This window comes from Lycorma delicatula, chromosome 11 (assembly GCF_047948215.1).
Source record: "Lycorma delicatula isolate Av1 chromosome 11, ASM4794821v1, whole genome shotgun sequence".
In the NCBI taxonomy this organism is placed as follows: Eukaryota; Metazoa; Arthropoda; class Insecta; order Hemiptera; family Fulgoridae; genus Lycorma; species Lycorma delicatula.
The window spans coordinates 43,056,217-43,128,305 of NC_134465.1; the positions used below are offsets into that span (position 1 = coordinate 43,056,217).

The 72,089-nt window shown below is 29.1% G+C and overlaps 1 protein-coding gene across 1 annotated transcript; it reads left to right on the top strand.

Annotated features, from left to right (window-relative positions):
• The first annotated feature begins 21,195 nt into the window (after window positions 1-21,195).
• On the top strand, window positions 21,196-54,829 carry LOC142332193 (uncharacterized). The gene is made up of 6 exons (XM_075378477.1): window positions 21,196-21,398; window positions 30,775-31,148; window positions 34,675-35,012; window positions 45,081-45,161; window positions 47,260-47,317; window positions 54,057-54,829. The coding sequence occupies exons 1-6, from the start codon at window positions 21,196-21,198 to the stop codon at window positions 54,827-54,829; spliced, it is 1,827 nt and encodes a 608-aa protein (XP_075234592.1).
• Window positions 54,830-72,089: the final 17,260 nt, after the last annotated feature.

Consider the following 72,089-nt stretch of genomic DNA (forward strand, 5'->3'; position numbering starts at 1 on the left):
AAGGGGCATAAAATTTTTTAACAAAATTTAGTTAGGAATTGTCTTCTTTTTTGCTGAACTTATTCTTTCTATTTTTATTATCATGACATCACATTACTTCAATTAATAAGCCGAAGTAATAAAAATTATGTTAGAAAATAATTTCTTGTTTAAATGAAAATCATTAATAATATTTTATAGATATTTGTTTATTTAATTAAATATAATAAAAATTGACACATATTTTATTCACTGGAAAATTGTCAAATTTGTCCGCAAAACATTTTAAAGACCAGAGTAAAAATATTTTGATTTATTTACAGTAAATAATATATATATATATATATATATATATATATATATTTTTACTTCTGTAAAAAGTATAATTATTATATGTCGTTTGATTGTCATCATTGACAACCACATACAAAGTATTTTGAAGTGATTTTTAAATGCTTGACAGAAAGATGATTTTTTAAATTATTATTAAAATTAATTTATAAAATTTAAACTTATTTCACGTTTTATATATATATATATATATATATATATTCCACGAAGAAACCTTCAGGATATTTTCCACTGGTGAAAATAATGAAAAACTTTCATATAAATATAGGACTGGTAACGCTTTTTGTTTTCGAGTTATGGCTAGCGAAACTTTTGACCGGATTTCAACTCTTCTAATAAAAAGAAGACTAGCAGTTAATGATGTTAAAGAACAATTTAGATTCGGAATAACAGTACAAGGTGAAAAGATAAAGATGGACCACTGAATGTGAAAATAGGAGGAGAAAAGATTATGGAGGTAGAAGAATTTTTTTATTTGGGAAGTAGAATTACTAAAGATGGACGAAGCAGGAGCGATATAAAATGCCGAATAGCACAGGCGAAACGAGCCTTCAGTCAGAAATATAATTAGTTTTCATCAAAAATGAATTTAAACGTCAGGAAAAGATTTTTGAAAGTATATGTTTAGAGCGTCGCTTTATATGAAAGTGAAACTTGGACGATCGGAGTATCTGAGAAGAAAAGACCGCTTTTGAAATGCGGTGCTAAGGAGAATATTAAAAATCAGATGGGTGGATAAAGTGACAAATGAAGAGGTGTTGCGGCAAATAGATGAAGAAAGAAGCATTTGGAAAAATATAGCTAAACGAAGAGACAGACTTATATATAGGCCACATCTCAAGCCATCCTGGAATAGTCGCTTTGATATTGGAGGGACAGGTAGAAGGAAAAAATTGTGTAGGCAGGCCACGTTTGGAATATGTAAAACAAATTGCTAGGGATGTAGGATGTAGGGGGTATACCGAAATGAAACGACTAGCACTAGATAGGGAATCTTGGAGAGCTGCATCAAACCAGTCAAATGACTGAAGACAAAAAAAAATAAAAATAAGCCTTACTGTAATTTTTAGGACCCAAATTAACGAGTAAATTTGGTGGTTTCTTATGTAATTTGAGGTGGGAAATAGGATAAAACAGGTCGATATTTATATATTTTTATGTTAAATGTCTAATAAATACGGATGATTTACTAACAAAACTTGTACAGAATTTAATTCTGAGAAAATTAATGTAAATACAGCCGACAAAAAAAAAATAAAAAATCGGTTTTTTTATTGAAGCAAACAGACAAAAGATAGACAGAAAATCATATTATTATTTTTTTGTACCTAATAAATATTATTCTTAATATAGTAAAACAAAAAAATAAAGTAATAAATGGTAACAGAATAAAAAACCTCGATTACAGTAATCGTTCGAAATTCCCTCCTTCAGAATATACACAGCATTCTGCCCGACATAAAATATTTCCTGTGGTTTCCGTATCATTTCAGGATAATTTCGTATAAATTCAATAGCATTTCACATTTTAACGAGGAATTCCTTTTTAGTATTAACTTTTGTCGGTACATTACCGTTTTCATACGGTCCCAAATTAAAAAAAATCTATTGGCGTTAAGTCAAGTGATCGTGGGGGCCGTTCTATCGGTCCCCCGCGTCCAATACGGTTTAACAAAATTAGCATTCAAGTAATTTCTAACTACTAAAAAAAAATTTGGCGTTCCACCATCGAGCTGCAAAACCAGCCTTGTTCGTCGAAGTGAATATGAAAATTTTGTCACAGAACCGTTGAAAATATTAATTCCTTTCTTACCTCTGTGAAAAGGACTTTTCGTCTACGGTCGCGATGAAAGCTAAAATATATGAATCGTCTTTTATCACTTAAAAACCATTTGATTTTGTGTATTTCTAACATAGATTCACGCGTGGAGAAACTTTTAAATGAAAAATAAACGCAACCAAATTTATTTTCTTTACACTTGTACGTATAATAAGTAAAATGTTTATAATAAATGATTTGCTCCTTGTAAAATAATTTCTTTATTGTTTATATGTAAATTGTTCGCTAATTGTGCAGTCTCTAGTTCCAGAAACGGTGATCTAAACCATTGATTTAGACTATTTCTTCGTAAACACTTTTTATTAGTTTAATTTTGTTTTCTTTAATATAATTTTTGTTTTTTTTTTTAATTTTCTTGACTTTTTGGAACATTTTTTTGATTTTTTAATCGTAAAAGACAAAACAATATCATTTATTACTTCTTTTAACATTTATTTCCAATTTATAATATTTCAATATTAAGCAATGATTACGTCAAATATATATATATACCCATCATCTAAGTAGTATGTAATTTCTCTTTAAAAAATCTTCCATCCAAGTTATTTGTAAATCAAAATATAACGCATCAGTCAGTTGAAATTCATGTACAAAACGCAAAAAGAATCATCCAACCGTCCCGTTTGGAGTAAAGTAAAGCTTAAACATTTTTTTTTTTAAACATTTTTTGTTTAAAGCTTAAACATTTTTTTTTTTTTTTTAAACATTTTTATCTACATTGTAGATACTTCTTTTCTTAAAGTCGATTAACCGTATGAAAGTAGTTGTACATTATAAACAGAATGAATTAATGGAGATATACAGATTGTTCAGTCGTTTATGGATACACAATATGAAATGATGTACTTGAAAATTTAAATGTATCTTAACATTTTAAAAGAAATATTTTAATTAAAAAAGTGGATTTAAACAAAATAAATAAATTACTATAAAAGTTGATTTCTTGTTTTACTCGTATATGACTATCTTAGCTGTGCGTAAAGACTAGTATTTGTGTGTTAATATCGATGCTTGTTTTGAGGTTGTATGCACACGCGTGTATGTATATGTATATATAAATGTTGTTGTCTAGTTTAGTGTGGCTAAAAATACGTATTGCTCCCCCTCCAAGTTAACATATACAGGAAAGCAAAGCAAAGCATGGCATGCATCCATGCACTGTACACAATGTTATCTTGTATGTTACAATCTTCAACAGTGTTAAAAAAAAAAAAAAAAAAAAATAGATATATATATACACGCATTACTATATATATTCTGTGTACAACCATTTTTGTTTCTTTATATTAAAACTTTTGTATTATTATTATTATTTTTTTTTGTAATATCATTATATTGGTTTGTAAAATAAACAAGTAACAATTAGTAAAACCTTTGATTACGACATGTAAAACTTCAACACGCACGCACGCGCGCGTGCGTGTATATACGCACGAGAATATTTTAATTCCATAATTGTAACGGCTATAGACGATTTGATATGAGTCATAAAACATTCCCTAAGTAACATGCTATCCACGAATAACAAGCATCCTATTTAAGTTTATTACAAAAAGTAAGAATTGAGGTGGTTTACCGTTTGCTTCTTCATCTATATAATATACGGTTGTATATCATGTTAGGTAATTCGTAGCCTTACAAGTGACACCATTGTTATTTTAACTAAAGTGACTAACTGTTTAATGACATCATTACTGTTAGGGATAGCAGCACAGAATGGTTCTTCTTGCACCTTAGTTGCATTAGATATATTTCTGTCATAAAACTGGATTGACAGATTGTGTAAAGCACAGGGTAAAGGTATTAATGTGTACCCCATTTCTTTATGAAATTTCTTCAACACAGGTGAGACAAAAATGCAGTTTCATACCGCAGGATAAGAAACTATTTTGAGAACTGATTATACAGCTTAAAATGAGAAAAAACGTCAATGTAGATATATGTGCGAAAATGCTTTATTTCCAGTTACGGCTGCCGAAAGATTTCATCCTGATTTTTGTTTCTTTTGTACGTACATAATATTTTTTTGGGCAATAATTCGTAATTGTTGTCTAGTTTAGTTTATTAAGCCAAATATTTTTTTTAAATATTAGAGTATTTTTATTTTACTTTGCAAAAAATCATTAAAAAATTGTTAAGCTATAATTTCTTTTACTTTAATATTTCGTGTAGATAGCGATATAGCTCTAGGAGGCAAAGCATTGTAACCTGTCCGATTTCAACATGTGCGGTTTTCATCGGGTCTTGACGTATAATAGATACTTAAAGAACCGGTTGGATCTAAAATACCGGTTGGAAATTTTCTGGATGGTAATGTTCGTATTAACGTGTGCGTCTTCGATGCTGACCTCTAAATTACCTAATATTTCCAGAACTGCAGAACTACCAGACCGATTTTAACCAAATTTGTCAGATTACTTCTACATATCGGACATCGATGCCATTAAATTTTCAATTTTCAAGCAAGGTTACCCTCAATATCTCGAGATTTCACTTAATTAAGGTAATATTTTACTTAGGTACATATGTAAACGATTAAAAAAACAATATTTGCAAAAAACTTCTTGCAAAATCGCATTCTACCCCAAAATATACTCTTAAACTATGTTGTGACGTCACAGGTGAGCGGTAAAATTAAATAAATGAATAATATTGAAAGCGTAAAGAAGTAACTCGGTCTGTCTTGGGTCTCGAACTCGATCGTCCGGTCGACTCAGTACCTGATGCGTTAAGCCTCGCGGTTACACAAGTCTGCCGACCGTATGAGCGAAATTTGTTCTATGTTCTATGTGAAATTACATTAGTTTAGTTAGTGCCAAGCGTCACCTCTAGTTTTGTCACACCTCCGTGAATTAAATACGGTATGAGCGCGCGCTTTAGTTAGAATCACTGGATTAAATAAAAGAAAATATATTTTATTTAAATATATTATTTTTTCGTTTAATTCAATGATTCTCACTAAAGCGCGCACGCATACCTTATTTAATTCGCGCGGGTGTGGCGGTACTAGCGGCAACGGTCGAGACTAACTAAACTAATGTAATCTCACAACTTACATAGAACAAAAATTTGCTCGCACGGTCGGCTGGTTGGTATATCCGCGAGGCTTAACCCACCAGGTACTAAGTCGACCGGGCGATCGAGTTAGAGACCCGGCCAGACCGAGTTACTTTTTTACACTTTAAATATTATTCATTTATTTAATTTTACCGCTAAACTGTGACGTCACAACATAGCAGACGACTACAACATTTTTTGGGGTGGAGGTGAGAGTTTGCAAAATGTTTTTGCCAAATATTGTTATTTTTAAATCGTTAACAAATGTGCTTAAGAAAAATATGACCTTAATTAGATGAAATCTCGAAATATTGAGGGTGACCCTGCTCTACAAATTCACCCCCCTTGATATTTTAAGTTAAAAATGTAAAAACATCAATTCCCATACGTAGAAGTAATCTGACCAAGTTTGATCAAAATCGGTCGAGTAGTTGTGGAGATATAAGATGATTTAGAAAGCGACACCGAACACACACACGTACATACGAACATTAACATCCGTTTTTTTTTGTTTTGTTTCTTAGGTGTCAAAAGGTCAAATTCGAAATTTGTTGTATGAAAGTTGTGAAATTACATTAGTTTAGTTAATGCCGACCGTTGCCGCTAGTACCCCCATACCCGCGCGAATTAAATAGGGTATGCGCGCGCGCTGTAGTTAGAATCGTTGAATTAAAAGAAAAAAAATATTATATTTAAGTAAAATGATAAATATTTTAAATTAAGTTGTGTAATAATATTGCGGTATTTTCATATTTTTTAATCTCTTAGTAAACAAAAACAAAATTGTATCTTGATCTGTATCCCCGTTTGTCTGTTCAGGAATCATTCAGGAATGAAGAAAATAAAATCAATTTTCCTAAAAATTTTAAAATAATTCTGATTAAAGTTTCAGTTGTAATTTAAAATATTTTAACGGGAAATCTATTCACGTCTTTTAGAAAAGTAATTTATTGGCACCGGCTTACTCACCAGAAAAAAAACTAATAGAATTCTCCAATACGTAAAACGTTATTTATATTTTAAACGGGAATAATACCTTATTTTCAACAGAAATATTTTTTTTTTATATTTATTTGCAATAAATACGTTTAAAAAATAATCTCAAAGATAAAAATTATAGTGGAATCGCATTTTGATGATTTTGATTTTTATACCATTTAAACCTGTAAACAATTTTTATTATTTATTAGGAATACAATTTAATCAACAATTACAAAAAATAATAATAAAAATCATTTATTGTATAAAAGTTTTTACGGTAATTTTAATAAAAAAATTCCTTTCCGGAAAATAGTAAACCTTGAAGAATACCTCAATTCAAATAATTTTATAATATATTAGAATTACAAAAGCTGTGAATCATTGTTGAAAAGGAAGTAGCTCGCGGTTAGGTTAGAATTTCTCTTACATAGTAGCTACGTGGCTTATGCGCTACGATAATGATATGCTGAGCTAGCGATGGTGGGACCTACTATACTGGCGACGTAGGCTTACCACCAGTAGTGGTGTCAGCCAGCCAGTCAGTTATACTTGTTGGTTCAATTGCAGTACAATCAGTAACTTCCTGTCTGTAGTCTTTTTCTTTTACACAACACATACACACATTTATATATTATATCTATGAATATATGTCCTTGATCTATGACGTTTCCAATTTTTTTATATTATTATCGTATTTTCAGGTGTTTTTTTTTTTAATGAAATATTAGTTTATAATCTAAAAAAGAAAACTAGTACTGTATAGTTTTCCAAGTTTTAATATAAATTTACGTACAAGTAATAATATTTTTACTTTATTTTGATACCTAACAAAAATAGTATAAACGGTTAAAGGTTGATAATAAATGAATCTTTTATTCTGGTCGGTACATAATACATTACCGTAGGTACGGTGTATTTACGCGAGTAAATACTCGCGTAATTCTCGCACTTTTTTGACCAACGTTTTATTTAAAAGTAGGTGCGTTATGCGAGGAGACGATTTTACTTAGAATTATAATGTAAGTAAAATGTGATTCATGAGAAAATAGTATTTAAAAAAAAATTAAGGTGTGTGAATTTCATTAGTAAATAGATATTTAGATCACGTCATTATAAGGATAAATTATAAACGTAAATACATAAATAACATAAAAAATAAATGTAATCTAAGTCCATATTAATTATTTAAAATAGAAAGGCAGTGTTGTGCAAATTAATGTGAACAAGAGTAGATTTAAAAAAAATAATCAAATTTACTGCATGTAAAGAATGTAATTTTATACAGGGCGTTTCATAATGTTCTTAAGAGTTACAAAAATTCAGTACAAGAAAAGTATTTCACTTACCTAAATGAAAGTTGTACGAGGTGATGCAGGGACTTAAACAGTTTTTGTTAAAATCTATAAATGTTCAATATGTGCTCCTTTGGTGACACGGCACACATCAACACGAAAGTCTAGCTCTTGCCAAACTCGTTCTAACATGTAATTTTCGATAGAGTTAATTGCATCGATTATGGGATCCTTTAACTCAGCGATATCGTGGGCGTCTGTGGGATAAACACCTTATCTTTCACGTATCTCCAGAGAAAGAAATCACATGGCGTGAGGTCTGGTGATCTTGGTGGCCACAGCATAACGTGTTGGTCTTCATCAGACGCACGTCCTATCCAGCGCCGAGGTAATGTTGTGTTAAGGTACTGTCGAACCTTGTTATGAAAACGGGCAGGACAACCATCTTGCTGGAAAATGAAGTCGTTGAGTAGCTGAGGCGTAAGCCATAATTGTAACATATCCGGGTATATCATGCCGGTTAATGTCGTTTCCGTAAAAAAGAACGGCCCATACACTGCCTCACAAGAGATCGCACAAAAAAGCGTTTACTTTCGAAGAATCCCGAATGCGTTCCAGATAAGCGTATGGGTTTTCAGTTCCCCAAACTCGCACGTTATGACGGTTTACTTTGCCGCTAATACGGAAAGTAGCTTCCTCGCTGAAAATTATCTTGTTTAGAAAACCTTCATCTAACAACACCTTTGTCTGTAACTGTAAACAAAACTCGAGCCTACGTGTTTTATCTCCATCAGAAAGACGCCGGATTAATTGAAGACGGTACGGTTTGCATAATAAACGTTTACGGAGAACTCTCCACACTGTTGTTTTCGGAATTCCTATTTCTCTGCCTGCAGCCGCAGTCGATTTTGACGGGCTGCGAATGAAACTTGCACGCACACGTTCGAAATTGATTTCTGAGGTTGGTGGACGACCGGTTGATTTTCGCTTGCACAAGCGACCGGTTTCACTGAATTGTTTATACTGTGCACGAATTGAATTGTCACTTGGTGGTTCCTTATGAAATTTCAACCGCAACGCACGTTGCACAGAAATTTCACTTTGACAAGTGAAATTCTAACACACAAAACGACTTCTCGCTTCCCGTGGCAGTCATTTTCTCTACTGTAGACGCCTAGCGAGCAAATGGTTTACTAACTGCGTAGCATATGTGGAAAAAACTTTTTGAAGTACCCCTTGGTACAGTACTTGTTTTATTCTTATGAGTGAAATAGTTTTTTGTTAATGAATTTTCGAAACTCCGAAGAACATTATGAAACGCCCTGTTTTTATTACAGTATTTAATATGTCCTTCTCGTTCTTTAATAACCGTTTCAATTCTTTTAGGCATTGAATCCTGTAAGTTTTTTACATATTTCTTTAATTTCTTGATCGTGAATCCACACCTTTATCACAGCACAAATCATCTTCTCTTTGGTAGTGCGGTCCGTTTTTCTCAATCTTTTTTTCACAATTGCCCACAGATTTTCAATCTGGTGAATTTCCAGACCGGGCCAAACTCTGAATCCATTTTTGAGATCTGAAAATTTTAACTTTCTTTGATGAGTGACAGGGGGCCAAATCTTGTTGAAAGATAGCGTTTTCGATTCCAAGTAAATCTGCAAATTCTGGTAGAGCCTTATTTTCTAATAACGGGATGTACTTTTCACTGTTAATTGTCCCAGAGATGGATACCAAAGTTTTAGATCCAGAGTATCTGGAGGCTCCCCAAAACATCTTCTTTAAAGATACGTCTTGTTTGATGTGTTTTAGCGAAACTGCTCATCATGGCTTCTTAGCATATGACATATTCTTAGTCTCTGAACTGGAAAATGACTGTAATCAGAGAAAAGAATTTTTCTCCAAGGCTCAGCGCTCCAGTTTTTGTAATTTTTGGCTCAAAGAAGCCTTTTCTTCTTCACGGCATGCGTGAGAAGTTATTTTCTTATAGACCTTCGTACCATGCGACCGCTTTCCAGAAGTCGTCTGCTTACATTAGAATCGTACATTTTCATACCGGCTGATTCTAAGTATTTTTGTTAAATCGAAACTATTTTTGTGAGGATTAATTTTACTTATTCTACGTAAAATAGCATCTTATTTTAAGGTTGTTTTACGTTTTCTTCGCAGCGATATTTTTGCCGGGATGAAATTGTACCCGTTTCAGAATTTTGTGTAATTATCTAATTAACTACAACTAGACGACCTTACACTCTGCTGTTATCTGTCTTTGAGTCGTACGAATATGTTCATCGAGTGTTATTCTCTTGCTTAGGAGTTGTTTTTTAAGGAGTTAAATCCATATTACTACTTTTCTAAATTTGTTTACAAAACCACAAGAAGATCACTTACACCAGAAGAAACGAAAATAAAATTGGTAAACGATACACATAACCGCTTAAAACAAACAAGATATTTTCAACCTATACTTTAGATGGAGGGAAACAGCTATACTACATCTGGAATCAATGATACAACATAACTAACCAAAACATTAATTTGTACAAGACTGTAATGTTAAGATAAATACAATAAATATTAAAAAAACTTATTAAAAAATAATTCACAATTCAGAAGCCAATATTGAAATTTATTTTTATCTTATTTTTATGTACGGGATGTCACGTTGCACGGAATGTAGATAAATCTTCTTTTTTTTTAATTAGTATTATTTTCAAAAATAAAATGTGTTGTAAATAAATTAGCGGGAAGATTTTTTTAACTGTTCCGACAAAAAAAGAAGAAAAAAACAACGGAAGCATAATATGGAAGTTTCTCGTAAACCGTATTGTTTTGTTAAGTTATAACAAGTTACATTGCCTGGGTTCATAAGGTTATTTGTTGACCATTCTTTTTAGCAAAGATTGGACATTCATATACATACTGTATCATGAAGTTCTCCCTGTTTTAATAACCTATTCTACTCTTGAAAATAATGGAAGAAATTCATATAAACATGTCCTAAAATACTTCGTTTGTAAGTTACGGCTAGTAAAAGATTTCGCTCGGATTTCAGCTATCCCGGTGAAATGAAGTCATACTGAAATTTTTTAGGACGTTAATTAACGGGCAGCATTAGTAATTTCTTATGGTTTTTGACCTGAAATACTGTGTTGCTAGTATAATAGTATAAATACTAATACAGGATAATTAAAGAGCGTGAAGATTGACAATTTTGTATATTTTATTTGTATAAAATGTAATTTTTAAAAATGTTTTAAACATAAATATATAGCCTATGACACGCCCGGTAATTTAAGGATTTCCACGCGGGGTCATACATATAAATCGGTTCAGCCGTTGAGCTGCTACGGTGGAAGACACATACATCCTAAATACATTGCACTCCTTTTTGAGCGGTCGTGTAAAAAAGGCGGCAATCGGATGGACCCGGCTTAAAACAGTTTTTACATTTTTTTCTCAGTTCCTAATTTTTATCTTTTTTTTTTTTTTTAAAAGAAACGATGTGATAGTCAAAGAATCGTGACTGGAAAAAATAATTACAAATAAAGAAAATTGTTTAAGATAGATTATAAAACCTAACTATAAAAATAATTAAAATATCTTAACATCAAACGAAAAAATTTGAAAAAAAATAATGGATTATAAGAAAACGATTTGGCTTTTAGGGATATTTAAAAAAAAGTGAAAACAAGAAATTAGAAACAAAAATCTTTAAAATTATTTTTATAATTTAAAAACTAAAAATTAAAATGTTTTCAAAAATTAAAAAATATCTAAAGGAATTATATATTAAAAAAAGAAGAAATTTTGGGCCGAAACTCTCTCAGAAATAATATTTAAAAAATTTCAAGTGTTTTCAGGAAAAAGGGGAAGAATTTTCCCAAAAATAGTGAACATATGTTTGTCAAAAAATGAAAGAGTACTGGCAGAAAAGGGAACAAAATGCAAAGTTGTTTTTTAATAGATAATTAAACTAAAAAAGATAAATCTCTAATACTAAACCTTGATAAAGAGAGAGAAAGAATGATGGTGTATGTATGTGCGCGCGCACGCGTGTTCGTAGTGAGGAAAAAAAGATGTATTGTTTTAAAAAACTGCATTAAAAGTAGTTACATGAATAAAAAACGAGAGAATAAGATAAAGAGTGTTTGTGTGTGTGTGTGTATGTGTATTCTGTTCAGTGTAATTTATAAGACTAGATTTTTTTTATTATACAAATGGTATATAACGTATTGAACTGTGTTAACTGTTGTAAACATAGCTTAAAATCATATAAAGTAAAATAAACGACAGCCGTCGTTGTCCAGCAAAGCTACTCCTCCTCTACTAGTGGATTGTGTAAAAACAAACCACATTCAGTTGCTTCGACATACAGTATTCGCTATAACACGTTGTAATTTCTATAGTTTAGTTAACGTACATACGTCTTGCTTATTTTTCTAACTTATTGTATTCTATCCTTATTTATTAGGCAATTTTTTTGTTCTTTTTTTTATTATATCTTTGAATTTTTTTTTTAAATTTATAATTAATAATTACTTTCTTTCTTTTAAACTCACTTTTTTTCATGTTTGTCCTCAAATCTTGCATCCTTAATTTAACATACCTCCTGACATTTTCTATAGATGAAATTTTGTACAGTTATTAAGGTCGGATGGCAATACAATATTCCACCATTACTTTTACAAACATCCTCCCGTACGGGGGCAAATTAAGAGTGTGGGTGTAAAAAATTTCAAAATCTGCAAAACGGCTGTGCGGGGTTTTTGGGATCGCAGATTACATCTCGTTTGACATAAATAAATGACAAAAACTTGATACAGCAATTTTTGTGGTTTTAAATTTGACAAAATTTCGTCACACACATATATATATATATATATATGTATATTCACTCTATTCACTCGACTTCGTACCATTCACACAGCGCTCCTGGTAATGATGCATTATCAGAGATGGATCGAATGAGAAATCTTTTATAAAAATTCATAAAAACCTTTGTCGAAAATTGTCATAGTTAATTAAGTAAATGAAATAAAAACTTTACTATTTCGTTACTTTGTATAGTAAATGTTTGATTGAAAATTTGTTTGATTACAATAATTTTTTATTGTTTTTAACATCTACAAAAAAGTACGAATAAAATAAGTAAAATAAAAAGGTTTTAATTTTTTGTTAGTTTGTAAATATGAAATAATTGTTTTTTTTTCTTTTTTATCCTACCATACTAAACGGCATTTGTATGTGTGTCTGTTTGTGCTTCCCTCTTAGGTTAGCACCGGAATGTATCGATGATTAGCGAAAAATCCCGATTCGTTAGTTCATGTCTCGTGGTGGTCAGGTGTATACTTGTTATATTTATTATATATGCGAAATATATATCGAAGTAAAAGAATAAAAATTTCATTTATATATAATATATATCACATTTACAAAAATAATACAATTCTTATGATTATTCGTTGTTTAATAAATGAAATCGGACCGGTAAGAGTTTTGTTAGAAATTTTTCCATTTTTTTGCACGGAACTCTTAAACAAGATTTATTATCTATTATTGTATATCTATTGTTTATTACATATATTTAACATGTATTTTTTTAAAGAAAATTCTAAATTAATAATAGATTTTGATAATAGAAATGTAATGCGTTACCTTTTTTGTTATCAGTATCGTTTTGTTAATACCCACCGGGTTGGTCTACTGGTGAACGCGTCTTCCCAAATCAGCTGATTTGGAAGTCGAGAGTTACAGCGTTCAAGTCCTAGTAAAGCCAGATATTTTTACATGGATTTGAATACTAGATCGTGGATACCGGTGTTCTTTGGTGGTTGGGTTTCAATTACCCACACATCTCAGGAACGGCCGAACTGAGAATGTACAAGACTACACTTCATTTACACTCATACAATATCATCCTCACTCATCCTCTGAAGAATTATCTAAACGGTAGTTACCGGAGGTTAAACAGGAAAAAAGAAAGAAAGAAGTATCGTTTTGTTAAAAACAGTTTTATTTATATTACAAAAAGATTTGTTTTTTGAGCGTAAGACATGTATCTTTTTTCTGTTTAGCCTCTGGTAATATACCTACCGTTCAGATAATACTTCAGAGGATGAATGAGGATGATATGTATAAGTGTAAATGAAGTGTAGTCTTGTACAGTCTCAGTTCGACCATTCCTGAGATGTGTGGTTAATTGAAACCCAACCACCAAAAAACACTAATATCAACGATCTATTATTCAAATCCGTGTAAAAATAATTGACTTTACTAGCACTTGAACGCTGGAACTATCGACTTACAAATCAGCTGATATGGGAAGACGCGTTCACCAGTAGACCAACCCGGTGGGTTAAGAAATTTTTTTTTTCTTTTTTTTAACCACCGTTAGATATTGCTTCAGAGGATGAGATGAATGATTTGTAGCGTGTGTTAAAGTGTCATGCCTGACCGGGGTTCGAACCCGGGACCTTCGGATGAAAGGCCGAGACGTTAACATTATCGCCACGGAGGCCGACAAGAAATAGACAGACCCACCGGGTTGGTCTAGTGGTGAACGCATCTTCCTAAATCAGCTGATTTGGAAGTCGAGAGTTCCGGCGTTCAAGAAATGTTATCTTCGAAACTCTTACCGTACGGTTTACAATTTCATTGTAATTTTTTTATTTTGATATGTAATTTAGGGATTTATTCTGTATTGGAAACTAAAATTACACTCTAAAGATTGTTTTAAAAAAATGATTAAAATCTAAATCTAGATGTTCATTTCGATTGTTTAGCGATCTTCATCAGTTGAACAATACATATATTAATAAATGTATAAAAACGTTTTTAATGAAATAATAATAATAACGTTTAGCCACAAATACCAACTAAAAATACTTGTTTTATAGTTTTCATATAAAATTTTTCAAATAATATTTAATTTTTTTATTTAGTTTTAGTAAAATCAACTAATGAAGATTGATTAACGATCGAAATTGTTATTAAGGGTTAGATTTAAAGTAAAATTTTATGTTATATATATATATATATATACATACAGTGAAGGTCAGTTTGACGACTATGATTAATATATATTGAGAGACTTCTTTCCCTTGTTCATCGTTACATGACTAACACAGCATAGCCGCCCTCTTACCCTGATGATGTTCAACAATATGTTTTTGTTGTAAAGGACGAATAAATGGACCGAAATTGGTTTCGCCCTATCTGTAGAGTTTACTCGAGGTAAAAACGCAATCATTTTTCTTTGTTTATAATTAAAATAAATTACAGGCTAGGATTTAGGCATATTATATCAAACACTGTTTGATATTTAAGTCAATTGTCTATTATTAATTTGATAAATTGAATTACCAAATCATTTTCCGGGTGTGGGTGTTGTTTGTTATCTGGAAGAGAATCCTCTGTAAAAAATCAAAAACGCTGACAACACAGTTGTAGGACTTACCTGAAACCCGGCTTTATCCGTGTGGGCTATTTCTGATGCACGGGTTACACATGAAACTTAATTCAAAATATTAATCATTTTATTTAAATATAATATTTTTTCGTTTATTTAATTCAATGATTCTAAATAACCGTATTTAATTCGCGCGGATGTGGCGGTACTAGCGGTGACGGTCGGCACTAACTGAAATAATGTAATTTCACAACTTACATACAACAAATTTCGCTTGTAAGGTCGGCAGACCGGTGTAGCCGCGAGGCTTAACGCACCACGTACAGAGTCGACCGGACGATCGAGTTCGAGACCCGGCCAGACCGAGTTACTTTTTTAAACTTTAAATATTATTCATTTACTTAATTCTACCGTTAACCTGTGACGTCACAGATAAAAAGTGTTTTAGAGGGCGACACCGTACACACACACACACACATACACGCGCGCTCGTACATACGAACATTAGAATCCGGAAAATTTCCATCTGGTTTTTAGATTCCTTAGGTGTCAAAACATCAAGATCCGGTGATACCCGCGTATACCCAAATTGGACCGATTACAATACTTTCCGTTCTAGAGCAATCGCACTGCTGTAGCGCTATCTAGACGGGGGAAAAAAAGGAGAAAATTCGTACATATTTCCCGAAGATTTAGGTTTTAATATCTGGAAGAAAATCACTTTGTTTCAGGTTAAATTTGTGCTGATTTATTTAAAAATATTAATATATCGCTCCCTGTCTAAAATTCCGAAATCAATAATATTGATTTCTTCAACAACATTGATCAGGGTGATGTTCAAAAATCAATTTGATCTTTATGTTCTATCCCTTTCATTTTGGTAATTTCCTGTATAGTTTTGATCAGTCTACCCCTGAATTCTTGTTTATGTTTCACGAATTTGCTTGATCTATTCGGGAACTTTCCGCCCAGTAGTAGCTATATAAAAAATCAGACCTAGGGCTGCGGTCTTGTCGGATAAACATAGATTGACATAAAAACTTTTAAAATTTTCTTTAACGGGTGTATAATTGATTCTGAATTCTTAGATTTTAATTCCTAATCCTCTAGTAGGAATACACCCACTTTTTAAAGATCTCGGTTGCCACACCACCCCCTTCCTACTCTAGCCATGAAAGGCTTTCCCGGAGATCTTCTTATTGGCTCTCAAACACCGATGCAGTCAACAGCCTAGGTCTCTAGTCAGGATGTTACCGATATAGATACCTCTGAAGATATCGATATCAGTAATGCTTCTTCGGACTTAATTTGTTTTTCTTTTCTACTTTGTTCCCGTTAGCTATTAATCTCTCTTCAGTAATTTAAGGGATATAAGACTCCAACCGCTTGCTGTAGGAAGCTACCCTCAAGAAATGGCTGGCCAATGGTCAAATATACCTCCAAGCGCTATAATATGGTGGACAGGGATACTTGCTGGTATTCAGCGACCTAGGCGTGGCAGCAAATTGCTGTCCTTGACGGAATAAATTTTAATTTATTGACAAGTCATATATTTTAGTGTGTAGACGGGGTGCGCCTACCCATTTTAGTAATGTATGATAAGTGAGCGGTGGGACACGCAAGCGAGTGGTGTAGGGCACCACGCTTATTTCCCTTACACAGTTAGCTAAGCTCTAGGAGCTAATTAGGATATTGGTCGCCAAACCGTTTTGAGGCACATTAACCGTTTGTGGCACGGACATTGGATCTTATGCTTTAGGGCGACCGAATGGGGTGGTCGTGGGAGAAATGCCAGGCAAATCAAATTACCTATTAATCATATCGCGTAAGCGTATACCACTATTTTACCACCTATGAAGTTTTCTAGATTTGGGCCCTGTTATATATTATTATTTAATTTTATAATAATTATTACTTCGTACTTTTTATAAAATCCATCCCCTATATATTCTTAATGTTACATGTATTTCAGTATTCCCTAAATGGAAATATTATGTTTTCACAGAATTTTTTTATGTAACCCCAATATTTGATCGAGCAATTCCCTTTGATTCTTTACCGGGAAGTATAGATTTCTTTCCAAAATCATGGACAAACAATAATAACAAATAGACGTTTGGGATATTTTTTTTTATAACAAGGGATGCTATATTGTCCGGATTCGTCGAGTCGATTATAACAAGATAATGTCGTATCCGAATCCGAAAGAGCAAATATTAGTTTTAGTTGCGAATATATCTTTAGGCGTTAGTGGAACGGGTAGAGAGGGATAGTTTTCCCTTTCACTCGATTCTAGTCAAGGTCAGACAGATTAAGCGGGTAGGTAGTTTTTAGTAATAGGAGGAATGAAAGAAGGTTTTAAGTTATAGGACAGTCTGGTGTAAAAGATTGGGGTGAGTTTAGTACATAGTGGTACGTGGCTGACAAGCGAATTCTATGAGGGTTGAAGGGCTGTTTTTTTTTGTTCCCTAGCAGGATGGAGTGATATCACACAAACACACAGATATAAATTTTAGTCCAGACCTGGGCTAGACATCAGCCGCATTCCACCCTCTTTCACAACATACACTCACCCACACACACATACAGAACACAACACACACACACATACGGTGCACAAAAGGTTTCCCTCATTTGCATTACGCCCACCGCCATGGTCTATGAGGTCACTCTCCCACCCCGCGTTGTGTACCTGCCGTAGTCTGAGCCCTTGCCGTCATCCACCATATCACCCACCCTTTTACGTGTTCAGTAACCTTCACACACACAGACACGCGCCCTCGCGCACACACTCTCCGCCTTCCCTTTCCTCTTCCTATTTAGAATTTCTCTTCCTGTACTATTAAATAAAAAAATTCAACGATAAAATTACTTCTTTATAGATAGATATATATATTTGAAATATAATGTTTACACTGATTAGATATTGCTCTCAATCCATCATATTCCATTTGATACGAAAGTAAAACAATCTATTGTAATACTATATATAATTATTTATCTGTCGTACATCATAAAAGAGCCACTGAACTATTTTTTAACTTGTATTATGTACTACATTTTTAATTCATAATTTTAGATATTTACTAATGTCTGTAATTATACGAGTATATCCATTTTTTTGTTCTTCTGGATCACCAAAGATCACGTTTGCATAATAGTTTGAAATTTCTTTCGTTTTCGCGGTATTTTTTAATTTTTTCACTCTGTTGTTGTTTTTCTTCCTATACTCTTCGTATCCTTCTCTCAAACTTAAGATTCTTTGAATTATTTTCTAAATCGGTTTCTATTGAATTCTTTGGAAATTTTAAAAGTTTTAAGATCATTTTCCATCTCTTTAAACCGACTAGTTTTAATAGTTCTATTGTTATGAAAGTTAAATATTTATTTTGCTAATCTGTTTTCGCTCATTCTGTATTAATGCCCGTAAAATTTTAATCTTCTCCGGACGGGTCTTTTATTTTTTACTTTTCTTTTTTTTTGTCTTCAGTCATTTGAATGGTTTGATGCAGCTCTCCAAGATTCCCTATCTAGTGCTAGTCGTTTCATTTCGGTATACCCCGTACATCCTACATCCTTAATAATTTGTTTTACATATTTCAAACGTGGCCTACCTACACAATTTTTTCCTTCTATTTTTTCTATATTTTTATAAATTTCTGTTTTACCTTTTAGTTTATAAATTCCAGTTTGGTTATCGGGTCCGTATATGTTTTCTAAAATTCCTTTTTCTACTTTAAAAATGTCTTTATCCGAAATTTTTTGCAAATGCTCAGCGTCATATAACGCTTCCGGAAGAATAACCTTTTTAAAATGTCGGAGTTTAGCATTGTGCAAAAGAGATTTTTATTATATAAATTTCGTGTTAAGTTGAACGTTAACGGAATTTTCTGCGTTCGCTCTTTTATATATGGATATATAAAAAAAATTACATTAAAATATAAATTATAGGATAAAATATGGATTTAATTAAAATTCATGTTAATTTTTTAAAATAGTAATACTGAAATAATATCCGAACATACTAAATATATTAAGTAAATCATAATTAAGGATGTATTGAAAATTATTTTGAACACAATTTTTTTTTTTTTTAGAATTAGTGTTATTTAAAAATTCATTGACTGTAAAAGAAAATTTTTTAATTGTATTTTAAACAATATAAATTGATTTTTTTTAAGGTTTCGGCAATTTATTAAAGATGGTAAAAGAAGCATAAAAAGGCACTTTTTGTTAATTTTAAGTATTTATTTTATAGGAAAATAGTTTTGGTTCCGATTTGATAGATATGGTTTGTATTGTTGATTACCTTTTTTTTTTTTTAGCAAAGATTGCTTGTATTTTAAATAAATGCGAGTGTATATAACCGACCCATTTAAAAGATATTCCAGTTTATTTAAAATAAAATTTCATAATTTTTACTTTTCCGTGTAGATAGCACTATAGCAGATCTATAGCTCTAGAATAGTAAGTATTGTAAGGGGTCCAATTTGGGCATACGCGGTTTTCACCTGATCCTGACGTTACGTAGGGAACCCAAAAAACCGAATGGAAATTTTCTGGATATCCGGACGTTCGTATGTACGCGCGCGCGCACTGTGTGGAGTCACAGGTGAGCGGTAGAATTAAGTAATTGAATAAAATTAAAAGTGTAAAAAAAATTAATTCGGTCTAGCCGCGTAAGTTGTAAATTGCAGTTGGCCGGGTTATTCTGTGTAAGTTGTGAAATTACATTAGCTTAGTTAGTGCGGACCGTCGCCGCTAGTACCGCCACACCCGCACGAATTGAATACGGTATACACGCGCGCTTTAATTAGAATCACTGAATTAAATGAACAAATATTATATTTAAATAAAATGATACATATTTTTAATTAAATTGTGTGTGTATGTGTGTGTAAGCCGTGCATCAGAAACAACCAACAGTGGTAGGACTTTCCCGAAACGCGGCTTAGCCACGTGACGGGAAGGTCCTACAGCGATGTTTTCAACTTTTTTTTCCATCCCGTTTAACTTACGTAATTATCAAATAAAACATTTTCGAAATAGTTTTTTTGCCTGATTCTATGAATTTTAATCACTTATTATTAGTATTTTTTTTTTTTTTTTATAAATTAATTGGGCATTTTATAATCTTGTTGTAATACAAAATTTGAACATGGTTTTCCTAGAATCAGTCCAGTCAAATGTTGGGACTATGTTTTCATTTTATCTTGGAACAGCACCCCTTCTACCATTCTTCACGTTATATTTATTATTTATTTATATTTCTGGATAAAACAGTTGTGTTTAATTTAGGATAATTAGGGAGAAAAACTAGAAATTGAAATCTGAAAACAATTTTATTAGCAAACTTTTTATGAATTTTGATAAATGTTTTCAATCTTCTAATTATAGATAGACATTTTTAAATGTGATTTTAATTAATCTAATTTAATAAACTGATATTTGTTATTCAAATACATGTAGTATTACAATTTTTTAGTTAAATGAATCACGCTAGTTGAACTTAGCGCTAAGAAAACCAAATTATTCTGACAAGTGATCTTTTCCACAACCGATTTGTTCCCTGAAACAATATTAATTGAGCAGAAACAACTGCAGCCTAATATGAACATCTAATTGAATTAGATAAAATCAAATCTAAATTTCTCGTTATTGTTAGTTTTTACTTATCGATTTGTTTTTAATAATATGGGATTCTATAAAATATATGTAGATCTGAAAAGTTTTAGTTTTTACTACGATTTAAACGTAAAGCCTTACTGAAGAAAAACGAAGATTCTATCGTTCCAACACGAAGATCAACTTTTTTTAAGAATGAACTACCACCTACCGACTGGGTGCTAACCCAATAATAGTTTTGCTTTTGATTTTATCTAGAATCGGGATCTCATTCTCGAGAAAGTGCAGTTTATCACTATAAAAATATTAAAGATAATTGTAACCAATGTTAATTTAAAAAATCACTTTAAAACAATTAACCTTTGTTAAAGTCTTGTTTATTTATAGTAGTTATTAATCGTTAAAATTATTTCCTTATTTTGTTTATTCGATTAAAGAGATAAAATAAACATTTTCTGATTTTTTTTCTTTTAGGCTTGCAGAGTTATTACGGAAAGAGTTGGCAACAGCTGGAGTGAGTTGAAAACGTATATAAATAAATTGACATCTCTTACCTCATTAATTAAAAGCAAATATTTATATATAAATATAAATAATATATTTTAATAATAACAATAAGAATTATTGTAGAACATTAATAAATAATAAACAAAATAAATATGGCCGTCCCACAACAATATTGTCTACGCTGGAATAATCATAGATCAAATCTTCTAACCGTATTTGACCAGTTATTACAGAACGAAGCATTTACTGACGTTACATTAGCTTGTGAGGGTGGAGCTTCTGTAAAATGCCACAAGATGGTGCTAGCTGCGTGCTCATCTTATTTTCAGTGCCTTTTCACCGAATTACCTTGCAGGTAATCAATTTTATACTATTAATTAATTAATAAATAATTAAATTTGAATTAATTAAAATAAATTTAGATAATATTATTTATAATTTTTATTACATATTATTGTAATGTGTTTTATTTTTCTATTAATAAATTAAGATAAATACATTACTTATGTATATTTACACAGTACTTATCCTACTCGATTTAGTAAACAAGCCGGTAAAGTTTCCTGTTATCTAAGAAAGGTTATGATGTACTTATTTTTATTATACGTTTTAAAGTTATGAAATATGATAGATAACGTGCAATACTTTTTAGAAAAAAAATGTAATTCTTTTGGAATTGTATTTTGTGTTACTGTGTCTTAGACTACAATTTCAGGTTATATCATACTCCTTTATTATAATATTAATAACACTGCATCATTTTATTAAAAAAAATACAAACAAATTGATTATCTCGTTGAATTATATTTAAGTAATATTAAATATTGTAATTTTTGATGGAATTATGTCGAATTTTAAATAATATTTCTGTTTTAGCAGATTAGATATGCTTATAAAATATTGTTTGTTTAATTATTCATTATAAATTTTTTTTTTCAATTTCTATTGATTTTTGTAGTGTTATTACTATTTGTTAATTCTTTATCTGTAAATTTTATATAATTTACATATATTTTTATCTGTTCTTGTAGTAAACTTACCTATTTGACAAAATATGGTCCACCATATAATAGTTATTACTGTTTACTAAATTATGCCAAAAATGCCTCCTTTTTGATTTACATCTTTTTGTTCCTCTATTACAAACTAAATTTACATATTTCCCTTCTAACTTTATTTTTTCAAAATCGTGTTTGAAAAGGTTTTTAATGTTCCTCAGACTTTGACCATTTTTAAATAATTTGTATTTTATGATATTCTGATAAGATTTTTCTTTTATCTTGATCCATCCAGGCATTGATTTATTGATCAGAATAAAATATTTATTTAATATTGTCTGTTTTCTAGTTCTGTTAAATGTTAAAATTAATTTTTTACCATTACTGCTTTTTTTATCCATGATTAGTTCTTTTGCAGAGTTCTTTATTCATCAGTGTGTTTTTAAACATCAATTTATTGAAAGTCAATTGAAGTATGTGTACCATATGAGTCACTGATATAAAATGAATAATCTGTGGCCAATAAGGAAACAATTGTTTTCACTACCATCATTTGAATATTTATTTTTAAATATAAATTTGAATACTTTAGATTAAATATACTATTTTATTAATTCAATCGTGTTCAAACTCTATTCCTTAATTATATTTTTGTTATAATTTTTATCATATGTATTTTCTTGAGAGTAAGGGAGGGATTTAAATTTATTTATTTTTAATATTTAATTGTAATCTACACTGATTGATGTATGTAAATATTATCAGCATAGTAAAATTTCTTTATTATATTTATATGCTTTTAAATATTTCTTAAAGCCTTTTTTAAATTTCTGTTTGTCATACCTATATAATTATTTTTACAATTTTGCTGTCTGAATTCTATTTTATAATCGGTTAATATTTCTTTGAAAAGCTCAATATTTCTCCTAATGTTATAATTTTTTTTTTTGTTCATAGGATCACATTTACATAATAGTTTGGAACTTCTTTCGTTTTGCCAATATTCTTTTCATTTTTTTTTTTTGCTTTTCTTCCTTGGTCTAGTTTCTTCCTATATTTTTCTTATCCTTCTCTGGAAACTTAGATTCTTTGATTAATTTTCTAAATTTGTTTCTATTTAAACAGCTTTCTTTGGAGATTTCTAAAGTTTTAAGACTGCTTTTCTACTTCTTTTAACTGACTATTTTTAATAGTTTTACTGTTATAAAAGTTAAATATTTGGTTTGTTAATCTGTTTTTGCTTGTTCTGTATACGATGTCTTTTATTTTTTCCCCATTTTTATAAATCTTTTTATCACTTTTTAGTGTATGAATTCTGTTCTGGAATTTATAAACAAATTTATTTATTTATTTTATATATTTATTCATTATTTGATTATTATTTTTTACATCACAACCATTTTTGTTTACTGTTATTTTTCTTCATTTCAACCAATTATTGACCGTGTATAACACATCTCTTAGCATCAAACTTAATCTTTTTTTTTGTTATATACAGATTCGCCTAATATTTAAAATAGTGCATTCCTAAGTACAAGAAAAAAAGGTGTCATTTTTTTCATAATGAAATACTTAAAATTTTGGCTAATAAATCAAGAATATTAGAACTTTTTGAGGTGTAACAAAGTGAAAAATCAAGATGGCTGCCATTTTGAAATTTTCTAATATAAAATTTCTATATTTTTATTTATCTTATAGTGAATATTATTGTTTTTAAATACAAACCAAATTTTATTAAAATACATCAATTCTTTCTCAAGTTGTAAATTTTGATCGAAAAAACAAAAAAAAAGACAGACTGATAAAAAAGACATTTTCAGAACTATTTTTTCTAAGAATACTCTACTGAAATAGTGGATAACTTTTTTTATTCACCGTTGTAGTCTTTCAGAGATCATAAAAGTATATCCATCATTTTTCTTTGATCATTACTGGCCATTATAGGACCATGTTTAATAGTTAATTTTTATTTGGTCTCTTATTTTTCCAACTTTCTTTCATATTCAAGGTGTGTTGTTTCTTTTTATTCTTATTACTATATGCTGTTAACTTTCTGGGTCCCATCTTTAGTTTTTACCGTATTTCTGAATAAGTTTTAGTTCTCTGTCTGTATATATCTGTAATTCTGAGATCTTGTTTGATTTATTAGAACCATTTGATGTTATTTTTGTCTTTGTTCAGTCCATTAAGCCAAAAATACTCTTGGTTATTCTGTTAATGAACTAATTCTAGTTAAATGTCCATAAAAAACTAGTAATCATTTTCATATGGCGTCTGTGTCTGTCTATTTTGAGGTAGAGTTAATTGTTCTTCTGCATTTTCAAACTCTTATCCGTTTTCCTTAATCAAAGTATCTTAATTAGTATCTTTCTGTTGTTAATTGATATTTTGTCTACTTCTCCTTGATTTAGTGTTACGCACTCTGCTATGTACAGGACTTAAGGTCAGATTTCGGTGTATTGCCTAATTTTACTCCACCTAGATATCCGTTTTTTGTAGTTTACCCTCTTTCTGCATTTTGTTGATGCTTACTTTATTTGATTTTTTTATATAACCCGTTCAATTGAATGATTTTAGTTAGATATTTGAATTTCTCTGTTTTCTTGATTTTTAAAAATTTTGATTCTAGATATTTGGGAGCTAATGTTTGTTATGTATTTTGTTTTTAAACAAATATCTGTAGCCTTGTTTTTTCTACCATCCCCGTCAGGATTTTCAATCGTACTTCTGCCATTTTTAAATCTTCTGCTAGGAATGCAAGGTCATCTACAAAAGCTAAGTAATGGTCAAGTTTTTTTTTTGCATAACCTAGTTTGAATTTTTTAGGTTTTTTCTCCATTCAATTATGACCTTCTCTAAGATTACATTCCATCTCCATGTCTAACTCCTCCTTTTTCTCTTTACCCTTCGGAACAGGCTTTTTCTGTTTAGTCTTGTACAGTCTCAGGTGGACCATTCCTGAGATGTGTAGTACCAAAGAACACCAATATCCATGATCTAGTATTCAAATCTGTAGTAAAAAATAACTGCCTTACTAGGATTTGAACCTTAGAACTCTTGACTTCAAAATCGGCTGATTTACAATGATAAATTCACCGCTAGACCAACCATGTGGGTTGATCTAATTGAAGACGACCAACCTGGTGGGTTGGTCTAACTCCTGTCTTAATTTAAAATGATTGTGAGATTTTTCTTTGAATTTAGTGTTTGCTTTACAAGATTTTCTATTTTCTCATCCGCACTGAATTCTTTACATATATTTTTTTCATTTTACACAGAACCAAATTACATACTGCAGGGATGTCAAGAACCCTTTCAATCTTCCAATAAGTAATTTCTAATATGTAAAATTACGTGTATTCTTTATTAGTTTATGAATGTAGTTGGAACATATTGAGTAGTTTTTTTATAATGTTTTCAGTTTTTTCTCCTTTTATGTGAAAATAACCTTTTGTATGTTAACTTGTATATTACTTTATATTTTATTAAGCTGTTTTGCATATTTAAGGATTATTATTTTTAATTGTTTAAATTACTGTTATTTTTTCCTTTTGTTTTAAATTTGTACAGTGTTTAATACAATTTAATTGTTTTAAACATAGGCTACTTATAAATTATTCATAAAAGAAAAATACTTCATGTACTGAAAATAGTAAAGATTTAGTATTTGAAAGTATCGCATTTATATTTATGATTTTTTTTTATGAAATCTGTTTTACGTATTTATTAAATTGGAGATAAAAGATGTAATAAATAAATGTATAGTTTTAGTTTTATTTTGTTAATTGACCTGCCTCAAAATCCTGAACCATTCATTGTAACTATCGTCACAGACGACTTAACCATATATATATCTGAAGATAATAAAGGAATTGGAAAATTTATGATAGCAGCTCAAAAAATTATGTACTCTGTAGATTGTAACTACCTAATTTTTAATATAGATAAAACTGTTGAAACAATTAAAAGATTTTCTTTTATAGAAACAATATTACTCTGTTGATGAATCTTTAAATAATACTAATTAAAGAAAAGCAAAAAGTGCAATTTACTCACATCTACATTCCATTCAATATGTGCTCAATATAATTTTATCATTTTCAAAAACGCTTTTTTTTTTAATGCTTTCTGAATTGTGAATTATTATTCTAGTAATTTTTAATATTTAATTTTTATACTGTACGTCTGAGAAGAAAAGGTTAGAAGCTTTTGAAATGTGGTGCTATAGGAGAATGTTAAAAATCAGATGGGTGGATAAAGTGACAAATGAGGAGGTATTGCGGCAAATAGATGAAGAAAGAAGCATTTGGAAAAATATAGTTAAAAGAAGAGACAGACTTATAGGCCACATACTAAGGCATCCTGGAATAGTCGCTTTAATTTTGGAAGGACAGGTAGAAGGGAAAAATTGTGTAGGCAGGCCACGTTTGGAATATGTAAAACAAATTGTTAGGGATGTAGGATGTAGAGGGTATACAGAAATGAAACGACTAGCACTAGATAGGGAATCTTGGAGAGCTGCATCAAACCAGTCAAATGACTGAAGACAAAAAAAAAAAAAAAAATACTGTACGTTAACATTATTACTTATGTTTGTACGCATATTTAAATAATTAATATTAATATCACATATTTTTTCTCTTATAATTTGCTTTTATATTATTATTTATCTTTGTATCGATCAAAATAAGTTTTATTTTATTTTATTATTTAAAGCAGATATATAATTTTCATTTAATGCTATAAATATCAAAAAAATATATTTTGTCACGGTCTGGAGAATAGGTAAAAAAGATATATATATATATTTTTCCAACATGAACTAATAAGTAACTAAATATAGGTTGTACAAGTGTTATCAAGAGCATTTTATTGTACGGGTCAGAAGCTTGGGAGATTTGAAAAAGAGATGAGGGAAGGTTATTGATTGTGGAGATGGATGACTGCGCAGAGATTGTAGAGTTTTTAGAATGTGGTGCCTGAGAAATGAGGAGTTCAGAAGAAGAATCGGGACAACTGGTATAGCAATTGATGTTTTGGAGGGAAAAAGACTACAACGGTATAGGCATGTTCGGAGAATGGAGGAGTTTAGGAAGATGGTGGCCTAGGAAGATGTTGGAGTGGACTCCAGCAGAGAGGCGAAAATGTTAATGAACTCCAAAGCAGTAGATTTCTGGAGTGATGGAGGCAATGGAGAGAAGGAATTTGGAGGAGAAAAGTTGGCAGGATAGAAGAGTTTGGTGGTTTGGATGTGAGAAATGGCCTTTCTGTGGCCATTTCTCACATCCAGAGAAATGGCCTTTCTGTGATGAGTGTTTACAGCTCAGCTGTAAACACTCGTCAGAAGAACTAATAACTTTGGTACTTACGTATTAACGCCACCGCAGCTACAGCTTTATTTAAAATTGAGTATTTATTTTATTGAGTCTCTTTATTAATTTTAAGAAATGGTTATTTATATTTACTTATTTTATAAATACAATTTAACCAAACTTAACCTACGCTTGCTAACCTTGACTAATTAACACCGTAATTTTTGAGTATTTATTAGTCAAGGTTAGCGAGCGAAGCGAGTGTAGGTTAAGTTTGGTTAAATTATATTTATAAAATAAATAAAAATTAATAAAGAGACTGTTTTGAATCTATGTTAAACTCTATATCGGCCCATTTTCCACTGCAATCCGATTGACTACTTTGTTTTTCAAATAAAGCTGTAGCTGCGGTGGCGTTAATACGTAACTACCATAACTTTTTTTAAATAATCAATGGATGGAGCTGTTCTTGATGAAAATCCATGTTAACTAAAAATAAATAAGTAAACAAATATGTTATTTGATCTTCATAAAATTATTTAAAAGTAAATTAAGATTATTTAAAATTTAATTTATTTATCAGTTTTTAAAGAAATTTTGTGAAAATCAAATAACATGTTTGTTTATTTTCTTTTGATAATAATTTTCTTTGAGAATCACTACTTTGATGCAATTGTAAACATTTTTTATCTCCAGTTTCTGGAAAATTTTAGTGACACATAAGTTATTAAAATTCTTCAAAATATTTGTCCAACGTAATATTTTTGTTATCTGTGATATAATAGCAGATGAGAATATTCCTTATAAATAATTAAGAAAATATTAATAATGTTTTTGAAACTTGGCATTATAAACATCTGCCCATTACTGGATCCAGGTGGGTTAATCGATTCATTTAGCGGTTATTCAAAATATTTGCGACAGTAGCATTCAAAATGTAGATTTAGAATTGTTTTACTTTTACCAAATAAAATAGTAAATAGAATTTATATTTTATCTTTTTTTAAGGTTTGATTATATTTAATATATGAACTTAGTGTTAAAGTTACAATAATTAGTAAAATTATAGCATTTATTATTATTATTATTATAAATATTAATTAAAAATTTTAACTTGCATTTGTGTTTATATTTATGAATGATTAGACTTAACTGAAAAGGATCATCACTTATTCTTAAATATTAACATTATCAACATCTACAAACCACAGAGCAGAACAGTTTTTGTATAGATCAGTACAATTCGTCGGCTTATAATAAAGGGTCTTGTTATGCTTTCTGTTGCTATTTTTAATAAATTACTGATGGTTTACAACCAATTCCTACCAATTTATATAAAATGTAATTAAAAAGTAGAAGATTTTCTTTTACAGAAACTGTATTAGTCTGTCGATGAATTTTTAAATAATACTAATTTAAAACTTAAAAAACTCTAGCTTTTCCGCTTCTCTGTTCAACAAGTACATAATATGTACTCAAATAATTTTCATTAACACTTTTGTTGTAATTTATTTGATAGTTATTTTTTATATGTAGTATATTCACATTAAAATTATTTCATGTGTTTGTATTTTAAATAACTTATATGGGATTTTAATCTCAAATTTTTTTTTACTTTATAATTTATGTGTGCATTTTGTCGTGCTACTCTGATGACGGTTTAATGATGATTTCCTTTGATTCACCAGACAAATATCTTGATAATTTCCTTTTTTTGTCTATGAGGTAGCATATCTACTTATTCTTGAAGTGATCTATCAAAGTATAATAATTTTTGATCTGAATAAAATATTTATTTTATTTTATTATTAAAAAAAATTAAACTAAAATGAAACCCATTAAAAGATAATAAATACTTTTTCAATTTTCATTCATTATTTTGAAGTGGGCATCATTTATTATAAAAGTTTAATTATATCTTTGATAATTGTTTATTTTTATTCTTAATTTGGCTTATATTCAATACTTAAATGACTCAAGTATTTCCTAATATAAGTCTATTTTGTGTAATTAAAAGAATATTTAATAATAAAAATAATAATAACAATGGTAATCTAGAATTTGGAACTGAAAATGGAGTAGGTATTCTATATAGTATTTTATATGCTGAATCTGAATATGTATTCCAGAACAACCCATCACATACCCCTTAAATTTATTTGTTCCATCACTTGTAGAATAAACAATGCAAATAAGTTAGTACATCTGTATGATAGCTTATTCATATCTGATTTATATTGTAATGCCCACTGTAGACCTGTATTTGATAAATAACACTGGAATAATGTTATTTCATGTCTAGCCACACATGTATAGATGTTTCAGTGAGACAAGTAATGAGTAATTCAACGTGATGAAATTTTCTTCAGTATGAGTTGCTGGGTTCATTACATGAGTTCTTTGTATGAGTTGCTGTGCTCTTGGTATGACATATTTTGAGTTGTGGTAGTGGTTTTATCGCACACAAATTATAAAAATTGTTTCATATCATAAATTTAGTGAAACAATTTTATGATAAAATAACATTTGGTATTATTTTATTGAACATCAAGATTTGTTAAGTTTTATGTTTGTGTGTGACACACACAAAAATTGTGTTTCTTCTGTTTGTGGGGTAGTCAGGTTATAGATAAACACTGTGCAGTTAAAAATTGACCAAAAAGATATCAGTTTAACTCAGGAAAGGGAAATGTTGTCAATATTCCTCTTGTCAAAGCAAATCATATTATTTTACCACCTCTATACATAAAACTAGTCTTCCTCTTGCTTACAAATGAACTCTTAGTGAAATACAAAATTTAGGCTGCAGAATGTCTTTGAAAATTAATTTTTTACTTTCTCATTTGGACTTGTTCCCTTTAAACTCGGGTGACATCAGCAATGAACAAAAAGAAAGATTCCACCAAATATATATTGCAAACTGAACAGTGTTATCAAGGCAGATGAGATGAACCTATGATGAGTGACTACTGCTGGATGTTAAAAAGAGAACTTCACTGAACACAATAGGAAAATAAGAAGAAAAACGTAAATGTCTGCAAAATAAAGGTAGGAATTTTAATTGTAATTATTGTTATCTTGGTATTCTATTATTTATGAAGTTTCGTAATATTTTAAAGAGTCATAACTAAAAATCTGAGGGTGATGAAGAAAAACTAATTTCATTTTAAGATTCAGCATAAAAAATACATTCTAATTCACTACTTTTATCTTAGTTCCAAATTATTATTATTATTTTTTTTTTGTTGACCTGTCTAGTTTTAAGCCCAGACCTAAAAGAATATGTGAATTTGTTCAAAATAAGACGAAGTATGATAAGAAACTATGTACGTTTTCTGATTAATTACTAAGTACTTAAATTTCTGTTCACCTAGTTGATTTATTTTATTTACAATTAATTATATTTTATTGTATTTTTTAGCCATCCTGTTGTTGTATTAAAAGATGTAAGATATTGTGAAATGAAAGCTATACTAGAATACATGTACCGTGGTGAAGTAAATGTCGCACAAGATCAATTAGCAGCTTTACTTAAAGTAGCTGAAGCTTTAAAAGTTAAAGGACTTGTAGAAGAAAATACAACAAAAGCGACTACAAATTCACCACCAAATAGTGAGGAACCTAATAATACCATAACGACATCGACTGCAGCTAATGTTTCATCAAATTTACCACATAGCAGTAACAATAACAATAATAATAGTAATAATAATAATAATGAATCAGCATCTCCACCGCACTCTACTGGTATTCATCAGCAATCAGGATTTCCAAAAAACCCATATAACATATATGGTAAGTCATATATATACATTTTTTTTTTTCACACAGATTGACATAAAAGACCATGCAAGTTATGCAGTATATGTCTCCAGCTGTTTCTATTCAGTTCCTTTCTTTCTAACGTTCTGCTTACCTTGATCTTGTACTGCCTATGTATGGGTCTTTATCCAAATGGATTAGCTGAAAAGGTCTTTTATCATAAAGTCGGTGCTTGTAATCTATTCAGTTTGAATTTTTTAATCACTGTTCTATTCCAAGCTCTCAAGATTTTCTTCTCCATATACTTTTTACAGTATTTTTTATCAGTTCTTAAATCTGCTTAAAATACTCAGTTTTCAAGTGCTTTTAGTCTTTCTGCATTCCAGTTTCTGAATGACCACTTTTCACAGCCGTAGAGCAATATTAACCAAACTGTTATCTTCTGCGCCATGAGCTCAGTACTTCTGTATCATTTATTACTGAGTAGAATCCTAATTAACCTTATTTTAGTGGCAATAGTATAATCTAAAATTAACAAATACTTTTTTAGGGTCATGCAGAATCTTTTTTTAAAAAATTACAAAAATTAAATTCTCATTTTTCATATATTATTTAGTCTATCACAACATTAAATGTAAAATTTTAAATTTAATTTACTATATTTAATAATAACATTCATTAAATGTTTAGGTAGTTTATCTTAAGAATTTTTACTTTTGGTAAAAATCAAATAAAAGAATTATTTATTTATTTATACGTAATTAAATTTAATATAAAACAATAGATTATATACAAATAGAATGGTGCTAAACATCTATTAAAAAATCATTTACAAATTTTTATTTAAACTTAAAAAGTAGATGACCATTTTGAAAAAAGAATGCACAATATGAATGCAACATATAAAGTAGCTTTTAATGTGAAGGTTTCCAGTAAAAGCTGGGTGCCAGTTATTGTGTAGGATTATCGCTTAGAAATCAATTCTATGAAAGACACAGCAGTTGAATTCAATGATTTTACTAATTTACTCTGTTGACAACATACAGAGAAGAATTGACAAATGTATTAAATTCAGTAAGATAACCTTACTTCCAAGCAATGGATCTGAGAAAATATAGTCAAAATATGTGTGTAGTCTTCTACATAATAGTAAGGTTAAAATTTATAACTTTAATATTAATGTGGCTAAAGAAATTGGTTTCTGTCCTAAAACTAAATCTATCAAATAATATAATAATAATAATCAGCAATCTTGCAATGAAAATATTCTTTTTAGATTCTTACAAGTATTACTATTATTATAATACTACATACAAAAAAAAATCTACATCAGTATTAAGTAAATTTGCATCAGTATCAGTAGTAAGAAAAACAAAAAAGGAAATTTGAAACCAAGACCTCTTAATTATGAAACTGGAACTCTTACCACTCAGCAGTTGTTGCTGCTGTGACTGTAAATATACAATTGCGCTACTTGAACCACTCGAAAATCTTTAAATGGAGTTTAACTTGAAGTGAGGCCAATTTGAAACTATCATTTTGGATTTAAAGTAGGGAATCGCTCTCCAAGCACCCTGCAAAATGGTATCAATAAATTGATTTATACCACTTGCTCTTATATCTTTCTTGTTAATATACATTTTAACAAATATTTCTTGTTTTATATATATATATATAGTTATTTCTTACTAATGGAATTTCAAAAAAAAAAATTTATTTATAATATATTTTTATTTGACACTAGAGCCAACAAAGTTTGGCCTCTATGCTTCAATAAAAAAGCAACTACTTTACGGGTGTAATCTTTTTAAGACCTTGGTTCTGCACATGGAGCTCTTGTAATAGCTTAATTAATCTTCATGATATACCTTGATTTCTGTGTGGACTTGACGCTTATTGATTGGCAAGTATATTCATGGTGTAATCAGTTTATCTCAGCCATTGCAGCTATACCAAGAAAATCATTGTGTAGTGAGAATTGAATGCCATTTTAATGCTACTTTTAATGAAAATAATTAATTTTATGCAAAATAGATATTAAATATATAACTGATAATAATACAATTTTCAGAGTTTCTTGTTCTTTCATTATAAATTAATTATCTGATTGTTTTACACATCTGCAAAAGCGATCACTAAAATTTATGTCACGACTGAGGATCTTATTTTAAATTATTTACAATATTTTAATATTTATAGCAGTTTGTTAACATGCCATGTTTGTCTTTATTTATTTTAATTTTAACATGTATTATACTCTCATAATGTTTTGAATTTGAGTATATCCTTGTTTCCATATCAGCTTTAGGGTCTATTATTACATTTTAGGTTATTCTTTAAATTCATCACTGTGAACAAATATTTTCAGTACGTGTAATTAGTTACTGAAACTTATCAATGTTAATATGCATCTAGAAATCATTTTTAATGGACATAAATTGCAATTAAGATAAAAAGTAAATGTTATTTAATCATTCCAAAAGTTTCTCACTACAGTAAGAAACAGTACTCAATATGTAAAAGGAAGAATTGTTCATGTTTATTTAACATGAACTGAGGACACGAAAGACTTTCTTCTTATAACTGCTCAACAAAGTCATGTACAAAGAGTTAGAATCCATTACTGATACCATGAATAAAAGGAGACAAGGATTCTTTGGATGTATCTTGAGGATGCAAGATTTGAGACTAATGAAACAACTAGTACAGTACAATCTCGACTCGAGAAACACCAAGATAGGATGGAGATGGTTCAGAGAAATAAGAGAGGATCTGAAGGAAATCGAATCAGCCTTACACCAGAAGACATTACAGACAAGATAAAATTAAATAAGAAAATCATGAACAAAAGTACTTGCTTCACACTCACAACACAAAATTTTCAACTCTAGAAAGGGCACAAATATCAGAACATATGAAAAAGTATTGGGAGGTCTGCCAGGCCCAAACAGTCCCATCGAAGAGACTTAGATAATAGACTGACCAAAGTGATCCTATACGATCATAAAACAATAATAATAATTTATAATTCTGCATATATACATTGATCTTTTACTTGATAATTAATCTTGTCTGTGGAATACATACATGTGTTAATGCTGATGTGTAAATCAGCATATAAAATGATAAAGTTTATTTAAAGATTAAACAATAAATAAACACATTAAAGATTGTTTATTTTATTTTCATTAATTTAGAATAAGAAAGAGATTTTATGTGTTTGTTTTGTTGAGTTACATTAGTATGCTTGATACTGTAAAGAAAATGTTTTAAGGTATTTAAGAGTATAAGAGTTGTAAATATAGTAAAACTTTCTTATTTAAATATTGAATTTTATTTTGCAATTTTAATTTGAATCGATGTGATCAAAATCACCGAAGATTGTGAAGATTTTTTATATTTTATCAACAATTTGATAAAACAATATCACATCGCCAAATGTAACAATCTTCGGAGTTATGAATTATTATTAGACAGTGCGCCCTTATAATATAGAATCTTTCTTCAGGATGGTAAACTTATGAAAAAATTATAATGAATGTAATTTTTATGTTTACAGGAAAGTCGCCGGTTTTGGATCGTCAGTCAAACCGTGTATCATTACCATTATGGGGTGTACCGGGTTTACCATTACCAACACCTCCTCCACCCGCTCTTAATAGTTGTTATGAATCGGCTGCTGCAATGTTTAGTTCGGATATGTCACCTCTACGACGTAAAAAATTATCAAGTATATTAATGAGTCGTGATACGCCGATATTAAGGACCGTATTAGGTCAAGGACAAGGTCAGGCAGATTCATCACAACCTGTACCGCTTGTCTGTCATCCAGATAGTCATGCGGCTCATGCTCGTAGTTATTCAAATGGATCTGGAGGTGCACATGAAACCGAAAAGGTATTAATTTTTATAAATATAGCTTATGAATTATTTTATGTTTATATTTTAATTTTTATTTTTTAATTGATTTTATGTACTAGCATTCATATGCAGTGCAGGAGCAAACTTTTGTATTGCATAAAGCTTTCTTCTGCATGACAACTTTTATTAGTTATTATCCAAACTGCAAAGAGTGATGATCTATTATTTTTTGAACTTTCTATAAATACGATTATGTACTCTAATCTAGCACCCAATTACATAATTGAGCTCACCAAGATTAGTTTACTATGATTCTGTATACATACTTATTTAACCCATATTTTACTGCACTCTAATGCACTGGTTGTAAAATGATTATTTAGGTTTGTAGATTTTCTGGATCATTTATATGATTTTTGACTCTCAGGTATGTTTATTTTTCGATTTATGAAATGTTTTGTAAACACAACTTCAACAAGAAAAAGGGTGTATAAACACAAATTGATTTAGCTTACAATTTTTTTATATTTTTACAAATCTAAAAAACTTAACAGAACAGAAATTAGGATACAATATAAATCAAATGTTTACATTTTATTTCAGTATGGGTCAATCCATTTGAAGTATCTCAAAAAAACATAAGCTGGTTGCTTGACCAAAAAAAAAATTAAAAACATACCCACTTGTTTCCTACATGTTTCAGAATCTTAAAGCTATTTATTTTTTTTTTTATTTTTTATTTTAGCAGTTTACCTGTTGCAGCAATTTTTGTGATTGTATGGGTTTATGAAACAAAATCATAACTAAAAAACTATTGGTACTAGAAGGATGAAACAAAAAGCAATTTAATCATATTTTCTCAAGGTAAAAGAGTAGTTCAGTGGTATATTTACCTATCTCTCTTCTTTCTACGATAAAATTACCAATAAAGTTGAACATGAAAAACAGTGACATTCCACTTTTGATAATTTTTTTCATGAGAAAGGGACGGCATACACATTTTGAATTATTTTTTTATGTGTAGGTATATGTTAGTTTTACCATAAATAATATTAATGGTGGTTACTTACCCCTAGATCCTTTTGAATTTTTGAAAACTAATTTTCTTTAAAAAATTCAAATTTAGCTTCAAATAACTCTGATGGGGCTGGTGATAAAAATCTCAAATTTGCACTACTGGCAGTGTTTTTGTAGGTGTTGTGGCAAATAAAAAAGGTTTCCTTTGTATTGTACTAATAAAAAAGTTATAACCTTTCAAAAATGATGATAAACCTGTTAAAAGCTTTACCATTTTGACAATATTTTTCAATATTTTTAAAATAGTTTTTTTTAAATTATTAATGATAGGTCGTAATTTAATGATAACTTAACCAACACCAGTAACCTGATACAATTTTGATTTAAAAATGCTTGTAAAACTTAACCCAAACTGAGATTTCAATGAGTAGCCTACATTTTTTTACAAGAATTCATTTTTATCTTTATTTTAGTTTAGTTTTGTAAACACTATCGAAGAAAAAATATATTGTATCAAACATTTTTTTTATTCTTCAATGAAACAGTCTGTTTTTATAGCAATGAAAGTTTATTATTTAGTGGGTTAACCAACAGCTGTGATATTTCTTCTAGTAATTCTCTTGAAATTGTGTGAGAATAACCCATCACTGTAGTTAGTTCAAGTGATGTCAATTTTCTCAGTACTTTGCAGATCGGTACCCACACTTTGTCTTGTTGAGACTTTTGAAATTATGTACGTGGTCCAGCTGAGTGGAAAAAAATGAACCTACATATCATCATTCTCAAGGTTAATATCTAACACTTCTTCTACCCGCCACTGATCTTCATACGCACAAGTAATAGACTCTTCTTTCCTTAATTGAAAGTGGTACATGCTTGACAAAGGATGGTCTTTCATAGTCCTTGGAGTCTGAAGTAAAGTAACATATTACAATGCCTTCTGACACAGGAACATACTTGTGGTAGTTTCTAGAACCAGCAATTCTTTCACAGCAGTCAGAACAGGTTTTTAGAGTTTCTGAAATCTTCTATCTTATTTATCAAAAAATACTTGATGTTTTTCACATTTTTATTATGAAATAAATTAATGCATTTACATAAATTCCTATGGAACATTGTTCTTACAGTGTTTTATGTGAAATTACTTGAAATAGTGTAAAAATTTAACTGATTTTAAAATTTGCAAATATAATATTATTAAGTAAAACTTATTTATTTAATAAACACTTCCAAACACAGGATGAAATTTGAGACACTCTGTAAAGATTAGAACAGGTCACTGACTAATGTCAAACTGACCAGTCTGTAACTGTAAAGCTAAATAATGCAACAAGCATAAATGAGCATAGTGCAACATGAATTTTCCTGACGACTAGAAATGACTTCGAGCTCCTGTTGAACATGAATGAATACTGCAGTTGAATAGTTCAGACAAGTCTATTTCAAGAAGACAAGAAACCCCCTCGGAGCACTTATTTAGTGAGTCGAAATGGTATTGCTTTTAACAGGTTTTTCATGATTTTTGTTAGGTTGTAACTTTTTTATTAGTACAATACACAAGAAACAATGGATATATCAATTTTTTTTTTTATGATAATCAATAAAACATTTTGGTTGAAGTCAACTGTACACTTATTACATGAAAATACTTTTGTATTTTACGTTGTCGGCAGCAGATTCTTCTATTATTTACATTTTTTCCAGGAAGATGCTTGTCAAATGTGTGTTGCAGAGTTGTTGCAGTTGAAAACATTGTTGGTTGTCCAAGTCTTCTGCATTTTGTGGACGTTTTGATAAAGCTACATCAAGAAAGTCTGAAAACCAAGGCCACTACCATTTTTTTTTCTTTTATTGTTATTTGCCAGTTGTTGATACCACTGTACAATGATTCAATCCCACCCATATGCCAATTGTACTGCTTGATGAGATCTAGCTATTGGATTGAAATTTTCATTTTTTTCACCTTAGAATACCTTTTGACATTATTTAGAGGTTCAGTGGACTGAAAATTTATAATTAGAGTAACAGAAGAATTGTCATTCTATTTTGTAAAAAAAATTGAATTGGTGTATCAAATTTGTAATCGTATATCCAATGAGGTTCCTTACACAAAGAACCAGAATCTTCCTAAGAGCAGTTTTGAATTCTCTTTTTCATTAATTGTTCCAGTTGCAAAAAAGCCTTCCCTCTTCAGTAAACTTTACAATTTATACAAACTAAAAAAAAAAATATCTATCAAAATAATTGCTGTTTTCCAGGATTGTTTACAATGCTTAATAAATTTTGAACAACTAAAGCACCTAATCCATGGTTAGAATCTGCTTCTACTTGAGAAAAGTTGCTTTCTATATATTTTTTATAGAAATCATTGTAACAGAATGATTAAAATGACTAACTGTATCAGAGAGAATTTTATGTGATGATAAACATGTCAATAACAATAAGTCATTCTGAATATTCATTGCTGATGAAGTTGCGAGGATGCAACATTAATTTTTTTCTGTCTAGATATAGACATAATAAATAATTGATGATAAGATAACTTTACATAGAAAAACTGTTGCTAATTTGAGTATGTAATAATCAGTTAAAGTAGTACTGTACATCAGAGTTAACTTTTATATACATTATTTATAAATCATTTCAGAAGAACCAGAATATGATTAAATTTAGTGAACAATAACATAAAATACTTATTAAAAACAAAAAGCTTTGCTATTATTTAATAATATGCAAGATTGTTATTAATACAGGTTGCTTAAAAACATTAAACAAATATTATTTCATCTAATAATAACAAAACAAATTACTTTGTGTTATCGCAACTTCAGCTGTATATGGGTTAAATTATTAAGTTTCTTTGCTTTTATCAAAACTCCCTATACTAACATTTAAATATTCTCTATATTTAACTAAAATTATTTGTCTTGTTGCTAATAAAAATTTTAAATATGCCATGAACTGTCTGTCGCTTATATAAAAATATAATGCTATTTTAAAATTTTTATGTTTTAAAAAAATTTCTAATTGTACTAGTTATCCATAAAAGATCTTTATAAACTGAAATCCATCATCAAAAATGGATGACGGATGTTTTTCAATTAATCTTCTTTCTAATAATAAAAATAAACAAAATAAAAATAAAAAAAATTGAAAAAACTTTACAAAAGTGTAGTAATATTTAAAGGTATATTACTAACCTATATATATTTATATTAAAGGCAAAGTTAGAATAACATGGGTATGACTAACACAATGATAATGAAATTAAATTTGGCGAGAGCCAGTAATACAGTAAGTAACATAATACATTACCTTGTCTTATATAAGAAAAAGTTCATAAATATTTTTAAAATATTTCTCCACGTAATCTTGAAAATATTTTACATTCAATGTATTATAAAATTCAAATAATTTTTTTAATAGTTGAGTGTTTTTTTTTTACGTACAAATTAGCAAACATTTTATACAGAGTGGTACAGAAAAATGGGAAAATTTGAACTTAATGTTGGCATCCCTGCAAGTGTACCATAAGTGGGATAAAGAGGTGGTTAAACTGTTTAGCATAATGGTCATTCTGTTGTGATGGAGCAGTGAAATGGTGTATAGTGGGTATTTGCCATAAGGGCATTTTACCGACACAGTGATAGTGTGGCAGCTTTGCAAAGAGTGCTTCAAAGAGTGTTACTGTCTTCAGAAAGACAGTATGAGATCCTGCCCCGCGGCCAAGTTCCTTCTTCACACGCAATCAAAACTTGGAAGAAACTGGTTCGGCATTGAAAAAAACCTAGTGTGCATGTATTGTCTGCACATATACCAGTCTGTACATATGTCATGAGCCACATCAGACACTACCCGACAGTCTATGGCAGCACTGAGACATTTATTTGGGGATCACATTATTTCAAGGATTGCTAACATCACTTGGCCACCCCGGTCATCTTGGAGAACACATTGCGCCATGCTATGCACAGTTTTCAGAACTAACTGAATATGTATGAAAAACGAACAATAGAAAAAAATTAAAGTGATGTAATTTTTAAAAAGTAGTATAATGAAATTTCTACTCTTGTAGAACATATTTTCAATATAAAATAAAGGTTAGTAACAATTACTTCATTTTTTTTTATTATTTAAAATTTTCCCATTTCTCCGCACCAACCTGTAGTTTAAGTTCTACAAAGCTTGAATTCATTTTGACAGGCTGGCTTCTAGATCAGCTGGTCTCAGGTATGATTTCTAGTAAAAGTTTGACATTTTTTCTCCAGTCTTTTCATCTGCCTAATGTTTTTTGTTGAAATATATGCAAAAGCTTGTCTAAGGTTAATGATAAAAAGAAATAAAATAAGATTTAACTGTTCTGTTTGATACGCAGACAAATAGTGAAAAATTTAGATTTTGGTTCAATTAATCTTCATATATATTTAAAAACCCTGATCTACAGAAAATAATTTACATTCAGGCAGTCCACTTAATTTGATTTATGTAGATCAAATTGATTGATGATTTTTTTAGTAGATGTTGTTCTGATATTATTTATTTTAATTTTAATAATTATAGTTTTTAGCTGCTAGATAACTTACATAGCATTTAATATTTCTGGTTATAGTTAAATAACAACTTTCTCCCTGTAGGCCTTTTTTTTAACATTATATATATATTAATATTATAAACAAGTTCTTTCAATTGCAATATTGTGTACTGTGGAAGACAGCATAATAATGGATTTATAATAATAATAATATAATTTACAGTAAATTATTTTAATCCTATTTGTTAGCAAAGAAGATGTTTAAACAGTTCTTATCTCTATCTTAGAATTTCATCTACCTACAAGTATCAGTGTTGTATATTTTTTTTTTTCATTTATTTACTAGAATCACAAAATTAGTAAAGAATTTCAGTGTTGTAAAATTATTAAAAGAAAAGAAGTGTCAGTTTTTAAAAGTTTAAAATTCAATAGAAATATAAGTCCACTGAAACTATGACAAAAGAGGAAAATTACAATTTTATAGATTTTGATTTAATGTAACTGTTAACAGGTATAATTAGAGATGAAGTGTAACTTCTAAATGGTTGTGTTTCGGACAAATTGTGTAACAATAAAAATGTTATAGAATTATGTATTGGGTCCAAAAATATTATTAAAAATTTGGGTTTTCTATTCAAAAAAATAAATAATTTAGACACTATATTGGAAAAATAATACAGATTTCAGACGTGCCTATAAGTTATTTTTACACCACTCTAAAATCAAGGAAAATTTTGACAATTTAAATTTGTTGTTAAAGATGGACCACTGAATGTGAAAATAGGAGGAGAAAAGATTATGGAGGTAGAAGAATTTTGTTATTTGGGAAGTAGAATTACTAAAGATGGACGAAGCAGGAGCGATATAAAATGCCGAATAGCACAAGCTAAACGAGCCTTCAGTAAGAAATATAAGTTGTTTACATCAAAAATTAATTTAAATGTCAGGAAAAGATTTTTGAAAGTGTATGTTTGGAGTGTCGCTTTATATGGAAGTGAAACTTGGACAATCGGAGTATCTGAGAAGAAAAGGTTAGAAGCTTTTGAAATGTGGTGCTATAGGAGAATGTTAAAAATCAGATGGGTGGATAAAGTGACAAATGAGGAGGTATTGCGGCAAATAGATGAAGAAAGAAGCATTTGGAAAAATATAGTTAAAAGAAGAGACAGACTTATAGGCCACATACTAAGGCATCCTGGAATAGTCACTTTAATTTTGGAAGGACAGGTAGAAGGGAAAAATTGTGTAGGCAGGCCACGTTTGGAATATGTAAAACAAATTGTTAGGGATGTAGGATGTAGAGGGTATACTGAAATGAAACGACTAGCACTAGATAGGGAATCTTGGAGAGCTGCATCAAACCAGTCAAATGACTGAAGACAAAAAAAAAAAAAATTTGTTGTATTTATGAGATTCCAAGAGTGACTATAATGAATACTGTATTTTTCCTGTTTAATATATATATTTATGTATTTCGGTTGCAATTGATCATTGTAAATAAATCCTCCATTTCTTATTAGTAAAATAATGTACTGGAGAATTAGTGTGAATGTTATCTTTAAAAAAATATTTGGTTAACGAGTAAGTTATTATTTTATTGAAAGGAAAGGCTCTGTTGTTATTCATAAACGACCTGTAATGTATATAACAGGTTTAAATCTGTTAAAAATTAAAAGAGACAATTGCCAAAAAAAAACCTAAAAAAAAAATTAGTTTGCCATCTAGCAGTCGAAATCAGAAACTTCTGGGCAAGATTTTTGAAATTCACATTTGATTTTCAAATGAGCACATTAAGCGTGCAGGTGACAAATATTGCTCTTTAATATAGGATAATTAAAGAGTATGCAGGTGACAATTTTGTACATAGTATTCATATATAGTATAATTTTTTTTTAAATTTTTAAAATTTATTTAAACATATATATATATATAGCCTATGATAGGCGTTCCCAGAAACACAAGCATTCCAATGCAAGGTCATGCATCTAAATTGGTTCAGTCATTGAGCTGCTACAGTGGAACAAAAAACATACATAACACACACCCTAAATACATTACCACCCTCCTTTTTGGGCAGTTATATAATAACAAACAACTATATTAAAGGTTATATCCCTTTGCAGACTACATTGTTTTAATTTTTTTATGATTCTACAGTTATGTGTTTCTTGTAAAGATTAGAGTCTTTCAGTAACTGACTTTGAACTGGAAAGAGTAAGATTTATTTAATTGATTCATATGATATCCAGATTGTGTGTAGCTTTCTTGATTCAGCTGCATCTTTTATTCGTTAATGAGTGTACCTTATTACAGTTATGGATTACTAAGCCAGGATGTGTTCTTGGCTAAAAGGTTTTCAGTAAACATATTTCACTTGTTCAGGAAAAGGTTCAGTACAATAGTTGTTGTTTCTCACAAGAAAGTTATGAAGAGTTTGTCAGACAATTAGCAAACTCAACAGCTGTCATTAATAAATATGTTCTTTAGTAAAGTAATGTCTGTTTTTAATTGGAATTTTATGATTTTTTTTTAAATTTAATTAACTTGCATGTTAATCGTGTTGTAAAATTCTACCAAAGTAATATCAAATTTTTCTCTTCATTCACATTAACTGTATTCAGAATTATCTTGACACAGTTTTAAAAATTTTTACTGTCTGGTTTTATTTTTTGTTGGATTCACAGTCAATTTTCGATTTAGCTTCTTTCATATGTTCACATCGGTGGTATTGAAGAAGCATCGGCAGAATTTAAACTGAATGAGATATAATTTTGACATGCTGAGAAACATTTTTGAGGTTTTAGTTAAAATTATTATCCATAAAAATATACCTAATCATAACTTGAAACCCAGAATATTTCAGGATCAGTTATCTTTAATTCAGCTTCAGCTTCCAGATAATAATGACTTAATCACAGACCTTGCAAGTTTAAATGATTTTTTTTGCATTCAAAAATTTTTAATGTTTGTTTTTTGCCACTATTTATGATGTGTTCTGTGCTACTTTTTACAAGATATTAAAAAACAGCCAGACTTTACTATTCCAAAGCTGCTCCATAATATTTTCTCATTTTTTTATTCATTGTTAATAAATTACTTAATTTTTTTTTTTTGTAAATTCTGTTGAGTAACCAATTTTCTTTGAATGAGATCGTAGAGTTATAAATTAAGTTAAACAAAAATTTCTTTGGCTTTGTACAAATATTGCTAAAAGATGTATTGAACAGTATCTTATAACTATATTTGTACTTTCCCAATGAGTATAGCCAAATTAGCTATGCTCCTACGTAATAATACCTATACTTAAAGGGAAAAGAATGCCAGCCTCTGTGGCATGAGTAGTGGTAGCATCTTGGCCTTTCATCCAGAGGTCCCAGGTTTGAATTCCAGTCAGGCATGGCATTTTCACATGCTACAAATCATTCATCTCATCCTTTGGATGAAGCAATACTTAATGGTGTACCCGGAGGTTAAAAAAAAGGGGGGGAAGAATGGTAATTGTGTCAAAAATGGGTATTGGATTTTTGTCAACAGTTCAACTAGATGAACTAGTTCATTTAGACCCAAAAATATGTGACCATACGTATGTGCCTACTTATGTGTCGCACTGCTTTTAGCCTTATATCTCAGGATTGACTGAACCAATTTTTGTTCAAATATTTCTATTTATGGGGCATATTAACTTTTTCAAATTTGTTAAGGGGGATATTCCAAAAAAACGGACTTTGATTCCTTTAGAGAAAACATTAAAAGTTTTAACTAGAGAAAATGTTTTTTGATTTTTAGAAAAAAACTTTATTGAAGGAAATTTGTTACCTATAATGCGTATGTAAATAATTCAAAAACATTTCTTTTTTTAAAATCAACCCCCACCTCTTAAAATTGAAATATGTTTTTTTTTCCCAATCATCTCCCTTAGGTTTAAAAATTTTTTGTAAGTATATACTTTATGTATAGAACTTTCAAGAAATGTGTACAGGTTTTTAAAATGACACACCACAGACCTAAAATACAAAAGTTTTTTGAAAATCTCCTTCTTTTATTTTAGTCTTTGTTGAAGGGTTTGTTAGAGTTTAGAGAAATTTTACCTAAGTGAACTTGTTAAGCTTAATCTATATATGGATATTTTTAGAAGATTTTTTTCTTAAAATTTATTCCTCATCTCTAAAAAAATTGTTTTTTGGCTCTAACAATTATTAGAAAATTTTTTTAAAATATTTCTCTTCGTCACTTACAAGACTACTCAAATTTAAGAGCTTTGGCACCTGTATTTTATTCTGGACCCAAAATGAGAAGCAATCTTTTTAATTTCTTTCATAAAAGCTATACTTTTATTTATACTTGACTTCAGCTTATACTTACTTTTACTTATACTTGAGAGGCATTTCCGATAAAGATGTATGGTACTTGTCAGCTTTTTAACATTTGTTTCCATAACTTTTTGATTGTCACCAATAAAATGAGTTCATATTAAAAATATAAATAATATATTTGTGTTTGTATATTAAATTTTATCAATCATTCTTTTATATATTTATTTGTTAAATATTTTTCAGACTGTAAAAATGGAACAGACATCAGAAGATGCCCATTCACCTTATACTGATATATCAATGATGGAAGAAGAAACAGAAAGGGTTTGTTTATATGTTTTTATTTAAGATTTTTCAAATAAGTTAAGTTCGGTAAATGTGTAAATAAATTTATTAAATACTGCAATTATTTATTGCTTTACACAAATTTTCCTCTACTTTCTTAGCTGCAGCTGTCAGTACATGAATGATAATACTGATGAACAGGGAGTAGATCAAAAGGCAGAATGTAGAGGCTCTATGTGCGTATGAATTCACAGTGAATAACGAAAGTAGTGTTTATTGAGAGAAATAATCATTATTCCTTACTGACCTTTAACATAACATTTCATTTTATTAATATTTCTCATCTATTGATTTCAGATGTATGTAAATCTAAGTTATTGGTAGTTACAATACACTTTCAGTTTCTGTTAGATTCTGTCCCATGTAGGGATTTCACACAACTGTAGTGATCAAAGAAGCTTGTATTCAGCTGATCTTGAACCAACCTCTGAATTACAGAGTATTTTTTTCCATTATAGACTATTGTTTTTCTGTCTTAAATTTCAGTGAGATCTCTTAAATTTCCCATTGGATCACATTAGGTTGTTTTGTATATGAATGTACATTTTCTTGCTTGTATATTTATTATTTTTTTGATGATGAATGACTTCCAATAGAACTCTTTAAATGTTTATAAATTGTATATGAAGCAAAAAGCTGCTGTGAAAATGAATAAGAATCTCACAAATTGGTTAAAATTAGGCAGAGGATGAGGCCAGGCCCTGTTTATCACCAACACTGTTCACCCTTTATGTCAAGGAAATGTTGAAAGAAATATTGGATGTCCAAAAAGAAGTAAGCATAGGTGGAAGAAATAATTTAAATTGTGTCGTATTTGCCAATGATTTACTGACTGTAGTTGAAGACACTCTGGCATTACAAGGAATTGGCATTATAAGTAATGATAAAAGCATTGGAAGTAGGGATGAAAATAAATGTGAGAAAAATGAAAGTTATGAAGATAAATGAGGGGAGGATAAGGATGTAATAAAAGAAGAAAAATTGAACAAAAAGAAAGATAAAGATAAAAAGATTCAGATGTCTCGGGACAGTACTACTGAGGACTGGAGGAATAAAGAAGAGATTGAGATAAGAATTGCAATGGGAAAAAAACCTTTTTTTAAAGAAAAACCTACTCTGCAGCAACATGGACCTGAATATGTGAAAGAGACGAGGAAAATGGTATTTGGATTATACTTTTATATGGTAGTGAAACATGGATGCTGGGGGAAAAGGAAAAATATAAAATTGAGATTTTGAGATGTGGGTCTGGAGGAGGATGAAGAAGATAAAGTGGGTAAGAAGATAAAATGAGATAGAGTAATTAACTTAGAAGTATTAAGAAGAATGAATGAAGATAGAACAATATTGGTGACTATCAGGTAGAAAGAGGCTGAAATTAATTTTAATAAATAAAGGATAGTGAAGGTTATGATGAGATGAAAATAAAAGCATGGGACAGAAACAGATGGAGACAACAGTGGTATCAGGGACCTGTCAACATGCAGAATACCACATGATGATGACCCACTTCTCTGTTCTATCATTTGGAAGGTTCTCAGTTTGAATCTCACAGGCTTTTTATTTTTCGTACACATGGTTCATCTAACATAAAGTGATTGTTACTGGGTGTAAGGTTGGTTGGTTTGAGAATAATTAAAAATATAAACTAAAAAATAAAGTTTTTCAAATATGTAAAGGAAAACTCGCATATAGAATTTAAATCTTACTTTTACTACTGACATATAAATATAAGTAAACATAAATAAATATGTTGATTTGACTTCTAGTTACAAATGCTTACCATTCAAGGATTTATAAAACTAAATTATTATTATTTTGTTTAATTATGAGTGTTTGCTTCTTTGGTTATTTGCCCTTTAAAAATTTAAAAAAGAAAAAGAAATTTATGTAAAACCCTTCTTAAAATTTTTTTGTCCACATTCAATGAAGCCCCTTTTTGTCTTCATTATCAAGTAAAACTATGATCATAACATATTATAACATAATTATTTTTGCATCTGTTTATCTTCATCTAAGATTTAATTAATTATACTTTTATAAAATTGTTAAACTTGAATTATTTATATGATTACAGAACAACAAGATGATGTTGCCATCCTCGTCGCCTCAATCAATTTACAGTGATGTGAAAGGTGAATTTTCGAAAATATTTTTTTTTTTGTTTGTGTTTGTGAAAATTTGCATGGATATTACAAAAATTGGGATTTACAAATTTTAAAAATGAATGTTAAATTTAAATCGTATTTTATGATTTTTTGTTCTTTTGCTCTTAAATTTTAATTTACTTTTTTTAATTTACTATTTTCAAGAATTCTAGAAAGCTAAGTTCTTTTATTTCATTAAAATAAAAATAAAAAATAATTTTATTTTTCTATTTGTTTTTTTTTTAATTTTTGTTGTATAGTTGTAAATAGATAAAATAATAAAAATTTGTAAAGGTTTTGTATTGATACAGTTATCTATTATCTGTTTATGTAATCTGCCATTAATTTTTGATTGATAAAATTGATTTAATTTTTTGATAAATGCAGTTTGAAAGAACTACAAATGTCATATAAATGTAGAGAACAGTGGAAAGCAAGAAGTAAAAGCCAATCCTTTTGCAGTTTTTGTTATGTTGACTTTTTGAAAGTCGATGTTAAATTAAAAACACTTTCAACAACTTAACCAAAAAATCTGAATATGACACTATCTTCAAAAATTCATATTTTAAGAAAAAGTTGTTTTTTATATTGCATAATGGATTTTTGAAGTTGTTTTTTTATTCTTAAAAGTGTCAAAATTTTTTTAAAATTATTTATCCATAAATATAGAGTACTCCTCTGAAACATTACGTGTATGAAAAAAATCTGGTAAAGGGTTGCTTTCTTGGCTTTGCCTTTGACAGATTTTTATTTCAAATATACCATAGTTTTTAAATATAGTCATCAAAAAAGTTTGCAGTAATTTAAAAAAATCATATTTCACAAACTGCTAGAGATAACCAAATGAGTATTCTTTTTTAAAATTTACCAACTCAAAAAGTTTTTTTACGTAACTTAGAATGTTTTAATATAAGCTTTGCAAACATCCATTGGATGTCTTGAATATTGGATCATTGCAGGTGTAACTGTGATCCGTTGTCTTAAATGTTGTACATCTCTGATTTTTTTTCACTGTAGACAGTGTTTTTAACGTATCCCCATAGAAAAAAGTCTAGGGGTGTCAAATCTGGGCGTCTTAGAGGCCAAAGCATGGGACTGGCCCTACCAATCCAATGATTAGGGAATCTTTCATTGAGAGCATTTCGAATGTCTAGGCTAAAGTGTGGAGGCACACCATCTTGTTAAAACATTACAGCAATGTTACTTTCTTGTTCAATTTGGTCAACTTGCGGGAAAACTACAGTTGTAGCATATGCAAATAAACATTCCCTGTGATAGTAGGCTCATGAAAAAGAAATGGGCCAATCACATGATCGGATATCAAACTGCACCACCCATTTATTTTTGGGGAATCTGACATTCTCAATAATTTCATCAGGTTGCTGAGATCCCCAAATCCTACAATTATGTCAGTTGACAAAACCACTGACATGGAAAATGGCTTCATTCATAAACATAACACGTTTTAAAAATGTTATGTCAACGTCAATGTTATTATTTTACCTGCAAATTCAACACATTTAAGACAATTTGTAGGTTTAAGTTGAATTTTGTGAGCGTAAAGGCATAAATGCTTGTGTAACACATTTTGAATAGTTGCCTTTGGAATTCCTAACTGTAAACTTTGTCTAAGAATTGTTTTTTTGTAGGTTCTTAAACAACTTTAGCACATATGCTCAACTGCATCGTCGCTCATTTTAAGCCATCTGGGGAACATTTTCACTTCCACATTGCCAGATTCCTTAAACTGCTTTTACCACCGACTACTGCTGTTTGCATGAGGGGAATCATTGCCATAAACATGACGTAAAGTCTGTTAAACAGTTATAATTGATTTATACTCTGCTAACCATAAAACACGCTGTGCTTTCTGCTGAATTGTCACAATTGCTGTGACTGACAGTGACATAGAAGCATTGTGCCATTGTGCATATCAGCTCAAGGACACAGCCGATCACATCTAAAAAAACTTGACGATATCCCGATTATTTTGCAGTTCCAATTAATTCTTTATTTCAGTTAAGTAGGGAGATATGATTTTATTTTTTATTTCTGCAATCTTTGTCGATGACCCACATTATTGACTTAATTATGTAATATTTACAGTGCAATTGTGAAAAAGATCAAAGTTTCAGTAAAAAACTTTAGGTCCTGTTTGACCCCTCTTGTTTGACAGCTACCTCATAAAACATTTTTAATTACTGTCAAAACTTGAAAAATGCATAAAATATCAGAAATAGGAAAAGCTCTAACAAATTTTTAATTCTTAAGCTGGGTCCAATGGGGCCAACGTTTTTGAGAAAGTCTTCATGTAATTTACATGAATACTAGATAAAGTTGAATTTTCTCTTTTAAGAATTTAAATTAAAAAAAAAATTATTTTTTTAAGTTCAGTTCCCATTTATACCCATTGTTTTTTGGGACTTAAAAGTCTATCGGAGTAATTATTTACTTCAGTAAATCAGCTTGATTCATTGTGATACTATTTAACAAAACTAAAAAAATTTATAATTTACTAAAATAAATACAATATAACTTACAATATTATATTATTGTATTGTTATATTGTATAACAATACAATATAACTTGATGCCCTCTTGTCTGATTGTTTCAAAAATCAGGTGTAAACTAGGATATTTATGCCAAATTTCAACTTCATGGTCAGCAGGTTTTTAAGATATGAGGCAAAAAATGTTTAGAAATAATGCTGAATATCCCCCACTGGTAAATATGATTTAACTTAAAACTCTGGAATTTTAAATACCTTAATAAGACTTTCATCATACTAAAGCTCAATATTTTATAACTACTATACCGTACAAAAATTAAGATTGATGAAAACCACCTTTACCTCTTTTTTAATTTCATCCAAAATTTAGTACCACCTTACCTTTATCTTACCTTTATTTTTTAAAATATGCTGATATTTTCACTTGATAACATTTTCACTTGTGTGTTGTTTGATCAGTTTCTCTGAATGACAAAACAAAATGATAGAGGTAGTGTAGGTGGTTCTGTCATTCATTTTGTGTTGTAAACATAATAACTTTTGTTTTCTCCGTTAAAAGACTCCACTATTGCAGTCTAGACCCCAGAAGTCCAGCTTGCTACTTTGAAAACTTTAAATCGTGAACTAAATCATTAAGTTCATGTTGTTGAATTAAATGAGGAAATTTCTCATCAGATACAGGAAGAAATTCTTCAACATCTACATCATCTGCTTCATTTTCAGATTCTTGTTCTAATATCGTATTAGATGGTGGTACAGGTACAGGTAACTCCTCTCCAGTTTTAGAGCTGAGGATATATCTGCATATTTTATGAAATTTCTATTTTTGAATGAAAATCCAAAAATATTTGTCTTACAAAAGTATCAGTTGGTGAAGTGGTCCTTAGGTTCATGCCAAACCATCGGTACAGCAAATGGCATGGCTTGTCGTTTCTCCTTCAACTATTCAGTTAAAGTTACTGTCTACGATATGCAGATAACATTAGGCGTTCAGATTTTATCTTGATCCCTGAGTATACAATCAAAATAAAATTTATAAGCTGTTTTTATCCATTCAGAAATAGTCTTTCTTTGAGATTTAATTTACCACAGACATAACAAAAATTGTCTGGATGATTTGAATATCCACAAACTTTCCAGAAGCCATGTTCTAACAAATAAAAATGCGAAAAATCACTTTTGTATTATAAAGAATTGATAAAAATACAGCGAAACACTAATAACTCTGTGTAACACAACACACAGTATAAACAAGTCAAGCTAGATTGAATAAGATTTTAAGCTCTGTAATAAGCAACAATAGATGTCTGTCATCATACAGACATGTTGTATGTGTCTGCTTCTCATGTTACAGTGTACATATTTATTTATTTTTTCTTTATTAAGTATATTGTTTAGGCATTCTTTAAGCATATTGTTTAAAAGTAAAAATACAGAAACTATTATATTAATTGTAACTAGCAGTTGATCAAAATAAGTATATTTTTTTTTAAATTTACGATTTATGTAAAACCTTTACATGGTAACAATTTCAATAGCATAATTGAAATCAGCACCCAAATTACAGTGAGAAAAGTTGTGTAACATGTTACAAATTTTTTGTTTACTTGTGTGTCATTTATTTTTGAAAGGTTTTTATTGGAATTATACATAAAATATTTGTTTTTTTTTCACTTTATAATTATTTTCTGTTGATTTAAATATTGAGAAAAATTAAAATTTTATTTATTTAATCATCAGAAATTATTGAAAAAAGTATTTAAATTCCAGTTATGAAAATAAAATTTGCATTGTAAACAGTTTTTAATAAATGTAAAAAAAAAACATGTTCTAATGTGTTTTACGTAAATGTTTCTTTTTATTACAACTTGTTGCAGTAAATTTACTTACATCCAATTTATTTTAAAATTAAATATTAGAGTACAATTTCTAAAGTAAATAAAAATATAATATTGTATTTTCTATTATTAATAAAATCAAACGACCTATTGTTGATATTACAGTGTCAGACTTTACGGATATTTAGTTAAACAACAACTGTAATTATTTCTTTACTTTTATTTTATAAAATAATTAGTACAAATTAAAATTTGTCATTATGGATTTAATTTCATTTTAATTACTATGTAGCATTCTCATTGCATTCAGATTTCCAATTTATAATATTTATTTGTAAGTTGTATCTCAAGTTATATTGTGATATAACATTAATTACTTTAATAGAAAATTCTATATACTCAATAGATATTTTAGCATAAATCTTTTGTTCTCTAGAATGAACTGATTTAGGAATATCATATAAAATTTTATGAAGGTTTAAAAGAAAGATGAACAAGGATCTTCTGTATTATGGTTTAAAAATTGTTATATTTTAAAATAATTTGGCAGTATAATAATTTTTTTACTATGAAGTTTGCCCAAGAAACTCTTATACTCCTAGACAACACACATTGTTAACTTAGTACATATTTTGAACATTTTTATTTATTTGTACGTAGAAATTATTTAGCTAGGGAATCTTACGTGCAGATTCTGTCTTTGCTAAATGCATATATGTATCACTGTGTTTTCCTAATGTTACAAAGCGTCTGTGGAGTTATAGTGTAAAAAGATTACATGACACTATTAATGTAATTTTTCATTTTTGCTTATCAATAATGAAATACATAAGCCTTTATTATTCTCTACAATAAGCTGTCAGGTCTTCTCAGTGTCGGTCGAGGCTTCTCAGTGGTCACATATGATGATTTGTGGTGGGTTCCTTTCTTACTCGTGTACAAAATCTGGGTTAAGGAGAATTCTCCTTAACCCAGAAAATCACAGTCCCGGTTTGTGAACTGTGATAAATTCCACTGTTTATCAAATAATACTTTTGTATGGGACACTACATTTAGAAATTGTTCTACTAAAGCATAGTAGGCTGCAAAAGGATGTTTAATGTCTCTACTTGATAATTAATTCATTCGAAGTCCAGAGTGCTAACCATTACACCATGGTTGATAATTCATTAAGAAAATTTGGTTGAAATGGTCTAAATTTAATTTTTTTTTTTAATATAATCTTGTGTTTTTGATCACAATATATTATTGAATTCAGCCACTCATTTAAAAATAGACTGATTGGAGAATGCCAATTTAATTGGCAATTACAACCACATGCTTGCACTCATGTCTCTTTCATTTACTAACTGGTCTTTCTTTAATACTGCCAAAAGCAAATGCACATTTCCCCCCCCTCAAACATTATTGCTTTACAAGTCAGGCCCTTGTTATTGTGTGAAAACAGTATACTTAATATATTATTAAACACGGTGTTACATGCATACCAGTCTTTTTACGGTTGTGATGAATCTGAATTAAAATTACTACTAGTCAGTGATATTTCTGTGAAAGTACACTGATCAAAATATAGTGTAGTTTACTATCAGATAGCTCTGCAGTGAAAAGAATAAACATATTACTTATAGGGGTGAATATAATATACGTTTTAGTGGGCTAGATATGCAATTGTTGTACGAAAGAGTACATTCATCTAAACACTTTCTCTAATAGCCCTGGTATGATATCTTTTTTATTTTTTTTTATTAACTATCCTGTTTTCAAAAGTGCCTGATATTTCATGGCAGGTTGCCATGAGATATCAGTTCTTTGTTGGTTGGGTTTAAGTTAACCACACATCCCAAGAATTGTCGACCTGAGACTGTACAAGACTACACCTTATTTACATTCATACATACATACATATCACCTTCATTCATCCTCTGAAATAATACCTTACGGTGGTTCCACAGGCTAAACAGAAAAAGATCAGCAGGTTGCCTATAATCTACCTTTTTATTGTTTGTTTTATCGAAAATAATATTAATCAGAATAATTGTACAGTATTGTTAGTTATTCATAACAGACCAAAAAAAACTTTTTTTCTACGGTAACATTTCCAGTTGTTGCAATATATTTCACAAGTATTGCAGTTTTTCACTATGGTTTCAAGTTACTGCTGTAAATTTTTTCTGGCATTATAATGCAACCTTTGACAGTTAGTGTAGAGTAGTGAAAATTATTTTATTAATGAATAAAAAAAATGTTATTTTTAAAATTTGGTTCGATAAAGTAATCTTATTCAAAATTATGTAGTATTTTATAAAATTACTAAATTACTAAATTTTATTTTAAAGTTTTCTATAAGAATTGATAATATTGAATTAACTTTTTTTATAGGCGGTGTTTCATCGGGAATAGCAACATATGTTCCAACACAGAAACCAGAATGGAAACGTTACAAACAATATACAAGGAATGATATAATGTCAGCCATTGAAGCAGTACGTACTGGTATGAGTGCACTACAAGCTGCACGCAAATATGGAGTTCCATCCAGAACGCTATATGATAAGGTAAAAAAACTTGGAATTACAACTAGTAGGCCGTTTAGACGCGGTTCGAATGGTAACGGTGGAGTAGTTTTCCCGTACAATCTTGCCAGCGGTGGCGGTGTTATGTTTACTAGTGGAGCAGGAGATGAAGAAAATTCTAGTTACTGTGGTATAGAGCATGGTTTTCTACATCAAGCACTGGAATCAGGAGGTAAAGTATGTATGGGTGGTGATAGAGGTGGCGGTGCCGGCGGTACTGATGATACAGAAAGAGAAGCTTTACCGTCGAACACCGTCATGACATTATCAACCGGACCCGGTAATAGTTCAAGCCCGAATAATAATATCCGTACGCCGAGTCCAAATTTAATTAAATACGCCCATCGTAATAGCTTAACTCCATCTCCTCCTCCGTCTGCACAACAACAAAGTTCTGTTCCGATGGACGATGAAGAAGATGAAGATATTTTACAGGATCAAGTTGAAGATTTATCGGTTACAAGAAAACCAGACCCTCCGCCACCTACATCGAGAGTTATAATGCCGCCGATGAGCCAGTCAACTGCCACATTAATCACTACCGGAGGTAGCGATACACATCAAGATTCAAGAGACTGAAAAATTATTATTATTATTAGATTATTTTTTTATTAAATAAAATTATTAATTATACTACAGTAAAATTTAATTTAAATCGCATAAATAATTCTGATGATTTAATTTTGGAAATATATAATCGGGTGTTTATATTTAAAAGAAAAATATTAAATTAAAAATTGTAATTCTCTTTATTAAACTAAACAAATTAATTAAGTTAAATTTTATTTATGACTAATTACAGTAGAAAGCAGTTGAGAACATCTATCATTACTAAGTAGCAGTTATTTAATTAGTTTTTTTTTTGCCAATTTTAATTATGTTTGACGCTATGGAAGTGAAGTTTCTTTATTTGCAGAAAAAATGTTACTGGAGTAACATTTTTAAATCAAATTTAAATATTTCATAAAAATATATTTATTTCTACTTGCTAAAATGTACATTAAGTGTATACAGCTTTATATTTTTATTATGTAAGTAATAGCGTGTATTGTATATCCAGAATGGTTTTAATTTTGAATTCATAAATAATTTTTTACTAAATAGAAAAGTAAATCCAGAAAAAAGATAATACGACTAAAGAAGGGGTGAGAAGTTCTAGAATTATAAAAAAATCCATAATGGTAAATTTTAAGTATTATTTTGTTTTAAGAATATTTGCTAATAGAAATACTTGTGTTATCACGATATGGGATTAAGGCATTATAAAAAGGTTCTGTGGGGGACACCCATTATAAAATAGTTTGTTTTATTGAAATTTTTTTATAAAAAATATAGCGATTATTTAATTTATGAGGTTACATGTAAACTTTGTTTGCTACTAACCAGTTTGGTTTTAAAGAATTAAAAACGTGCAGAAAGGTAATTTGAAAACACAAATCATTTAAAACATGATTGCAGTTACCTACCTGTGTGTTAATAAGAAACCAACAGTAGAACAATAGCCAGGAGATGGAAATGAGGGGGTTTTTATTGTTGCATTAATCTAGTACATTTGAAAATATTGTTTCCTTTTTTTTTTTAATAAATTTAATTTTGTCATAAAAAATGTTTACAGTCGTTCTGTAATTTTTTTTATTTTCAGACTAAAAGATAATTTTTTAAAATATATCTCAAGATTATTTTCACACTTATTAATTCCATATTCACTAATACATTTCAGTTGATTTTTGCATCGCTTAGTGCCATTTATTCAGGTAAAACACTTTGTTAAGACGTAACATAATTTGCTAATATGAGATCATCTAATAACAATAACATATTCAATATTACATCATACATGATTTCTTTATAATATCATACAATAATAATCTGTGTTACAGTAGTCAATAGAGTTGACTATTTATTAATTTATAACATTATCAAATCTGTGGAATTTGATTAGATTTTATATTTGTATTTCCTTATTTTTAACATTATAGCAGGTTTGTTCTAAAGATTTAGAGCATTCTACATTTTCAAAAGGTGCTATTTACTTTAAAATAACCATCTTCACTGAACACTATTAACTGATAGGCTGGGAAAAATAATAAATGGATTCGTCTTGTACATGAATATGAAATAATTTTTTTTTTAGATTGTACTCTGAGATTTTTTAAGGCACAAAGCCATCAGTTCTTAAACTATGAAGTAAATTTTTATTATAATGTATAAACTAAAAATATGTGGTAGTCTAGGTTGATGGTGTTTTATTGCCAACATTAAACCTTAGTTTCTGTAATGGAATTAAAATTTTCAATAATGTTTTTCATTATTTTATAATAATTTTAAATAATTATGAATTGGTAAGTTGCATGAAAGAACATGGCAATTTATTATAAAAATGAAGTGGTTTATATATCATGTTAAAATGAGGAAATGTAATTTGCAATTAAAATTAACTCATGTTCGGCTTTTGCTTTTAATGTCGGTTTTTTTATAATAAAATTTTGTTTATAATTGAGTGATTATCAGTTTTAATATGAATATTTTTTATATAATATGTGAGTAGCTCATAAAGCCCAAGTAAAATGTTTTATTGAGAATGAAATAACTTATATTATAAATATGAAAATAATCTTGAGGTGGCTATGAGGGGCCGCCTATTCAGTTTTTACAAAAACAATGAAGGAAAAAAAATTTTTGCATATATTGCGCCGTTCTTGGCCAACTACGCTTCGCCCTGCACCGATGATGTACCAAGAACGACACAAAAAAAAATGAAAATGAAAATTTTAAATGGTCTTATAAAATTATGACTGAAATTGTTTGATTTTTGAATGATCTTTTTTAAATGAAATGTAATACAACGCTGAGAAATTTGAATGTTCAAACAAAGAAATTTTATTAACATAATCTGTCATAAAATTAATACTTTTTATATTAGGATTCACCCTTTGATGCCGGCCGGACACTCGCTACATTATAAAGAGAAAGTCATCTTCACACACATTCACCACATTATTCATCTCCCGCCATTCACAGCATACACGATCGCCGATCTTGATTTCTTGATACTGCTTCTTCCATGTCCAGAGTGATAGTGTCGGTGCCCTTCCCACACACTTACTAGCCGGCCGGAGAAAAAAATGATTACCTTTCCCTTCCAACAAAGTTTCTTACATTACAGATCACATGCGCGAACGTCAACATCTTAACAATAATGCACATCTACTTAATACTAGTAAAAATCACGTTACTTATATTAAAGCTAATACATTGTCATACAATTAAATACAAGTTACAATGTCAGGTTTATTTTTTATTCATGAGGTTTGACATGCTTCAGTGTTTGAACCAATTCTCGAAACATTTTTTTCACTCTGAAGTTAGTACCTCAAAACATGGTTTTGGAAAGATTCAACAGCTTCTTGAGCATTCAACAGCTCTCTACACATTTTTTTTTTTGACATTCGGGTACAAAAAGAAATTGTTAAGTGATAAATCAAGTTAATACCGTTAATTATGAGACATTAATTCATTGTTTTTCTCCATCAAATTTTCAATTGTTTGATCTGCTGTGTGAGAGCTGGCATTATGAAGAATGATTCAAAGTTTTTGGTTACTTTTGTTGATTTGATGGATGACTTCTGGCAAAAAATTGTTGTAAACTGTTCAGCATTAACTGCTCTTCGATCCTCTAAAGCAGTGGTTGTTAATTGACCAGTATAACCGAAGAAACAACGATCATTTTCTTGGAAGTGCTTCGCAAACGGATCACTTTTGTTGGATTCAGTTCATCTTGGAACACCCAAACAATTGATTGTTGCTTAGTTTCTGGCTCGTACGTATATATCCAAGTTTTGTCTCCTGTTACGTTGTTGCATATGGATTTTGCATTTCCTCAGTTGAATTTTTTGAGCATTTTGTTACAAAAATTTACACAAACCTGTTTTTGAGCTTCGGTTAAATTATGTGGAATCCATCAGGAACAGATCTTTTTTTCAGCTAAATGTTCATGCAAAATCAAATGTACTGTAGTCTTTGATATGCTGAAGGATGCCTCTATCGCACGGTAAGTCACACGCCAATGCTCTTCAATCAAGTTATGTACAGCATCAATGTTCTTGGGAACAATAGCCGATTTGGTTGAAATCCATTACTGACAGAATCATAACTATAACAAAATTTTACAAACAGATTGTAAATAGTCTTTTCTTATGGTGAGTCATTACCAAAAGGTGAACGAAGCAATTCGAGGCATTGTTGTTGAGTTAGGCTTTTACAAAAACCGTAAAAAATCATCCACGAAAACCTTCACATGAAATTTCTATTTTTTTCACAAAACTGTTTTTTTTTTTAAACATTGATTGTAAACAAACTACTCGGCTGATTTCTGAGCTGCCACTGTTTAACAACAAAAAAAATTAAATTTAATAACAATAGTAATGTACATTTCAATTTGCCATCTATTGGTCGTTTGTAAAAACTTAAAAGGCGACCTCCATATCAAATACTTATTCAATTAATTTACTAGAACAGAATTTACCATTATGAGCGCTAAATATGTGATACTTTGATTTTAATAATATTAACAGACAATAAAAAAAAAAATGAAAGTTATAGATATGTGTTTTTTATGTATTATATTATTTTGTTTTTAAATTCCCTCTTTTCTTATAATATTTCGTGTAATTACTAGAGTTAATATGTGGAAGTTCTTTTACAGTCCAGAATTGATTAATTTGTCATATATTGCTCTTAAAAAATTTGATCTGTTGGTAATTATATTTATTAGTAAATATTTTTTAAATTGTTACGCATCGATTCATCTGTAGTACAGGGTTTTTTGTGGTGTAGACTATTGGGCAATGACCTGTTTGGTGGTTTGAGTCCTCCAAAAAAAAAAAAGAAAAGAAGTGTGCTACTTAGTATTGCTAAGTGTTCTTACTGCATTTTTTTATTGTAGTTAATAGTTAACTACAAATAACTATTATTTGAATTTGATTAAAAAAATTAATATATTTCATCTTCACTTTTTTTTTTAATTTTAATTTTTGACTACTTGTTTTAATCCCGTCCTAATGTATCTTATATAAATTTAGACTGATTTTTTTTCTCTTTATTATTTTTGGCCCAATTTGTGATTAAATTGTTTTCTTAATATTATTTGGATTATATAACATTATTTTGTAAATTTTTAAACGGTAAGAATTGATTACTGCTCTTATATATTATGTACAATATAATTTTTAATTTTTATTGTTATATAATGTTCCCATTTTCAGAAGCATAATATGAAAATAATTTTTTTTTCAATTATTAATTTTTGAACTATGTATTGTTTAAATTGTAATGGTAAATTTTTGGTTGTTCAGATAATTCATCACTGATTGGACTACACAATATTAATAAATGATATAGTAATTTTAATTTATGTTAATCTTTTTTTTATTAATTATGAAAGCACTTTTATAGTGCACTACTACTTAGCAAATGATTTATAATGCATCTGTCAATTTTTAATCAGACATTACTAATAGAAACTTAATATGTTTGGGAACCTTAAATATATTGGTGTGGAAAATTTTACTTTAAGGAGTAGTACCCAATCTGTTATAATAGAGATTAGTGTATTTCATTTTGTATTTATTTTTCATTAAATTTTTTAGTGTTTTACAATTCTATTAAAAATGTATACTGCAGGTATACAATTCCTATATTATCTTTTTCTCAGCAAGGTTTGTTTTTCTCATATGTATTAATGATTTTCTTTTACATTTTATTAACTTTTTATGAATATAATAAGTGTTTCAGTGGATATTAAATCTGTTTAAGTGTTATTTTACTAACGCATAAGTATTTATAAAAATGAAGTTTGTCAATAATTCTTGTTATTAAGATTAGTAAAAGTTTGACATTCTCATTTGAAAAAGATAATATATATATATATATATATATATATATATATATATATATATCTGTAAGAAGAAAAAATATATTTTTGTAACCTGCAGAATGAATGTGATCTGTTTGTTCACATCAGTAAACTACAGATTTACATTCATCCTCTGAAGTAATACCTTACAGTGGTTCCAGAGGCTAAACAGAAAAAGAAAGAAGTAAAGATTTACATTCATCCTCTGAAGTAATACCTTACAGTGGTTCCAGAGGCTAAACAGAAAAAGAAAGAAGTAAACTACAGATTATGTTGTAAAATGAAATAAAAATTTTATTTTTTAATAAATCCTCTAAAAGTATACCAGTTAGCTTAAAATTTAATACTTTTTTAATTTGTATTAAAATACCATTTAGAATTTTTTAGTATGATTTCATTGGTTCATTGTTTTTGGGCATGTGTCAACAAAAATTTGATTAATTAATCGGCAAAGTGTTTAATTAGAAAGTAGTGCCAGATTAATTTTAATTGTTTTGTTTCTGTTGTTGCATATATTGATTAGAAATCCGACTGTAATGGATTCGTTCCTATTTTCCCTGTCTAACAAAAATAAAGTTAAAATGCGTCTTAGTCAGGGATCTATCTATAACTGCCCATCATCTTCTTTTTTTTAAAAAAATAAAAATAAATGATTCAATTATTTCACAAATTAATTAATTCTACATAGAAAAGATTGTTTTTGTGTCTAATAGATCATTTTCAGCACTTTTTTAGTTAAAATGCATTTTGATGGATACATTTTATATCACAAAAACACACAGAGTAGTTACATAAAGTAAAGCAGGTTTTGTTTATCGGCTGAGAAACATTTGAGTATTGAAACAGGTTAACCGAATTATTTTATGAAGTATTTTTAAAAATAAAATAAAATTATTATAATAATGTTTTAAGGGCTCTACTATAAGTTATAATTTATGCGTAATTGTATCAAAATGATTACACAAAATTTTAATATTGTATATCATTTATATATTTTATGTGACATCTAGTGGGAGTAATAGGAACTGTTTTAAATTGTGTTAATCTATTTAAAATCCATTATTTAAATAAATACAAAAAGGTATATGCATAAACACAATTAGAAATGATACGAGTTTAAATAGCGGAAAGTGAGTTAGTCATACTCGTCAAAGTAAGTGAAAGGGTTAATATTGGTTAATAAAAATTAAAATAGGATGGTGTAGAGAAACAGGAAAATTTTAAATAGTTAGAAAAAATTAAGTAAAGTTACTAAGCTTTATTTGATATTGAAAATATGTTCTACAAGAGTGGAATTTCAATATTCATTATTTTTTAAAAAATACTTCATTTTCAAAAGTAAACTAAAAGATTACTTCACTTCACAAAATGGGCACTGTCCATTTTTATATACATATTCAGTAAGTTAATTCTGAAAATTGTGCATAGTGTTGCACACTGTGTTCTCCAGGGGATGTTCGTAATTTCCTGTTGAATCTGTGTTTTGAGCCAGGCAAGGTTTCTCAATCTAGTCTGATACACAAAACTCTTCAGTGTCTCCATAAAAAGAAGAAAGGTCTGGAGACTGGGGTGACCAAGCAATGTTAGCATTCCTTGAAATTGTGCGATCCCCAAACAAACATCTCACTGCTGCCATTGACTGTCAGCAATGTTTGAGATGTCTCCATCGTGTTGAAACCAGATTTGCTGAAGGTCAAGATTTTGAAGAGAATGGAGCCTAAGAGCAAAAAATGTCTCTAGCATGTCAACATAATGTTGAGGCATCACAGTGACAGCAGAGCCCCCTTCATCTTTACTTTACTTCAAAGAAGTAAAGGCATGACACAAAATCGACACCTTACATTAGTTTAGCATTGTGTATTGGATGCTGGTGAAGCTGAATAGGGTTTGTTTGCGCCTAATAATGGAAGTTCTGCTTTTTCTCTTATCTGCTTAAGTGAAAATGGGCTTCATCTGATATACAAAGATTTTTAATAAAGTTAGCATTCTCATTGATTTTAGACAACACTTCTTCACAAAATTGCAGATGTTAGGTTTACAAAGTTACTACAGGTTTACTTACCGCTATGCCCCCACTAGGTTTTTTCAAAGTTGAATGGATCTATTCAAAGTTACGAAACCAAGTTTTGATCATGTGAGAAGAAGGAACTTGACCACAGGACAGGCTCTCATAGTGTTGTTGAAACAGTTTTTGTGCAGCTGTCACATTGTCACCATGTCACTATAACTCCCTTATGACAACCGCACGCTCTACACTATATCACTGCTCCATCACAAATAAATGTCTGTTACTGCTATACAGTTTAATGTCTTTCTCCCACGTATGGTACACCTACAAGGCTGCAAATATCAAATTTAAAATTTCCTGTTATTTTGCACCATTCTGTACATGATTTATTTCAGCCAGCAGTATTTTTAAAAACAAATATTTTTAACAACTCCAAAAATTATCAATTTATGTAACAAAAGGGTTAACATCTATTTTATAATTGAATTATACATTTGTCTTGTTACAAGTAATTCAAGTAATAGTAAAAAGTTGTAGTGCATTATCGGCTTTCATAAAACAAAGAAGAAAAACTGAGGAGTTAATATAATTAATTAACTGTCTCTTCTGATAGGATAATAATGAAGTTTGATTAAAATATTTTTATTTATTTTAAAATTGTTGTCTGATCAGTGAAAATTTTTGTTTTTATATATGTGACAATTTTTTTAAATTGTATACATATTAAAGATTTTTATAAAAAAATCAATGTAATTTTCAAACAATTTTAATTAAATAAATTGATTGTTTGATTCATATTATTTTAATTAAAATGTTAATAATGATATATGTAATTACATTAAGTATCGACTAACTTTTCTTTTTTATTGGTGTTATTTTTTTTTTAAGTTTCTGATATTCTTCCCCATTTCTAAGTGCATTAAAATATTGATCTTTTATGATAATATAAAGTATTCATTCATCATAATATTTTTACTGTTATCCATAGACTATTTACCAAATACAAAATGTTATATATTTATAGATAATAAAACAAACAGTACAATTTTTTTTTAACAGATTTGCTCAATATTTTTTTTTTAATTTTATTTATCTTTGTTATTAAAGAAACATATCTCATATAAGACTGCTGTTCAGAATATATTTATATAAAATTCAATCATCTTTATATAATTTTTTTTTTTGTTTTCTGTTGTCATAATATATATTGTTATTATTATTTTTTTAATTAGACTGTAAATTTTAATTAAATAGTACAACATTATATTTATTATTTTGCATACCAATATATATATATACACATATAAATAGTGCAATATGTTTTTCCTTGTTCAATAGAAAACTTATCTACCTCATACAAGCCTAAGATTAATTAATAGTAATTATAATTAAATCCATATTAATGTTGTGTTATCTTATTTTTTTGTAAGCATGTAATATACTAATTGTGTGTAATATTCTTTATAGTTATATTAAATTCCGTGGGTTTTAAATTCTGGTAATAATGAATGAAGAATTGACATATTATTTATATTTTTTTTAGAATCCAGTCTAATATCAAATTTGATGGATCTGGATTAGCTTTTAATAATAAGGAAACCTGTAATTTAGCTTCTGTTGTTTTCTAAATTTCTAAATGTAGGATCTATAATTAAATGCTTACATGATGCTATTGATTTGGATATGTAGCTGTTCATTAAATTTCTCTTTTGTATGTAACTTATCATAATTAAACTTTCATGAAAGAAGTGTAATCTTATCGTAATTATTAATTTTCATACATATATATAATGTAATTTATATTTATTTACAATAATATTGTACTAGGAATGTTCAATAATTAATGAGACAAATTGATGTAGAGAAAACATTATTTATTTGATGACAATGAAACTTACACTGTTTTTCAACATAGTCTCCAGCTACATTTAGACTCTGTCCCACCATTCTGTTAGCTTTCCAGTTCACGCAGTGTAGAAGTCTTAATCTTGCTTTTGAACCATTCGTGTACCACTTTTTTGACTGCTCATTGTTGTCGAACTTCTTGCTGTGTAAAAAGTCTTTGAGCGAGCCAAACATATGAAAATCAGATGGGGCGAAGTCTAGGTTGTAAGGAGGATGTGGCAACACCTCCCGACCCGAATTCTTGAGCGTTTCTCCCGTTCTCTGTGTGATATGGAGAAGCACATTGTCGTGCAAGAGAATCACAGCTTTTGAGAGAGCACCCTGACGTTTTCACCTTATAGCGGGTCTCACTTTCTATAGGAGCTTGTTAGAATAGTACTCATTTTTCACAGTACGGTGTTCTTCTAATTAGTTACTAAAAATTGGGTGTTACGAGTATCAGAAGACCGTCAACATCACTTTACCTGCTGACATGTGATTTTGAATTTTTTTTTGTGAATGAATCTGTATGTTTCCACTCAAGAAACCATTTGGATTCAGGCTTAAAATGATGTATCCACGTTTCTTATGTAGAAAGTCAGTCTGCATCAAATCGTTTTTTGAGCTCAGAACAAATACGATTCTGGGTGTCTTTATGAGCTTGAATCGACTGTCTTGGAACCTATTTCAAACATGTTTTGTGATAATTCAGCACATCATGAATGATTGAATGCGCTGTCCCAATAATAATATTACATAAACTAGTAATTTGGGAAATTTTTATTCACCTGTCTTCACGAATAATTTTATTTATGCAATTTTTCTGCGCAGTATTCAAAACTTCAACCGGTCTTCCAGAGCAATGGAGATCAGTCACACTTTTTGTATTCAAATTAAACAGTTCCACCCACTTATACTCGTTACTGCAATTTAAACACTTTTCACCATATTGTTTCAACATTCTTGTGTAAATTTACCCCGGTTTCACACTTTCTTATAGCAAAAATCTTATCACTGAACTTTGCTCTTCTAGTGTAAGCGGAGCTTACATTCCGAAATCAACAAAACAGGTTATGTTTTTAGATTAATTATGATTAAATGTGTTCCTAAGGTTGCCAACTTTACCTTCAAAAAGTTTTATTGTCATTGAATGAACTGGTTTTTCTTTATGTTTGTCTCATTAATTATTGAATATCCTTCATAGATGATCTGTATGAAAAAATGATGTTTAAATTTTAATGAAATAATAAATTAAACATGATTTGCTTTTTAAATACTTGGAAATATGATTGTAGATGGATGACACTTCTTTCTTTTGCGGCCTTCCAACTCTTCTTCTAGCTATCCATTTAATCCACAGCAGAATGTACAGCCATCAAGTCTGGGATAGAATTTCATTTGGTACAGTAGAATCGCTATTACATTAGGTATCTTGTCCGAATTACTGTAAGATTCATAACTCTACATCTAAGCATCATTTATCATAAATTAGAAATTTAAGAAGTCAAAAATATATAAATTTCTTATACTGTAATAAATTAATGATTTAATTGAATTTAATGTAATAAATTAAATCAAATAAAGCAATTTTTGAGTTTAGATTAACTGAATTACTACCTTATACCTAGAAAAATTATACTAAGATTGTTTTCTAAGATCAGCTGAATTGTGAAGAGGATCATCAAGTATATTACCATTAATGTTAATCACTCACCCTGCTTAAGGTGACTTATAATCACTTATAATACTAATGGTATACTTTTTTAATTTCTAACATCATGCCCAGGTCCTCTAAGATCAATGTTCATAGGAATAATTCTTTCAATTTCAAAATCTGAAAAATCTACAATGTCGTTAAATATCTGGTGTTTTTTTCTTATTGTTGATCATAGCACATGACCTTACAGTTTTTATTTACTTGTTGATCGGAGAATTTGTTCTCCATATGAATAACAAATCTATGTTGGGATACTCTCAAACGATGCTTTTTTCTCTATTCCAAATAACTGTAATGACTTCCATATGACTCTGTACAAGATATTTGTACAACTTTTCAGACATGCATTCAGTAGAATTTTTTAAGATTGACAATTTAGATATTATTGTATAATTATCGCAACCTGTTGTGTTGCTTTTCTTTGATATTGTATGAAATCCAAAGGTACCTTTCTTTTTTCATAGCATCCTTGATAGTTTTAAACCGTTCTTTTGCTTCCACTCCAAATTCTAATGTATTTCTACAAGTATGTTGTCTGTGCCTCTCGCTTAGTTGTCTAAAGTTTACATTTTGTCCTTTTCAGATACCTTTTCATCTTCTTTATTATTCATCTACTTTACATTTATTATTCATCCACTTTATCATTTTTTAAAAATAATTTTTCATTTTTATGCCTAATCACATCTGCTCAAGTTGCATTGTACTTTAATTGCAATGATTTTATATTCTTGTTTGCTATCAGATATCAGATACCTATTTGATATCAGATATAAACATTTTACCAGTGTTTTCTGATTCATATAAACAAGTTTAATTTATTAAACCGCTGCTTTGTTCTATTTTGCTTAGCTATCTTATTATTTGATAATAGTGATGTCATTTTCTAGAAGCCTTTTACCTTTTAAAATATGGTATCACACGAATCATTTGATTTTAAATTTAATTTTGATTTCAATTTATGTCTCTAAACATTTTCTAAATTTTTCTTTTAATTTCTGGTATACTAATGACTCTTTACCTCATTTTTTTTTAAACTGTTAATATTTGCTAATTATTTCTTTGTAATACATAAGTGATAATTATATTTAATAAGTTGATTGACTGCACCAATCTTTGTGGCAGTATGGATAGCATCGGCATTTTATTTAGAAGGTTCAAGGTTTAAATCCTATTTAAACTTTCCATTTTTAATATGCTATAAAATTTTCACACTTTATTGCCATATAGACTGTTTTGTGCTTTGAAAGTGAATTTAATCATAAAATTAAAGAAATTATCTTACAGTCTTCGCACATAAATTAATTGTACGTCAATTCTTCATTTTTAATTTACACATTTATCTACCTATCTGTTCGGTGAAAATCATTTAAATTTATTTTCTCTGATTTATAATCATTTAAAAAAATTACTAGACATAATGTACTGTTCTTTTTTAATATAAATCGATACTGTTTTATGTTAAAATTTTTATCAGAAAAAAATTGTTCTGCTATAAATTTGTAGAAAAACATTTATGTAAAACTTAGCAGGGCCAAAAAGAAGAAATTTATAAATATGTATTATTTGATTATATACTAAAATAAAAGTAATTAGTGCCTAACATTATGTGCCTGAATATTTATGGTTATTATTAAAATTAAATAAAAATATGAATAAAAAAAAATAAATCGCAAAATAAAATATTTTAAACACGATAATATCAGTTATAGTATAATATCTAGAAAAGTATCTTGGAAAGTGGATTTTAAAAATTATAAACAAAAAGGAGTTATTATTGCTTAGAACTTATAATGCTAGCTTACAGCATTGCCATACTTAACTAGTAAGATAAGACGTGGAGTCTTAAGCGCTTAACCAGTTAGCTTTCTAATTACTAAGAGTATAAAAGATGGTTTGCTAGTCAGATAAATTACTGCAGCGATAATTACACTGGAACAACTTCAAACTCTTGAAATTTTATTTTCCAGGTTACATTTCTAAGTGTTATAACTACAGTTTAATAGAATTTTTGTATTAGATTATGATGATAATAATAATTACTGTTTATGTTATTACATATAGTATATTTTTTGTTTGTTATATTTTATTGCGTTATTATATGTTATTATTTATGTTCTACCCCACTACTTTTTATTGTTATTATTACAAAATATAATATAACATCAAAAGAAGTTGTTTCTTTTCTTTTATTACAGGAATTTCTTCATAAAAATTAATCACCATCTCTTAATTTGCTCATTTTAATGTTTATTGTGTTAATATTTACTTTCAGGGTTATTGTTTATTCAACCCTTCTCTGATTTACCATTTTTTCCCCTTTTCTAGAAACAAAGTAAAATTTTTGTATTAGTACAATGCATTTAAATTATATTTAAGTATTTTTCATTAATTTACTTAAATTCTATCCCTAACCATTCTCCACCATTTCCTCCTCCCCTTTACATAGTCAATTTACATTCTCGTCATCCAACCATTATTTCCTAGGACAACTCTTCTTTCCTTCCTGAACAACTCCTGTCTAAAATATTACTATCTCTTTACAGTTAGCTATAATTTTTGTTTTTTATCTACCGTTCAAGTATTTTTTAATAAATGTTCATGCTAAAACTGCTAGAAGTATGAAAGTGGGCTGAAAAATTATGAGTACGGTGGCATGACTTTTATAAGAATGCAAATACAACAAATCTGGTGATCTTGGGGGCCAGTGAATTTTGCCAAACTCTGAAATTATGTGGTTACCAAAAAGCTGTAGAACGGCTGTCATTGACATTGGTAGTGTGTGCTGTGGTTCCATCTTGCTGAAATCTAGAATTATGAAGATCAGGAAAGTTTTGAAGTTCTACTGCTACAAAACTTTGAGCATATCAACATATTCAGATGTACTGTTATTGCATTCCCTCTCAGATTCTCAAAATTGCTCTAGAGAAAGGCTCAATCACACCTTGTGTTGTGTGCAAAATGTTGTGTGCACACCAAACTGTAACCTTCTGGGTATGTAATGGTCATTCGTGCAATAGACAAAGAGTTTTCAGCTGCCCAATATCTACAATTCTGCTTGTTTATATACCCGCTGATATGGAAATGAGCCTCATCCAACATGAAAAGTTTGTCAATAAAATTGGGAGTCATCACTAATCTTTTCAGTCATTTTATCACAGAATTTTCAGTCATTTCACCACGTCGTCTGATGGTTTCAGTTCCTGTACAACTTCAGTTTTGGGTGAAACTTCTAATCACTGTGAAGTATTCTGCAGATGGTTGTTTGGTTTAGGTTTAAGGCTGCTGGGCGTTTTTTTGCCGATCGTCGTGGGCTTCCGATCGATGCCTGAACTTCTTCAATGTTTTTTGGGGTTCATTGATCTCCTGGTGGCTTTTTTTAGAGCTGAACCCATCTCCTTGAAATTCTTAATCCATGTCTTGATGGCATGGCCAGATGGAATGTGATTGTGACGTTCTAAATTGTAATGATGTCGGAATTCCCGTCGAGCAGCAGCCACAGTTTTATCATTCTTGTAAAATGCCTTCACGGTAAATACACGTTGTGTACCTACTTGCTGGTCCACGATTACTAAATGGCAGGTAGTTGTGTACAGAAGGATGCAATTCCTCCCACCTTTCCATCACCTCCTCAGGACTGCCACTACTACTTTCCAAATTTCTCGTTTCCTTGTACCACTCTGTAGTAACATAAATATGTTAACTTGCGTTACACTAATCACAATTTATTTTTAAATTGGCTGATGTTTGTATTACTTATCAATATATATTTAATAAAAATTACTAACTTTTCATTTAAATTACTGCATTTGAGCACAGTTCTTTGTCATTCTATTTTATTTGTTTTTCCACATTACTTTTTAAACCTAAATTAAATTTTTGTCTGGTCATATGTACAATTAATTATTAAAAACTGATTGTTCTTTTCTCATTTCAGCAAGCTATGGACCACATTTAATGCTTTTCTTAGTAACTCTTCTCTTCGTTTCCTCCCAGTATTTTTTTAGTCTCCCAAGCTTTTTTTTCTTGAATTCTTGTATTGCTACTGTTTTTATTTTTAGCTTTTTGAGTAAAAAAAACCTCCTTTTAATTCTTTCTTGATTAATTCCCAATTTTGAAAATCCGGAATTTCTATTCCTGCTTTGTTTAAAGTCTTTAACTTTATCACAATATATGCTTCTAGTTTTTTCTCTGTATAAAAAAAAGAGGAGGATTTTCTTTGGAATTCTATTATTATTCATCCTTAAAATGCGACCTATGAAAGCCAACCTCATCTCATGCTCTTATTTCCATTGTTTTTTTAAATTTCTCGTATAGCATTTTGTGACCGAAGAGTATATATGTTAAATTTGTTGTCCTTTATCGAACCAAATATTTTCGATAAAAATTTCCTCTCGTCTGAATTTCTTTTAAAAGGCTTGCACCAATCGTTATCAAACATTCTGTTACGTACAACACAAACATTCTGAATGAATCACAATATCGAAATGCTTTATTTTTCATTTATAAAGGTATTTTTTATTGCGCATGTTCTGTTTTAGATGATCGATGACACTGTTCTGGTAATCAAATTTCTTTTTATTTGCCGTTACATTTTATAGCTTATTGTTAATTCTTATATTATCTTCTATTGTTTTATGTATGTTTTCTCTCTTGTAGGTAATTCAATAAATCTTATTCTGTATTTTGTTCTGTTATTTCTATTAATATTTTTATCAAAATGTAAGTCGGTGATCTCTAAATTTTATTATCTGACCATCTTGTCCTGCATCTTATCACTTTATCTTCTTCTATATATTTATAGTCATCGATATAAACATCGAACCAAGATGATATTTATTTACCCTTTTGTTCTATTTCTTTAGAATAGTTAAATAAATTTTATGAAGAAATTCCTTTTTTTATAAATAAAAGAAACACATTGCAACGTATAAGACTGATTATAATTAATTTAATTAATTACATTATATATATATATTTATATAAATCTAATTAATTATTAATTAATTAATAATAATAATATTAATATTATTATGTATTTTTGTTAAATTAAAAAATTGATAGTTTTTTCGTTCATATACATTTATTTGTTTTTGTTTGATTTTTGATTTTTTTTTTTTTTAATATAATTTGTAATTTAGGATCGTAGTATTTTTTGTCGTATAAGATTTTTTTCTTTTTCAGTCGATAAACTTTAGGTATATTTATGTACATAGTTACAGTAAATTAATTATAATTGTATTATATAATTATTTAAATAATCATAATAATAGTATATATTTAACTATAATGTTATTTACAAGGGCCAACATTTTTTTTATTTAAAAAAGAAATGTTAAAATTCATATAGTTAAAAAAAAAAATTAAAAATCTAGAGACTGATTATTTGTAATATTATATATATTATTTAAAATTTAAATGTTAATCTGTCCGATTAACCTTTAAAATTTATATGCAATTTCTTGCATTTTTGTATATATTGTAATTATATTATTATTGTGCTATAATTATTACATTATTTTACCTTAGAAAATTATTATTTTTTACATATTAATAAATAAAAATAAATATATTAATTAGTTTGTTTTTCGTTAGTTTTATTATAATATTTGTTTAATATGTACTACATGTTGATAGTTGTGTTTTAATAATTATATGTATACAGATGTCTTTTTTTTTCGTTTTTAATCAACTATATTTATACTTTTTATGTAATTTTATTCAAATTAAAAGGCGACATGTGAAATTTGATAAATTTAAACAAATTTACGAACATTTTAATCCGATTATCAACTGAAGACGATGACAAGGCATTGAAAATCCTAACTGCTGAATAAATTAAAAATTAAATAAAAAATTTATATATACAAAATTATTGTGCAGAAATCTATTTTTAAAACTTTTATGTTTAGGGGGCTATCAATCCATCTAGAGATAACGAGATTAAAAAAAATATTTCAGTAGGTTTTGATATGACCGTCTGACCACAGAATTTTATTTTCTTTATAACTAAAACCACAACTTTAATGCCATTAAGTTTTTCATATATACTCTCTGTATATAAAACTTTTATCGATTTCCTCCACCTTTTAATAAAATGGCTTACAGTTTTTTTTTTAAACTTAAAATATCAGAATAATCATCATTGAGCAAAATTGTAAATTAAACTGTATCATCTTATGATGTTTGTTCTATTGTTCTGGAATGGCTTTTAAATACACTGTGGCACAAGGAAACGGGAAATTTAGAAGTAACTCTCACAAAAGTAAAGAAAAAAATGAATTTACAAGTTTTATTGTTGAAAAAAAAAATTCCCAAT

Bases quoted from the DNA above. Each gene is read 5' to 3' on its own strand.
- LOC142332193 (XM_075378477.1), top strand. From the start codon at position 21,196: ATGGCCGTCCCACAACAATATTGTCTACGCTGGAATAATCATAGATCA. The intron at 35,013-45,080 runs GTATTAATTTTT...AATATTTTTCAG, and splicing joins GTGCACATGAAACCGAAAAG to ACTGTAAAAATGGAACAGAC. The intron at 47,318-54,056 runs GTGAATTTTCGA...CTTTTTTTATAG, and splicing joins AATTTACAGTGATGTGAAAG to GCGGTGTTTCATCGGGAATA.